The following is a 66773-nucleotide window of genomic DNA, read 5'->3' on the forward strand; positions in this document are numbered from 1 at the left end:
ACRAAACTCTATTTGCCACAAGTGATCACATACTTGACTAGTGTTCTTGAATAGCGTTCAGCTTCTGCGTTTTCTCTAATTCCATTCTGCATTGGCTTCATGTCTCTTGAAGGTTGAAGAAGATTTTTGATCTGTTCTGCTGTACACTACTGTATATTTGTAAGATGAGGCTTGCGAAAGGTGTTGCACAGATGGTGGTAGTCTTGGTGTCAAAACTGCACTGATCACACAAAATAAAAGCATCTAACACACTGAAATGAGTGGTCATTTATCCCAGACAAGGTAAGCCTCTTAAAATGAGTTGTCCAGGAGGCTGCACTGAAGAAATGAACCGTGTCGTACGGGATAAGGCAGCTCATGTTCTGTCTTGCATTTTGGGGGGAAAGTTGGACAAGGAAAATGAGAGCAGCTCTTGGTGTAGGAAAAAAAAGTGCTCTAGAAATCTGGTTTTGTTAAAACTGCAGTGCTTGTGAGCTGCAGAAAACATGAGCTTGAGAAAACATGAGTAGTCTCTCTGTGACATCTTGATTCTCTGAACTGACTGTCCTTGATAGGGCAAAATCTTCAAGCAGTTGGTGCCAGCTGAGGAAACTGAAGCTTGTCTGACTTCTGTTTTGGGGTTTTTGTGCTGGTTTCTGAAAGYCAGGGCAGTCAGGTCATGCAGGGAATTGGAGTGCCTCCACATCCATTTGGTAAGTACAGGTAATAAATGCCATTTAGATTGGGAGAGAACCAGTAGCTTCAGAAAAACAACACATTTGCCTCTTGATTTAAACTTTGCCATCTCATGCTGCTCTGCACTTGCTTTTTCTCTTTTGTTCTTTGCTATATGGCTAAGTACCTGGGAAGAAGAGATTGCCTGCCCACAGCTAGGAAGTAGGGAAGATTATAATCCCTTTTTTAAGTGAACTTTGCAGCAAAAAGATAATAGGGGGGAAAAAAGTAACTCCTTTATAGCTTTCTCTTAAATTCATGCAGAGCTTCTAGTGTTGATTAGAGATGAGATTTGAAGGGGTCTGTCCTTTTTTTTCCCCTTTCAGAGGGTGGTGACTTACATGTCTAGAGGTTGGAAGCTTGCAAACGTGGCACTTAGTTTGTGTGTGTCTCTAGCTGCTGAGCTTGGCGGCCCAGYGCTGGCTTTGCAAGAGAAGAGCCAGGCGAAAACTCAAAGCATGAGGAAAACTGACCCCTCAACAGCAATGTGATTAAGAGCTTTTGAGCAGCTGTACTGCCTTTAACAACACTCATGTGTGTCTGCCTTTGCCTGCCACCCTGCGATGGGGATATCTATATATCTATATATCTATATATATATACACACATACCTATACACTATCAAATACTTGAAAGCAGAGAAGACCTTGGCCTTTGTATTTCTATCTCTTTGATATCTGAGCAACTGAAGGCTGCTCTGTTTTTGTCAGAAAAGGGAGAAGACCACAGGATTTTTTATACTTTTCTCTGAATTTCTCTGAAAAAGCCTGGAGTAGATGAATCTTTCCAGTCAGTCATTCTCATGGTTCTTTTGTGCTGCTTGTGCTCCTCCAGTGCAGGTARGTAAGTGCAGCCTTGGTGAGGCTGGAGTCACCAGCCGCTTGTGCATGTCCCTGCGCCCGGCCCCAGCAGCTGCCGCGTTGCAGGGACCGGTGTCTCTGGTGTCCTCCTGTGGTGGAGCAGCCAGGCTGCCCCTCTGCGAGTGAACGCTTTGGCCGAGGGCTGATACCCTCTTCAGAGGTGAGTTTGCCTCCTGTAGGCAGCTCTCAGTCTATTCAGTAGAGATGCTGGCTGATGGCTCTGCTCTYAGCAGAGCTTTTAGCCTCTAGGCCTATGTAGCAGCCGCAGCTTTTGGCATGCACCTTACCCACATGTGGGTAACGCTCTGCCCCCGAAACCCTCTTCATGGTGGTGCTGCGTGGCCCTGAGCCCCGGCTTGACCTCGTGCATGGAGGAAAGCCCTGCTGCTGAGGCTGGGTACCTCTGCTCCTGCCAGCGCTGCCTCGCTCTGAAGTAACTTTTTGATCCAGTAGCTAGGGAGGGCTGCTGGAAAAGCYACCCTTGTGTCCTGGAGTCTGTTAGCAGAGCTGCGCTGGCCTTATGGAGGGTGGCAGTGAGGGAGGTTGATCAGCTTGATCAGCTCCTGGGCTTGGGAGAACAAACAGCTGAGCCCTTGGTAGCTTAAGAAGCGGTAGGTTTGTGTTGCAGCAGGATAATGCAGCTTGGGTAAGAACCTGAAGGGAATGCTGGAGCTTCCTGCCTTGTGTTCTGTGCCTCAGCTGCTGTGGGATCTACCTGGTTCTGTGTTGTTAATAAAGGGGCTGTTGCAAAGAGTCCAGCCCTGCTGCAGGGAGCGCTGAGTGTGAAGGGAATTGTCCATTTCCTGAGCAAGCAGTTTTTAGGCCCAGCTGCAGTGGTGGCCGCTTCATCGTCAGGCACTGCAGAGGCCGTCAGCAGAACCCCTGGTGCTCCGGAGGCTGCGAGGAGCCCCCAGAGCCTGCGGCCCCTCGGGAAGGGCCATCCCTGCGGAGGCAGCGGGTGGACGGGCACCCGCCGGCTTGGTGCCAGGGCAGCGGCCTGGGACCGACAGGGGTCTGTCCCCGTCCCAGCAGGGCTGCGACGCTGCCCCACGGGCCTCTGCCACCCCCCACCATCCTGTGGCATTTCCAGAGCTGGAAAATGCTCCTGCTCCAGGCTTGATCTGTCTATATTAATGTCCCTGACAGCCCTTGCAGCAGCGCGCTGGAGGTGCACAGCTCTTTCTGAAGTCTTTTGAATTGTAAAATTCATCCATTATGGAAGGTAATTATTATAAATGCTGTAGAGAAAATCGGCCCCGCTGGCGCCTGCGGGCAGCAGGAGCCTGCAGGGCTCTCGCTGCCAGGGCACCACGCTGGGCCCTGCAGCCAGCTGCGCCTCGCGCCCGCTTGTGCTGTTGTGCTCTCAGCTCCCCCTTCTCGACGCGGTGCTCCTGAGTACCTTATTTATAAAATTATGCTGTCAAATACAGCTTGATATGTGGAGGATATTCAAATATAAATCCAGACCTATGCTTCTATGTAATTGCTACTTTCATGATAGAGGGAGACGGAACTCCTGGAATGGGGCCTCTATGTTTTTGAAATAAGAGTGGAGTTTAAATTTTGCAGGGCAGGTCTGTATCTGGAAAGGGTAGTGGTTGTGGCAGCATCAGCCCCAGGCCGGGAGCGCAGCCGAGGCAGTTACTGCGATTCGGTCCTCTCCGAGTGATGGGAAATCTGCGGGAGCAGGAACGTATGTCCCGCTCCTCCTGGGCTTGTGTCTGCATGTGCCGGATCTGCTCAGGGCAATGTTTACTTCCCCGACGTTGACTCCTGCCTTTGCTGGAGCCAGCGCAGGCATCACCTTCGGCAAAGGGCCGGGTACCGGGATTCCTGCCAGGATAAGGGCTGTTGTTGTTCCTATTACAGCCGTTGTCACGGCCAGGGCAGTGCTCGACTTTGTGCTGCTGGAGAAAACACCCTGTAATGATGAAAATGAGCAGCCCCTCTAGCCCCCGCTACCCCCTTCTCTCCTGATGTGGTTCAAACTCTGCAGATGTGGAGCCCTGTTGTCCTTGGGCTCTGCTCCGGCTCACGGAGTGCACAGTGTTTCTCCATGCACGTGTCCACCCTGCCTCCTTCCCGGCAGATCTCCTGTCCCCAGGAAAGGGCTGTTGTCCTTGTACAGCTTTCCCGGACACTTGGCCCCAGGAACAGCGCGGGGAGCCCCCACCCTGCCCTGTTACCTGGGCTGCTTTGGTGGCTCCTGCYCAGGGGCAGCTTCCCGTGAGCAGGTTGTGGCCCCCGACCATTAGCAACCCCCGACAGGGCTGCCCTGACTGGGGTCGGTGCTCGTAACCCGTCAGACCCAGTGCTGTTCATCAATGTTTATTATCAATAGGCAGCTGGAAACGTTACATCTGAAAAGGTAGAAACACCTTGAATTTCAATAGGCTTACATTTTCAGGAAAAAAGTTAAATGCTTTTTTTTTTTTTTTTTCAGTTTACAGTTAAGCTAAAAACACACATAAAATAAATAATTTTATTTATTATATACACTTCTATTTTACATGCTATGTAGCAAATGACATGGAGTCTGACCTGTGAACAGAAAAGATAAAGTAGAAAAGTAGATAAAACAAAGTGTTTTTGCTTTTTTTGCCTTTGTTGCTCCCCGGCTCACTTCGTGGGTGCCCCTGTCCTCCCTTGGCCATTGCATGGGCGAAACTGCAGCAGCCAGGAGCCCTTCTGCCTGGAAGGGCCTCTAACATTTTTGACCAAGAATAAAACATGAGGTTTTTCTCCTCTTTTAGTTTAAGTGTGACTTGAAACTATGATTGGGTGGAAAGTTATTCCTGTGCAGGCTTTTTTCATGAAGGTTTAATTTGATACTGAAACTTGATTGCTTAAGAACCTAAAGTGACCGCCCGCAGCGCCCGGTTCTCCAGGGCCTGAGGTGCAGAGAAGAGGCGGCCCCGGTGTCTGCAGCTCCCTCTGTGTGCCAAGGAGCCCTGGCCCTCTGGTTCCCAGAGCCTCCTCTTAAAGAAAACTCCGCAATACCCCCAAAATGCTGGACCAAGACGCTCCCCTTCCTCTAAAACAGCTATTTATTTCAAAAGGCCTTTCCTTCCCTTGGCGAAGGTATCACGGTGTTCAGCCCGAGTTGTGTGCAGCGGGGCTGAGCTTGCGGCTTCTCCTGGAYGTTCCTGTTGCTCCAGAAAGGGTTTAAATGGGAAAAGAAATCACCCAGGGAAATGAAATAAGCTGGGCTGAAGGTTACTGTAAGAGCCCAAGGAGAYGGATGCTGCTGTTCTGCAGACCTCCTGGGTCTTTGGGTCAAGGAGGAATCGTTGGGTCAGTTGCCTCTTAACAGTGTGGTGGTTGGATTGTGGTGGGATTTCTGGTTTGGGATTGTTTTGTTGGCTTGTTTTTGCCCACTTTGGGAAAAAAAAATGAAGGTAAAAGAGTTTCCCTGAAGATCAATGCACTGCTAGATRCTGTGAGGATGAAGGTTGAAGTGCTGCTCCTGCCTTCTAAACAGACATCTCTTGTTTTAAGAACTGTTCTTGGCCACTCATTTACTTGAGCATTAGCTATTCTGAGTGGTGGGATTATGTGAACTAAATATAAATGACTTGTTTGTACAAAGTTATGATCTGAGAAGGGGAAGGTTGGAGCGTGAAAATCAAAACATTTTCTCTCTGTTTGTAATATCCTTAATATAAATTTTTAATATAATCTGTGGCTGGCCTTGAGTGCYCCCCACCTTCTCCAGAAAACATCACAAATCCAGTAACGCATCGTTTTACAGCAGCTGGGTTTTAAGTAACGAGGTCTCTAACAACTACGGATTATTTTGGCAATATTTTATTTTAGAAGGTCCTCCAGTGGCTTTGAGCTGCCTCACAGGGCTAATGTAGCGCTCACCCCAAACCCAACCCGGGCGGACTCTCTTCCTGTATGACTGCAGTACATTTTTCTTTGGGACTTCGTCCTCCCCAAAGGAAAGTAGAAGTATCCAAAGGAGGCTGCAACATCCCAGGGGAAGAGGAACATGCTGGGAACAGCTGGAGAACAAGAGCCTGTGCAGCTTTGTGGGTCCTCTGGAAAGAGACCCCAGAGGCAATCGGCCGCTTGCACCGCTCACTGGACCCTTTAAAAGGTAAGGTGTAAGGTTTTATATTTATATGTGAATATATTTATTTAAATAGTCTTGAATGTTTACAATGGCTGATGCTGCTAGAAATTCTTACAGGTACCATTAGAAAAGGAGGAGGAAACAGGCAGAGTAAGATAAGGTCACGGGCAAGACCCCAGCCCCAGGAGCAAGGGGGGAGCAGAGCCCGGCGCTCTGCGCTGCTCCCCATCCGCTGCCGAGGCCCCTGCACCCCAGCTCTCCACGTGGAACACCCTCCCAGTGCTCCTACAGGTAAATCCCAACCGGAGTTAGTTTTAAGGAAATAAAAGTACATACTACTGCTATTTGTATTAACTACTTAGTGTATGTATAGTGCCTTTAATCAGAAGATCTGAAAGTGCTTATAAATAGTGACCTAACACCCCCGCGAGGTAGGTAAGTGTTCTTATCCCTATTTTACAGATGGGGAAACTGAGGCATTAGAGAAGCTACGCGACTTGCCCAGGGTCACAGGTGAGTTGGTGGCAGACCTGGGAACAGACCCCAGAAATGCAGTTTTCCAATCCCATGCTCCAGCCCCTGTGCATGCTGCTTTGTATGGCCACATATACAAATAGTCAAATATTTACAAATATACCAGTGGTTAACTTACAAATGCCACTATTCAAATAATCTGCAGGGACACRTTACTCTAATTTCTTGTTTTTGAAACAACCCCTTCAATCCCTAATCTGAGTACAAACACCTCCTGGGTCTGTGTGGTGTCCTATCCCTGGATGTCACTTGTTAACTTCTGAGTGCTGATGCTTTTTGGGTGCCCTGCTCTAAACAGACAGGTGAAAATGACACTAGAGGGGGGCTAATAAGTAATCAAGCAACTTCAAGTGCAAGAATTCTGAAGAAAGGGCAAGTGCTCCAGAGCTGCATTATTCCCAACTCCAAATTCCTTCCGTGTGTTCCAGGACTGGAGCACGCAGGCGGAAGGCCAGGCACGCACCGGACACATGGAATCATTGTGGTGGGAAAGGGGCTTCGAGATCATCAAGTCCGACAGCTCAAGCTGTYGCTGGAGACGCTCGGGTGGCCTGGCCAGTCCTGCCCACGCTCGGCACAGAGGTAGCTCATTCCGTTCTCCAAAGGGAAGAGTAACTTGCACCAGAACGTGTTTTCCCTTTCAGCAGTTGAAAATAGAAAAATACTAGTGAAATCCCTAACGCTGACTGCAAGTGAACTTAAGTAAAACAAATTCACCATTTCTGGCATATTGTTTTTGACAAGGTGCTGCAGTTTTCCTTCCCTAAACACCCTGGTTAGGCATGCTAAGGCTGCTGCTCGTTCATCAGCTGCCCTAATGCCTGTGGCTATCTGGGGGGTTGCTGTGCTCAGACAGATTTGGCCTTTCTGGGGTCCAGTTTGTCRCTTCTGCAGACTCCTGCGTATATGTGTTAATAACTTAGCCCAATCAAAGATTTGTATTAAACTGAAAAGCCAGCTCAGATGAGCACTTATGAGTCATGTAACAAATCCCACAGGAGCCCAGTCCAGCAGCCTCGTGATGCACATGTCACCCAGCAGAACGTGATCAGGAGGGTTTGGGGTGCAGCATTATCCATSATTCGATTGAAATGCACCAGTTCCTACCCTGCCCTTCCTGCAGATGAATATGATTTGTGCTGGTTGCACAGGAAGTATTTTCACATTTTAGTGAGTTATTCCTGCTTGTTAGGGAGGAAATACCCTRGGGGTTGCTGGCCCTCCCTTAAGGAGAGCTCCCATGTGGCAGGGGGGCTTAGGTGAGGCATAAAACAATGCAAACTTCTCCCTCTGTCCCCAGTAGCAGCTAATGTTTGTGTTACCAGAAGTGGCTTCAGTTGCTTGGGTTTATTAGACTTGAGGGTGTTCTGGGCCTGCGCTGAGAACTGCCGTCGGTTGCTTCTGCCCGCAGCTGTGTGACGTGGGCGGCTTTGCTGCCAAAGCCCCTCTGCTTCCCCGGCTCCGTCTCGCCAGCGCTGCAGTCCAGGGCTGCTKGCAGCTCCCACGGGCACCGAGTGCCCTGTTGTGACTCGCAGCCCCAAAGGGAGCGCCYAGCAAGGGCTTTTCCCGCAACAAGAGAGCCGGGGTTAAAGCTCTGCCAAAGTGTCCTGGATCCATCTCTGCCGCTGGGCCATGGACGGGTCCCTCCTGCCACCCCTCTGTGCTGCCACCCCTGCRCCAGGTCTGACCCAGGCCGGGCGCAGGTGGAGGCTTCCTGACGCAGCCACAGCCCTGCTCGGAGAACAGCCACGTCAGGGAGGCCTCCCTTGCRCTCAGCTCCTCTGCACGGGGCCTCTCGTGGGGATGGAGGCTACGCTGGGAGCTCGGAGCTGGTATGGCACAAGCTCTGAGGCGCCATGAGGCACCCCCAGCGCAGGGAAAGCTCCAGCAGCCGCTGCCTAAAAGAGGGCAATTCAAGTGCTCTACCCAAGGACCCCGGTCGAGGAGCAGCCCACGCGGTCCGGCCGAGCGGCGCCGTCGCTGACAGGCACGAGCCCCAGCTCAGCCGCGAGGAGGACGCGCAGAGCCCGATGGAGACAGGGGCTGGRCCGGGAGAGCGGCTCCCCCGGCGGCTGCGGGTGCTGCCCCCCTGAGCCTGAGCCGCCCTTCCGGAGGGAGCCGGGACACGGGCGGAGGCAGCARCGAGGCCGGGTGCTCCCAGCRGGAGCTCAACCACCTCCTCCCTGCRGGAAACCAGCTAAAGCAGCAGCTCGCACCAGGCTCCAGCCCGGCATCAGAAGGTGCCTCTTAGGAGGAATTTATAGTGTCACAGTAGTAGGCAACCTTAAAAAAATACATGCAACTGAATGAACTGTAGGCCGTATTGCTTAAAGAAATCAAAAAGCCGGTTATAACTTGAAATGCTTTCTAAGATGATCTTCAGCGTGATTCACAGCCTTCTGCTGGGCCGTTGAGCTCTGCTCGTCCCGCCGYGCGCGCGCGGGCGGGCACCGCGCTGCCCCGGGAGCAGCTCTGTGCTCCGGCGCCAATCCCGCRGGGTCCGGGCACTGCGGCTGCGTCGGAAGGGAGCCCTGGGCTTCACAGTGACCTTAGAAATGGTGGAACCTTTAATGCGGCATTAGGGAGTGTAAAAATGTAAAAGATGCAGATGGCTATAAAAGAGGCTAATGTAACTAGAGTTTTACTTTTTTTTTTTCTCCTATGGACAGAAAGGAAATGGTACTGCTGAGCGAGGTGAGAGCAAACCGTTACAAATAATTAGCTAAGTTTTCTAGCAGGTGTTAGACAGCTTTACTTATAACCGCGTTGTAACATGGTCTTCCTGCCCGTCTTTCCACTTGTTTATAAACAAGTCACAAGCATCTCCCCATGAATCAAATACGTCTTCCGAGGAGTCTAAAAGTTTGGAGTTAGAGGAACAAATACTGGAAGCACAGTGAAGGGAGCTGGTACAAACCCCAGGGCACTCCTTGCTCTGGCCCATGAGTCTCGTGTTCCCACTGTAGTCCACCTCATTGAGGTTAATTTCGCTTTTGGAGCAATTCTCTTCTCTCTCTCTATTGATCTGAGAGTATTTAATGTCTTGCCACATGTAGTGCGGCTGAATAACTCCRTCTGAAATGGTGTACATGGGCTCCGAGCTTGGTTCGGGTACGTGACCGTTCATCTTGGAGAAGAGCAGCCCCAGCCTCTTGAAGGACTCCTTCTTGGAGCTGGAGAGTCTCTGAACTCTGTTTCCATTGCGGATGAAGGAGCGCTTGCTGATCCCGTTGCTTTTGGGCTTCTCATCCACCACATCAATCCCAGACATAGTTTTAATTAGAGCAGACACATTGAAATCTTTCTTTTTGTTGGCTACATTGAAAGACACACTCTTGGCTTTGGGTTTTTCTACAGTACCGTCCTCATTTGCATCATCCTTTTGGGACACCTCAGTGCTGCTGGTAGAGTAACTTCTCCTCTGGGGCTTCCTGTTTCCCAAGAGGTCAAGAACTTCATAGCGAAAGCTCGAGATGTCCTGTTTTAATTCCTAGGGCCAGAGGAAAGCGGAGTGAGGCACAGAAGCTTTCTCACATGAAAGAACGATCGTGTTCCCCTGGGCGAACTGTTCAAAGTTATGTAAATGGCTGATACTAAATCACACTTTTAAGAATGCCACATCAATCTTTCATTATTCAGTGACAGGAAGAAAATGTATTGGTAGTTCTAAGAACTGGAGACCCTCCCACAATCTTTGTTTCCAAATGCTGTAGGACCAGCCTTCTCGACCAAAATCTGCCCCCAAGAGAGCAAATAAAGGTTTAATGATACAGTAAATAACGAGTGGCTGCCTGAATGGYCTGGATGAAGTAACTGCTTACCATGGAATTAGAGTTACCTTGAAATTTTCTTCAGTTAAGCCTTCATTGGTTTTGGAAGTTCTTATCATAGCTGCAACGTATCTTTTCACCAGATTCCGGATCACTTCCTGGAAGGTGAAAGGGAACAAGTGGCTCAGCCGTGGCCCCGGCTCCGGCCCCCCTCCCGCATCCTGCTAACCGGGGCTCTCCTCACCCCGCGCCTCGGGGAAGCCTCTGGCCCTTAYAGCAACTTCTCCTGCACTGAGCAAGCTCTTAGAAAGGCCTGTGTGACTTTTATCTTGCATGTTCCATTTTTAAGTATGGTTAAGACAGTGTTTTGTACAGGTGTTTTGTGTGAAAAGTGACTAATTATGGTCAACATCAGTTCTTGTGTGCTGTTCAGAATACAGAAATTGTCTTAAATAATGCAAATTGCTTATTGTTTTTAACAGTAAYAGCCTGAGACACAAACTAATATTCTGGAGATTTTTCTTCTTCCTCCCAGAATCCTGGTGTAATGCATCACAGGAGTGCAAGTGCTGCAGCCAGGGCTATTAATACAGCTTCATCCTTTTGTAAGTTGAATTTAATGAGAATTTGATGGCGRGCAGGCTAAGAGTAAACAGAAACAGCAAAATTGAGCATGGGAGCAATTCCTCTTTCCTGGGCCTTCCAAACTGGAAGAAAATCCTGAGCCCTGTTTGAGCAGGGTTTAGGGACGAGAAGGAAACAAAAAAGGGAGAGGATAAAAAAAGATAAAGGGAAACAAATGTTGAGGGTGTCTGGAAGGGCTGCAGAATGGGTGGGAGCAGGAGGGCCTGGGAGGCGCCGGGCAGGCAGGGGCTGCTCCGCAGCGCGTTTCGCACCGCTGCAGAGAAGGGGCAGGGCTGGGTGCACGTGCTGCAGCACCCGCCTGAGCGGCAGGGTGATGCTCGAGCCTGTGGCAAGCAGAAAGCAAGCAGAAAGATGCTCTAGGGGAGAGCAAGCAGGGAGGGACCAGAACGCACGTAGGGAGGAGAAACAGCTCGCGGGGTTACCTGGTAATGTTGGTTCTGAATCAGGTTGTCCGCGTGCCGTTCCTGGAATTAAGAAGGCACAGTTAGGTGATCCGTTCCATCCTGCCTTCCAGGCCCCCCGTGGCTCCGAGCGGGTTATGCTCCAGCAGGGACCCTGGTGTCCCGGCAGAGCAAGTGCCCTCCGAAGCAGAGCGGAAACACGCGGCGCTGCTTACTGTGAACGTTTTGAGGTTTTCGTGCTGCTTCTGCTCGCTCGTGGAGGGGCTGCCCGGGCACAGCTGGGTGTGAATCCACTTGCAGAGGTACCAGACCGACTTGGGACTCGGGATGATGTTAAAAGGAGGGGGCAGAGTGGCACCTTCRTCAAAATAACTCATCCAGAGCTTCGTCCGGGCAAACTTCCACTCGATGTCTGCGTGGTCCTAGGAGAGAAGGCAGCGGCGTCAGTGGGATGCGCCAGAAGAAGGACATGGAGCCGGGGAGGGTCACAGTGTCACTGCGCCCGCCTCCCTCCCAAGCACAGTCCCCTTGGGGCCGTGCTTACCAGGGCAGTGGGAAACGCTGCTGCGTGCAAGCCCGGAGCGGTGCCGGAGCGCTGCACAGCCGGGAGCAGCTCACCCACCCAGCCTCAGCGCCTCCCCTCCGCGCCTCCTGGTCGACCGGTAAAAGCAGCAAAGGAATATTTATTTTACTTTCTGTTAGCATTTCTGTTCTCATAGGCCATGGCTTCACCTGCCCAAATGCAATGATGTTCTTCACTGGAAAAAGATCCTTCATGGTTGCTGGTTTCTGTTGATTTGTTTGTTTTCACAGTCTCTGGGGATTCAGCCCGTGCAGACTCAGGCACAACAGAAACATTTCTGCAGGCRCTGTTTTCAGCTTGGTGTCTGCATTATCCTTGCACAGAAGCAGGAGCTCTCGCTGTCCCAGTGCTTCCCACCAGCCCGGGGCACCTGTCAAGCTGGGGACGGCATCAGCCACGCTCCCCACTGCGCACGCAGGCACAAGGTCCCATTTGTCACCAGAGAAGAAGGACTGTGGCCACGTGAGACCCTGACAGCAACATTCCCCAAGCCCAGACACCTGCAGTCCAGCCTGTGCTATCAAAGGGCCCAAATCAGGGYAAAGACATCTCCTGGGAGCTGGGATTCAATGGGATCCAGGCTGGATTTCATGCTGTATATTGGTGTTAAAACAAGTCACTGTTTCTTACAGTCTGCAGAAAATAGGATATTGAACAGAAAAGGAAGAGAAATCATTTGAATCCTTCCAGCCAAACAGTGCTGAATGCTGTGTGCAATACTAGAGAAAATTAAAACASTGACGATGGATATTGTTATCAGGGCCGAGTTTAGGGCTAAGCTGATGGCATTTTAGCTGCTTAGCATTTATGCTAACAGTATCTGACATGGGATTAAACCAAAAATATGATTATCTATGCAAAGTAGCATTGCAAGGCAAGAGAAAAGGCCAATGCAAAGAGATTTGGACTGGGCATAAAGGCGCAGCCCCCTTGAATGAGCTGCTGAGGGCAGAGTGGGGCCTCGGGCTGATCCCTCCACTCCTGGTGCCTCTCGGAGCGCATGTCCATGCGCTGGAACTGCTTCCCGTGCAGGCCTGGCCAAGAAGGGCAGTGCGGCCTCTTCCCCGGCAGCCCCTCTGTGCAGAGCTCAGGGTGTCCTTGGCTGCCTGTCCGTCCGTCTGTCTCCGCTGCTGTGAGTTCTCTGGGGCTGGCAAACGACCCTGCTCACTTGTGCACCTTGATGCTTTTGGCCCCGAGCACATCAGGAGAGAGGCCCTGGCAGCGCCTCAGTGCTGGCGAGGCTCCCAAAACTGACGTTTTAATTTTGCTGCGCATGGYTTAGCGTGCCAGGAAGGCGCCGTTGCTGGAGCTCTCCTCGTGCCTGCAGCAGTGACGTCCCGGGTGCCGAGGGAGCCTTTGCCGGCTCTCCGCCGGGGCCTCGCGGCCTCCCCAGCCCCTGGCCTCTGTGCCAGCTCTGCATGTGGCCCCAGGGACCGTCACCCGCTCTCCACACAGTCACTGCATCTCCGCAGCGCCACAGGGGCAGCATGGAGCTTTAGGTGAGTCCAGACCTGCTTTGCATCGAAGCTCAGGCCCAGAGTGGGCAGTCCCTGGCTCAGCTGGGTCGCAGGCACCACGTCCTCCCCCGAGCTACGTGGTGCGACATGCGAGATGACAACTATATTGCAGCATTTTCTGGAAGCCAAAGAAAGAGACCCATGAGCTCTGCGAGTGCAGCCCTGTGGACTTCATGATTTAAACCCCAGCTTGGGTTTTGCTGTCCYCTCTCTCAGCTCCTGTTACTCCTGTTCTCCAGCGCCACTCACGTTGCAGCTACAAAGTGCTCTCCTTCCAAGACAACTGAATCCGCGAGCTCGGAGAACACCTCAGCTCCAAGACACCATCACTTGGATTCTCCAGGTGAGAAAACCGGCATCAGCTACCAGCGCAGTGTGACTGTGTCACAGGCCACCTAATCCTGCTGTAACTCTGCCTTTGGAAGTGAGGATTAATCCCCCCGCTAAGATTTCCCTGGGGGGCTGCCGAGGCCATTTTCTTGGAGCAGCTGTGCAGACTTGCTAATTCGGTCAAACTGATGTATCCACAGATGTGCCAGAGTTTAAATAATTACCTGCTACACTAATTATCCTGGGTAATTCCAGCATTAATCTCCATCTCTCTCTCGCTGCGTAAGAAATCTGTTGTTTACACCTGGTTTAGTGCTCCTTGTCCAGCCTCCCGGGSCCAGCGCCCGCCCGGGCCGCGAGCGGCGGCCTCCGCACTGGCCCCGACCCGGCACCCGTGCCCGACGGGGCGCCTCTCACCGCCGAGCTGGGACCTTGGGGACAAAGCCCACGCTGTCTCGTGTCCTCGCTCTTGCTCTGGCTGAATGCACCAAGAGCCAGCAGCAGCAGGGATAATATCTGTTCACCCTGGCTTTCCAGCAGGCGAATGCAACGAACTAAAGGCCCGTGTATCTTGAGCGGAAAGCCTGGCAGAAGGAGGGTCGGGGAAGATCATCTTGGCAGGACTGACACGGGCAGTCCTGCAGTTTGCAAGGTGCTGCTTTTGCAATATGCACTGGACAGGCTGCTAAGACATCAGCAGAGCCTGGGGGTGCAGTGCAGTTCAAAGAAGCAAGCAGCAAAATCCAAACAGACTCTCTGAGGTTAATGATGCTGAATATTTTTAAAGGAAATAGGCTTCATACAAAGAGAAAACATCTATGAGGAAAAATGGGGACYCACAGAGCCAATTAATGCAGCTGTCACTGAGAGCAGGCGGCTGCACTTTCAGAGCCTGGTGACACTCGGAAGGATAAGAACCTAATGGGCTCCAGCTCCAAAGCAAGGCAAGAAAATTACGCGCAGAGGCCGATCTAGCTCCAGTGAGTGCAACTGGAGCAGGCGGGGAATGGGAGAGCTGGGAGGAGGTGGAAGTCCTGCCCAGCACCAAATGCTGCCCGCGCGGCAGTGCACCCAGAGAAGCACTGGCCGTCGTTTCCCTCTGGAAAGCTCCATTTTGCCTGGTTTTCCCAGCTCCAGGGAAGGATTTTGCTTGTGCTTGGAAAATGCACGCGCTAGCATGGCCGCTATTTATACCTTCCGAGTGCAGAATAGACTTGGTAATTAAAATCTTTATTATAGCTTGCAGTGCACTATATTCCTCAACGTATTTCGATTCTATACATCAATTACCTTTCATCTCTCACCAGCACATTGCCTAGAAATAATTGTGAGCTAATGAGAAGGCCGGGGAATATGATTTTTGATAAAACACAGAGAGCTGTGAATTGTGCTGTTTTTAGTGTAGTTAAATTAGTTGGGCTGACACCTTTCCTCTCCTCTTCTTCAGTCTTATTCCAGCAAAGTTCAGTTGTTATTTCAATAGTCAAATAAATCAGAGCAGTATGAAGGTCATATAGACAAATAGTTCTCTAAAGAACCGCAGCAGGAAGAAGCAAAGTGGAAGATATTGCCAGCTTTGTTCTCCTGTATCCSTTATCTCGCTGCTGATAAAAAGACTTTTCTTCACGCCAGAAGACAGACTGATAACGCCCAAGGGTGCTGATAACGGTAGCGACCTGCAGCTACATCGCACTTGAGTAATTCACACAGGCCCGTGAGGAAGAGGTGGCCTGGAAGGGCTGTGTAACCCCGGGAGCTGGGGTGCCGATGGCTGCCTTAGTACCCCGGCAGAAAGGAGCTCTGCATCCCTCTCCCACAGCTTTGAGTTCTTTTCCTTTGATTTTTCCTGCGTAGCCATCACCTTGGGATCTGAGCTCTCCAGGGAGGGGAGGAACGTTGCTGCTGCATGTTCTCCAGGTGGGAGCCAGTTGCAAAGCAGAATCAGATACTTTCCTCAYCTCTCTCTCTCTCTCTCTCTTCCCCTCACCCAAAAAATAAGCTAGTCCTGAGCAGCAAAATCCCAGCTGGGATCTGCGTGTGAAAGGAGGGGGATCACTCGAATCCCTAAGTGTCCGCCTTGCTGCACGCAGAGCTGCCTCCCTCTCAATTAGCCCAGCTTATTGCTGGATTGCCACACATTGGGAYGGCGCCCTGAGCGGCTCAGGATGCAAAGTCGTGTTTCAGGGGCTTCTTAATATAGCTGTTCCTGTTGCTCGGCCTCAGGTGAGAGTTCCCCCAATAAATCCCTTTTATTTCTTAGTTCCCTTTCTATTCCTAGATAATATTTTTTTTCCTTTATCTTCCGCTTATTCTTTTTTTCTCCTGCCTTTCTTTTACAGAGGTCCCCTTCCTGCAGAGACACAGGGTAACGCTAATTGAGCTTGTCAGCTCTAAATAAAAGATGGGGGAGCGCAGAGGGCTGCGGCCGCCGCGGTTCCATCTGGATGCTTCAGCTTGGATCACGCAGCGAGAGCAAACCTTGCTGCATGCAATGGGCAGAGAATCATTGACCTGTCAGGCTGGCACCGGGCTGTTGTCTGCATCAAAGAAGAAGGGACCCACTGGGATAAATGCAGCAAATTTCCTATAAAGTGTCTTCCATCAACCAGGGGGCCCTGTAAATTGCAAACTCATCTTGATTTCTCTTTTGACCTGCTGTTTCTGCTCCCCCAAATAAACCCCGGAGTGACCTGGCCACTGTTGTGCAYAGGCTCAGATAAATATCTGTTGCTTAAAAAAAAAAAAAAGATTAAAAACAACTGCAGGAATTTACCCTCTGATCCCGCTGACTCCTGCTGGCAGAGCTTTGGGGTCAGGCCGTGGGGAATGAGCTTTGCCCAGTCTAGCAACAAATCCCCACCACAGCGTGGGGTGCACAGAGCCACCCACTGCCACCACGGCTCTGCAAAGCCCAGGGAACGTCAGCCACGGCCCTCGGGGCTGCGGGTCTGGCSGTGTCAGCCTGGAGGCAGCAAAGGGACCGAGCGCCTCCGGCGAGCACCAACAAGAAGCTGTTGGGATCCCGGCCATCAGTGGAGGGGATGCAGGGCTCRTTGCATCCCACACCATAAAACTGGGGCCATAAAACTGGGGGAAATGCCCGTATACAGGCTGACAACTTCTCGGTGCAGCTGGCTGGCTAAAGAAGAGCTGATCTGGACTGACTTGGAGCCGATTCGCTTGCACGGAGGCTGAGCAAAGCCGCCGCGCCGGACTCCACAGCCCTGCATCCCCACCTAAGCTTTGTGCTCTGTGAAGTTCTGCCTCAGCAAAAGCCCTRGCTGAGAACGGGGCAGGCTGCGCGGGCAGGGAAAGGGCAGCATTTTTGGACAGTGCGCATGGGTTGCTGGAGCCCATGGSGCGCTGGGGAAGGAACTGCTGCCTCTGCCAAGGATTAACGTGCGCAGCAGCCGCTGCCCCGCGTGCCCAGGGAACCCGGCCGGTGCTCGGGCCGGGGCAGCTGCTGCCTCTGCAGACAGGGAGCTGGACACGACTGCCTGTGGGACACCCAGCCTTGCACTGGAAACACAGTGATGGGCTGCCAAGATGTCCTTATATTCCTTGGTGCTTTAATTTTTAAGCTCTCTCCTCTGCAAAACTCAAGACAGCTCCATGCACAACATCCCTAAATTTAAAGTCAACATTTCCTCAAAGTGCTCATTTATTTTTAGCTGCACATACCAACTGTTCCTGTTTACTATACATATGTTTTTCTGTTGTACAGAACATTTCCCCCCAAACRTGCTAATCCGTCCTTTTTCATGCCATCATTTGAAAATGTGGTTCTATTTGGTGTCTTATTTTCTCTAATCTGACCCCTGGCAGCTACGTGTCTGCTGGGTCACGCTCTCTGCTCTCAGAGATACCCCTGGAAACGTTAAACCTGTCAACATCATTTGCAGTKACAGCTGCCCGAGATGAACCAGCCTTGCAAGAGTAGAAACAGCACCCAGCAGGAGGGACAATCTAACAAAATCATTTTGTAACTTAATACATACTGCTAGCATGATGTTATTATGCCCACGAAGCAGGCACGCCGTATATTACACCCTGGCATCGGTCACACTTCCATGCACACTAGTTAGGGGCGATGTTTGCCAGACCTGCTTCGGTGTCTGCCGTCCCCAGGCACTGAGCTGCTTTGTTTTTTTGCTAAAACTGTCATGGTTTATTTAAYGGTTGCAAGTGCTTACAACTCTCCTTAATATTGCAGCCGGAGGAACTGGTCTGTGCGGCTGATTCTGACCTGCCTGCAGCCCCAAACCAGGATCAAAGCCCCAAGCTCTTCCTTCTGCACAAGAAGGTCCCCAAATCCCATGGAGGTCACCTCCCTGTGCTGCTGGCTTGCCAGGCTGGCATTCGTGGTACTAATTCCTGCATGGCTTCCCAGGTGTGTCCGTAAGGAATGTGCTTCCAGGAGACACCYGCAGACTGCTCGTCCCTGCCACATGCCCCTGTGCTGAGGACCCTGGCAAGACAGACATGCTGGGGCATCAGTAACCCCTGCCAGCAAGTGGTTTGGAACGAAACACTGCCTGGCAGAAGGACTCCCCTCCTTCAAGGGCAGCCAAGTGGCAGCGCAATGAGGAACAGCCTATGAGCCAGAGCGTCCTTCTCAGCCGCGCTCCTCCCTCATGCCGCTTCTGAGGGATGGAGCCACGTGGCCACTGCAAGACCAGCTCCACTGCCCTTGCCCTGCTCGTGGTGACAAATGCCTTTCGGATTCCTGGGGCGACGGCACTTGTGTCACCGCGGGGAAGGCACCTGGAGATGCCGGTGGTGCATAATGTGCAGCCACGTTCTGTGCTGTCGTGCAGAGCACGTGAAGTGTCACAGGGCGACACCGCCCATGCCACCCACGCCACACGGCCGCCTCATCCGGTTTTGGGGATCGCCTGTCTCYTCTTGGAGATGTGTGGGGGGGTCTCCCATGAGCCGCTCTCCGCAATGGCTTGGCAAAAGTGAAAAAGCACAGGCTCTAAGAAAAGAACTCAATACTGAAATCGCCTTGGGGTACTCCCAGAAAATACATCTGTTGAAGCTGAAATAGCTTGGTCAAAAAAAGTATTAAAAAAAAAAAAAAAAAAAAAAGGAAAAGTTCTTGCTGTTCCATGAGTCAGGAGTCCATAATGTGCCGGACTAATGCCTGAGTTTCCTCTTTCCTGCCTTGCTCTGGTTTCTGCTGACGTGTCACGGTCTCATGCTGAGCACCTGCAGCACTTAACCACGGAGCCCCGAGCTGCTCCCCACTCGGGAGCCACGGCGGGAGCCAGGAAAGAGGAGCCTAGTTCTGCCTTCTCTCACTTGACAGCAGAARGAGCAGAGATGTGGGACGGTGGGGAAGAGTTAGCCTGAAGGCTGCTCAGGCAGCGATGTCCTCGAGCCTGGAGAACGGCAGGAGAGGGGCTGGTCGCACTGCAGCAGAGCTGCTGCCGTTAGCAAGTGGAATTAATTAAGACGTCCTGATCGCACTGCTGCAGGGGAATCAGCAAGTGAAGATGCTCTCTCCTCCCTGGCATTTAGCTCGTTTTATTTCCCTCCAGTCCTGCACACCATGAAAGGTTTCCTACCAAAATGCACACTGGAAGAGGACCCGTGCCCCACGCTGAGCCGCCCCGGCCCTGGCCCTCCTCCCTTGCTGCAGCAGCTCATTCTGGGTATGCTCAGTCTAACAGAAATGCCAGGAGGGAGAAATGCCCAGGTCAGCAACCTGTAGATCGAGGAGGGGGTAGAAGGGATTGCACTGTCTAACGAGAGGGCAAAGAAGATCCACAGCTGGAGAGCTCAGCATTTATTAATGAGCTGTTTTCTTCGAGGAAGAGGTTAATCGATGCCTGCCCGTGGGAGAYGCAAGCAGCGAGCTCGTGGCGGGCAGAGCGTGCGGGACGGGGCCTTCGAGGAGCGGGCACCGGCTGCGGGGGCCGACTCCTGCGCCCCGGATACGCCACTGCCCTCAGCAGGAATCGCTGCTTAAGCCACATGGAAACACCCCCTCGGGACTCCAGGGTCATTAATTGGAGCCGGGGCCTCACGCCGCTTGCAAAGTGCTTCCCCGTGCCCAGGCCATGCGGTGAGTGCAGGCAGGATCCTCGGATTTGTCCTGGGCAGCCCCTGTGCACAGAGCTGCTTCCACCAGTGACCTCCAGTCCCGCGTCGTCCGGTGGGAGCTCCCTGCTGGTGGCAGTCACCCAGGGGCCCTCTGAGGCGGGCTCGGTGTCTCGCTTGCCTTGGCAGCTCTTGGGAAGTGTGAGAAGAGTTTGGCAGCCCAGGGAGCCGCAGAGCCTTTTATTCTTACGCCAGTCTCAGGCTTGGGCTTTGTGTCAGCGGCAAGCTGGGATGATGAAAACACAGCGAGGGCCTGGGAGAAAACAGCCACAGAGCTTATCTCTGCACCCTGCCCCTCATGCAGCGTCCCTGGGACGCGAGGGCTGGCACTGCACAGCCTGCCAGTGCTGGGAGCATTGACACCGCCGCCGCAACAGCGATGCCTCCRCGATAAGCTCTTTGCCTGCTTGCTAGCAAGGTCAATGCCCCAGTTTTTCTTGTAATTTTTAACATGATAAAGATCAGAGGCTCAAAAGTATCACTGATTCAATTGAATATGTGCTCTGTTTGTCTAGATAACTGAATTTAGGAGCCACTTGATTTAGCAGATGATCAACAGCAACRGGGAACCGTTCAAGCAGGCAGTCAGTACGCGGCTCCATGTGCTTCAGCCTGGAGAGGAATTCATCCAGACATTTCCCCAGAGATCCTTCTGGGAAGTTGGTAGTGGAAGGAATTGGTGAGCTGGTGTGGGGTCCTTTTGCTCTGTTTTATTCTGTCTTGTTTTCTACAGCAGGCAGTCTCTGATGTGCCTGTATTTCTGAGTGACCAGCTGAGGACACAGATAACTTTCCTGACTCTTGCTTCTGCTTGCCAAGGATCTCACACTTCATCAGCTCAGTGTACAACATCTGTCATGTTGGGAAGCAGAACTAGAAAGTGCCCACGTGTTTATTGACATGTTGTGGACACGAGCTCCTGCGCCCACCGATCCTGCTGAGGAGCAGTTTATCTAAAGAGCCCTGAACTGCCGAGCTGTGCTGCTTCAGTTTTCAATCCAGTGGCAAATTTAACCACAAATGTCCATTGTTTTTTAGGTACACAGGATGAGATGAAAGCTCAGAGTGAGGGCTTGGACGTGAAGCTAAAACTGACTTCAAAGCTGGCTCTACAGCTAAGGGAGTTGCCTGGGACCAGAGCTGACCTGCCCAGGAGCTGCTCTGCCAGGAAGCACCGGCCTGCGGATTGTGGAGCTGGTTTGAGCTCCAGACGGAGGCGATTTAATTTCAGTGGGAAGACCAGGGAACAAAAAATTACAGGACTTGGTTCCTGACACACRTGGTTTCAAATAGTTAAATAATAATAGGGCAGAGGAAGAAAGCTATCAGAAATACCTCACAAATCCCTCCAGTCAGAAAACAAGGCACATTTGGRAGCAGTGGGAAGGCTTCCGCTTACACCCCCTCGCTGCTACAAAGGAAACCAGCTGTTAATGACAAGGTGATCACTGAAGTTAGTCTACAGGAGAAGACATGGGCAGAGCAGAGGTGAGAAGCCTTTTGCAGACAGGCAGCACTGCAACAGAGCACAACCTCCCCCACGGGCCTGATTCAGGCTCCTGGGTGGGAATTCCAGCCCTTGGCTTTGGAGACACAGGGTAGCATCTCCAGCCTCCCAGGACATGTGCACTTGCTGCAAGCAACCAGGAGAGACACCCAGGGAGCAGAGAAAGCGAGAGCAGGCAGAACGAGATCAACTTACAGCAATGAGCTGGTAGGAGTTGTTCATCATGGCTATGAGCATGTTCAGCAGTACCACCAGGGAGATGACRTTGTAGGTGCCGAACATCGTGGCGCCGACAAATTCCGTGAACTCGTGTCTGGCTTTCACGTTGGTGACGTAGAGATTCAGCAGGCCGAACACAGACCAGAAGAGTGACTGGAGGGTCTCAAAAAGTCTGCAAAAAAACCCAGATTGTTATTTGGCTACATGACTCCAGGCAAGAGAAAGCACTTAGTGCCTTCAGGAGCTCTGGACATGTTGAGGTTGCGTGTCCTCCCATGTGAGAGCTCTGTCAGTGCTATTGCAAGCATTCCCGTGCTGGGAATGSTCTACTGGGAGCACAAAAAATATTGCCCCCATTAAATTAAATATTAAATGAATATTAAAAAGTGATATAACCTCTCCTAATTAAACATTGCCTTCATCACTATCAGCTCTGCCAGCTACCTGTTTGGGGTGCACAGCCTCAAGCACGTCGTGGCCAGGGTTAGACTGTGCTCAACCGGGGAGCAGTAGGAGGAAGGAACTGCAAGAAATTGCATCCTCCTGATCCTTCTGCTCGAACAGGGCTGAGAGCTTGTGAGGGCTCCTAAGYTGAGCAGGCCAGAGTGCGAGAGCCCCTGGCTCGCACAGCAGCTCCCGCCACCAACCTGCAGGTCACGAGGGATCACTAAGGACTGAAATCAAGGAGAGTCACCGCCTAATTCAGCCTCGGAGGCTTTCGTCTTTTGAAGTCTTTTGAACCAGAGCCGACCTTGCTGGGCCTGGGCGCTGGGGAGATGGCGCCAGGGCTCTGCTGGCTGCGGACGCAGACGAGTGACCTTTCGCCGTCACGTCAAATACATCGTCGGCAATCTAAATAATTGCTCTGTTTGGGCATCTTTGTTTTGGCTTTCCAAAAAATGACATTTCTGTCATCACAGAAAGCACATTTATATGCCTGCTTAAGAGTTTCCATTTTGGCCGGGGGTCAGCAGATATTTTCAAACGCTCCTACTAGAAAATCAATAAAAATAGACTCAAATACTCTGTGTGACACACCGGGGATCTGTCCTCCTGGCACCTACGCCCCGTGATTCCCTGTGTGTTACCAAGGGATTCAGTTTCCTTCTGTTTAACAGACATTTTGTGTTTTTTCACTAGCCAAAATTATAAAGACTCTTTGGAGCAAAAACCCTGCTCCCTAAACCCCAGCTGTTAGGTTTATTAAATGAGTGAGAAMGCAGTTAAATAAGGCTTAGCTAAAGACTGCTATTTCTTTATTAAACATAGAGGAAGCCTTGTTATCTCTTAACGTATTTTAACAATATCAGTAAAGCTGCTGGTGGGACTGSAGGCTCTGGGCGGGCCAGGCTCCCTGTTGTGCTTGCGTGAAACCCAAGCCAGCCTGGGACGGGATCCATGCCTTGCTCTGAGCTCACAGCACCGAAGCGTTCTCGGAAACTGGCCTTTCTTTTCTCCTTGATGATCAAATGCTCTTTTTCCCCAGCCCAGCATCAATGCTGTTGTTGCCTTCATTCGTCCGCTGATGGTGAAAAGCGGCCGGTTGGCAAGAGAGGTGGCTCCAGAGCGGGAGGCAGGAGGGGAACAGAGCTGCTCCAGGGCTGCTYGCTGCCACTCCGGGCTAACAGGCTCCAGGGCCGAGCGGGGCTGCGGGACCCGTCCCGCGCTGAGGCCGCACYGGGGCTGTCGGAAGCAGCAGCCTCTCCCGGTTAATTCGGTGCCAGGACCGCACGACACATTGCTGGGGATTCAAAGCAATTGAAACAGAAAAAAGACTGAAGTCTTTAATTCTGTTTTTCATTAGCGCAGCGCAATTCCATCCACTTCCTCCAGATATGGATGGAGAATTAATGAGAGAATTAATCAAGCCGGCGGCGTTGCCGCTCTGCCGGGGAGCTGGCCTGCGGCTCCTTGTTCCCATGGCCTCAGGGCTTTCCAGAACACAGGCCATGCTCCCAAAAGCCCTGCCTTAACCCCAAGGCCTCAGCTGAGGAAAGGCAGAGAATTCCTGGGCGCTAGGAGCAGTTTGATTTAGTTTAGCATGGACTGGTGGACAACAATCCTGCTCTGCGGGCTCGTGGGCGCAGGCCCTTTCCTAGACGGCCCTTTATTTACTTCTCTCCCCATTGTGTTTTTAAGTATTGTGCAAGCAGCAAGAGCAATTGGATGGGGGCTGATTATTATAATTATTTCCACTAGTAGTAATTAAAACAAATACATTAGAAGGACAATGTGTGGTATTTTGCAGCATGTGCTATCTCTTTCAGCCCAGCCAGCTGTCATCGCAGCCATTTCCAAGCCAACATCTCAGCAAAGACCCTGCACTTCCTGCAAAATGTATTTTGCTGTCGTTTTGATSTCTCCCAAGGGAATTGGAGAAGTCTTCAATATCACAGATATATAAAATGTATGTATATATATGTGTGTGTGTGTGCTTGTGTGTCTGTAAAAGGTGRGAGTGCTGCTGCTCTAGCACATTGGTTTCTCTTAGAATTTTCCATGCTTACCTCGTCTCCTATATTGCATTAGCTACCCCAGGATCGGACAGAGCACTTATTTCAGCAAGGGGATGTCCATTTTCTAAACTATGCTGAAATTATGCATTGGTCACAGTAAAACTTCAGGCACGGGATCACAAACAGCCCGTGGTGTGGACAGACTCGCACCCTCCCTGCGTCACCRTCGCTCACGCCGCTTCCAAAGCCTAAATAAAGGCAGGTTGACGCAGCGTGTTGACAGCCAACGTGCCAAGGGAGGCAAAACAGGGCACAGAGGAAGCCAGCGTTAGAAAGGGGAAGGAAAGAGTGTCTTACGTGGAGAAGGCATTATTCTGTTTCTCACATCGGATCCCCTTGCAGTTGTTSGGCTCCTCCGAGGCACTGGTCTCGTAATAAAAATAAAGCTGGTTCAGTCCGTTGGCAAAAGCCAGAAGCACCAGGCAGTAGATAAAAAGGAAYTTGAGGATGTCTAGCAGCATGCGTCCCAGAGAAATCTGCAAGGGTCCCAGGTGTGAATTTGCTGTAAACAGGGATATGAGGCGCAGGGAACTTAAAATGTTGGATATTGCAAAGAGGGCTTCTGCAATGAGCGTCGGGTGCCACATTTCCCATTCCTCCCTTGGACGAGAGCCGTTATACTGCAAGAAATAACAAGGGTATAAAAGTGAATTATGTTGTAATCGCTTTGAGATAGCTTCAAATGTCACACCTGCTAAAATGAATGTGCTGTGCGTAAATGCTAACCGGGTACTGATGAGGGACAAGTGCTTTTCAGCTCTGCATCTCAGCACCAGACTCACATCCAGGATTGAGGCTTGAAGCTGAGTTGACACGGGCTCAGATTTAGCTTTAATGACCAATTCCCCTGCCAGATTCTGTCCCCGTGATATGGACAGTTTTGTGGGACCAGTTTTCCTCGAGGTTTTTTGGCTGTGTTGGGTGTATCTAACCTAACCCTAGCGAACACCCACTGCACATTCAGTGCAAGGGAGGGAGCAGGGAGGGCAGAGGGAAGGCAATGAGCTCTGCAACACAAGGAGTGGATGCTCTCCTTAGTAATCTCAAAAAAAGTGCCAACAGCCCAGAACCAAAATTCTTCCTTCATATTAATTTTCTTATTAGTTAATTTGTCATGGCRATTTTAGGAAAGCTGCTAAAGCAGAGGTCGTAATTACAGCTGAAACACTGGCTACATTCGAGTGCATCAATTATAAAATTAACTCGTTTGTAAGACAACTGTAAAGGCAGAGGCATTGACTGACTCAAGTGCAGCCTGACGCAAACAGGTACCTCAGAGCTGCTTGCATGGACATAGCCACGCTGGCCTAACACAGGCGCAACAGAACCAGAGATTTTACCATCAAGGAATCATTTACCCCCTTATCAGATGTCTCTGTTCATTTAACAACTAGAAAAGGGCAAAAATGTACTTACAGTAATACAGTCAATAATGTAGCCAGAGTGTTTAGGGCTTTCAAAATCATATTTGTACCTTTTAAAGGGAAAGGTGTAGTATCATGCTGGTCTGGCGGATGAGTTTGTAAGYACTTTCCATTTAATTCTGAAGCTCTGATGAACGTAGCTGGCATTTTTTTAGGGATGGAGCTAAAAGCACGCTGATGTCTCTGCATTAAGCAGCTCGGATATCACACAAAGGCATTTCAACATAACCTCTGATTGCTTCTGACATTTCCAAACTGTTCTTTATTTTATGAACATCACAGACTGACTTTCTTCCTGTCATTTGGAGATGCTTCTTAAAATGTTTGCAAAGGGGCCAACATTTTTAACCCTTCGCCAGCCCCCAGCAGGGGTGAYGAGGAAGATGATGGTGCAGTTGCTGTCCTTGCCCTTCGGCAGCCTGGCTGGACACTCAGCCCTGTGGCTCTCTGCTTGGGTTCAGCGTTGATGCCATAGAGAGGACCAGGGAAAGCTCTTCTCTTCTCACATATATTTTTAAAGCAATTTTTTAGGATGATGCTTTGCCCCTCTGTAAACTGACTGCATATCCCTGCTTGGAAGGCAGTAGTCACTTCGGAGCCGTGCAGCTCCGCTGACGAGACCACAAACAGCCCAYTGCAGAGCTGGGCACCTGGGACAACTGAGTGGGCTGCAGTTGTTTGGGTCAGACTTCAKAAGATGAAGATGGAACAAAGCAGGACATATAAAGAGCAGGACAAATAAGCTAAGCTAAGCAGTCACATTTACGTTTCCTCATTACAGGATAATTCAATGTAGCAAATGAAAACTGATTAAGGAAGTATTTTTACCCTATAATTAGCCTGCAGATTTAATTGGTACTGGACAACATTGATGCCAGGTCTTGGAAATTGGTCAAATCAGAAAAAAAAATAAAAAGGTCTCCATGTAAAAACCAAGGATGGAAAACATTAGTGACCGTACGCAATTTCTTTTTTCTGATATTTGGTGGAAAGCTAAACGTCCATGTAAGCCTTTGAAGTTCCAAGAAGTGTTAGGCTACAGTGTACTGGCACATATACCAGCCTTTTCCAGCCCTGGGCTGTTCTATAAATAACAAAAAAGCCTTGGAAGTCATGTTGCAAAGGATATTGAAGCCATTATCAGGGTTATAAAACCTTGTGTTTCAGCTCAGGCCACAATCTCCAAGTGACATAGGTCAGATGGGAACTCCTATGGGCATGCTTGTCCAARTGGATCCTATGTAAGTTCTTATGAACCTCTCCAAATTCCCTGACATTGGTCCTTGTCAGCACTAGACCTTAGACATGCCAGGTGTAATCCACAGGGGTCTGATCCACATTCAAATGGGTATATTCCTATTAGGTTTCTTTTGTGTGCCAGCATATATGTCTTCGTGGCTTGCATATAGGCTTCTGTTGTTCATACAAAGCCTATACACAAAGCTGTATTTTGTTTGTACGTGTGGTTTGGCTGGGAGTTTAAATCCCAGTGTGTGACCATATAAATCTGTGGATGCCCGGCTCTTTTAGCAATTTGTGTGTGAGAAAGAAAGAGATTGTTAACATTTTAAGATTTATTCATGAATCTTACAAKTTCCAGCATTTCTTGTATTGCTCACAGTTTAAAGACCAACCTTTCAAGCGTCTAATTTCCTTGCTAGCTCTGAGTGTTGGGGGGAAAAAAAGATGTAATCTGCTCCTGCTTTGATGCTGCTACAGGGCTGCCTGCTCAGGGAGTAGCAACCATCTTCAAGCGATTCCCTTTGAAAAACACGAGCTCCATGTTATGCAACCTCCTGGATTTTAAGTAGGGCCCACAGCAGGGCTGCTTGTTACAGAGTTTATACAAGAATCTTCCCTCTTTGGCATCAACGAGCTTGTGAAATTTGCACTTCTTTTCTCCTCCGTCTGCATTGCACTTGGCTGAGACGGAGCGAGGGAGCTGTGGGCAACTGCTCACGCTGGGCTGCAAGGAGCAATTCCCGACGACGGGGCAAAGGCAGGAGCACGGCACAGGGGAACGTGCACGCGTCTACGTGGCTCAGGAGCAGCCAGGCTGCTTYACTGACACGGTGCAATTCCCCTGGGCACAGAGGGGCTCCTGCTGATTCGTGCCAAGCAAAAAATGGCTCGGGAGCCCTTGCAGCTGCACTCCCAGGGAGCCACAGCCTAAGGGGGTTGCAGGAGGCCCTGCGCGTGTCGTCTCCAGCTTCCAAGGGAGGCAGGGAGCAAGCGCTTGGGGCCATCTGGCTTCCGAAGCCGGGCATGCATTAACGCTGAGCATCACGTCTGTTCATTTTAAAATGTGCTTCAGAGGATGAACGTGGATGCGGCCGCTTGCCATGCACGGAGCGCCACAGCAAAGGATCTGCAGCACAGCTCTACGGATCCTGCCTCTCCCTCTGTCATTTCCAAGCCTGCCCTTAAAACGCTACATTTTCAAGAGGAGAAGCCAACTCTGGTGTTTTGGATGGAAACTTCCTACCGGCAGCTTGTGCTTCTTTGCAGATTTTMATAGACTCCTGATAAGTAACCTACAGATCCACAGGGGCTCACAGGCTACTATTATATGCCTTGGCTGTAGGAGTTTTCAGATAATTTTATGCTTTTTTTCCTTTATTGTTTTTATAAAAATCATGTTTTCAGTGGGCTTAGCAATGTCAAAAGAGGCCCGCTGACAGTAAGGAAAAAAAACCCACATATTTGTCAAATGAGTAGCTACAGCACAGACAGCCCAAAGAACTTCAGTCAGACCCAAACAGCCCAAATACTTCCATCTCAATCAAGCAGTAAGGAGGAGAAGGAAGATCATTCTCCAAACACATTCATATACTTTGCAAGCAAATTTTCAGAACTGGGCTGCTTGCAAGGCAGCTCTTCTCTGCCATCTTTAATTCGGATTTTGGCAGTGCCTACCTACCGCTCCCACAAGCTACAGTTCCACAAATCCATTCCAGGTTACTGTACCTTGACATAGGCGACAATTTTAAGGGAGATTGTTGCAAGATAGAGGGAGTTCATTGCAAAATCCATCAGATTCCACCAGTCGTGTACATACTCATTGAATCCTCCATCCCACATTTCCTTGATCTCTCCCCAGATAAAACCTGTAGAAAGAGAAAGAGTCCATTGACAAGAGATCTTATTTGCCATTAAATCAGCATGTACCAAATATAATAAAAAATTATTACAAAAATTTTAAATGAACAGCCTCATCCCTCCTGTTCTCTACTCAGTATAATAATGGTGATTATGAGGCATTTTCTAACACATTTTACAAAAAATATCAATCTAAAGAGATATGAAACAGAGTTAGGCTTCCTACCCAGGGCTCCAGAGAGAAAACACCAGGAGATTGCCTGAGACACATGAATTTTAACTGGTGTGAGGGGATTCACTCAGATAGCAAGTATTTGCTATGCACAAACTATTTAAAGGACTGTATTTGGTATCATTTCTAATAGATTGTCTGATCTTATAGGATATGAACCCAAAATGTCTTCTAATAATAATACGATAGTTGCTCACCTTTGCTATAGCTATAGGGTAAGCAGGAAGCTCTGTGGTTCATTACCTTACTGCAAATCTCACCTAACGTTTTCATTGCAAATAATAAATTATTTGACCACATCCTTTATTCAAAAACACTTAAAGCACTTTATTGAGCCTATGGACCAGTGAAAAACAAATAGCAGCTTGGTTCCTCTATCACCCACATGCTTCTGAGACTTCTCAAAGTACCCAGGTATTTTGAATTACTCAGTTTACACCACAATCCTTGACTAAAGCTATGAAACATTCAGTGTGAAAAACAATACAGAGCACATCTCAAGGTGTGCAGTCAATGCAGTTACCCAAATTGCTATGCAGACCCAGCAACAGGACACTGCAATGGTCATTTAAACTGAACTGCCACTTGCAACTCATTTTTAGGACCTAAAAGTTCAATCTGAGGAGCAGATAGTGCTGAAATAAACTGCTGCAACCATCAGAATATCAATCCAAGCTCTTCATCTGCCAGCCAGCAGGTCAGCGGTCAGGCAAACATAATGTCAAGGCCAATAAGGTAATTTTATTACAGCTGCCTCCAAATCTTTGCATGTGCTCAAAACCATAAAATAAATCAATGGAAAAGATCCTGTTGAAGAACTCGTATACTGTATTTATAGTGAGTTATCCTTGCTGGTTACTATAGTTACAGCAATGCTGTGTGTGCCTGTTCTCTCTCTCTCCTTTTAGAGCAGGAGATATTTCATAAATAATAACCTTTAATCTGGTGAAACTGTTCTAATGTCTCCGTTTAATAAGCAGTCCCACAATATCTCTATTTATTCAAAACAAAAGAACTCAAGAGGAGAAGTAGACAACCGTGAAAGGCCATTTTGAAAGGACATTTTTCCTTGTGGATTATCCTCCTTTCATCTGCACATCACTTTTGCTGAAATGTCCACCACTTCCCTCAATTTAAGGTGTGGAGGTAAGGGCGAAGTGAAGAAACCACGTAAGCTCAGAGAAGACCTTGAGCCTTCTCAGATTATTCTGAAACCTCTACCAACACAGGTATTTCACTGCCATAAATTAGATCAGTGAGATAAGGAGGCTTGAGTTACCATTGAGATAAAATGTCGTGGAGCTATGAAAGGAGCAAGCTGCCCTGGGTCATGACGGGAGGCGATTTGTGAACATGTCTGCAGCTCATTTTCCTTCCCTGCTTTTCCTCAGCACTGCTGGCTTTGGCACATGCACTGGCCTGAGCGGGGTGTATGGGCAGAGGCTGGGGAGGGTGAGGATGGTGCAGAGACCATCGCCCTCCTGGTAACACAGCAGCTCACAGCAGCACTTTGTTTCAACTGCAGAGCAAGGGAGATGGGAGCCGAGACTGTGCCTCTCACGAGCCCCCATGTTCTCTGCTCTGCAGCGTTGGAGCCGAGTGGGAAAGGGCAGATACACCCCGCTCATCCAAAACGCATCAAACTGCCTCCCGCTCTTCTCCCTCGTGGGTCTACCCACTTTCACCCATCTGTCCCACCGCCTCATCTGTCCATCCGACCTTCAGGGAATACAGACCCTCCTTTGCCTCACGGTTCTCCAAACACACTGGAATAAGAGCCTCCGATGTGACATTTTGATAACAGCTCCTTCATCCTCCATCTGCTCGCGCTAGAGAGCTCAGTTTTGGTTTGATCGGTGTCTATCAGCATAAGGCAGAGTGAGATTTCTCCTCCCTTTTCCGCTGCTCTGCGGGCTCCTCGGGAGGTACCCGCATGGGGAGCAGCGYGGCAGCTCCCGGCTCTGCCTCCCGCCCCGTGCCAGCTGGTGGAGCTCCGCCAGCATCAGCCGTGACCCGCTCGGTACCAGCACAACCCCGAAGCCAATTCCTGCGCCGGGGTCTCGCACAGAGCGTGCGGGAAGCTGCGACGGAGCCGTGTCTGTCGCAGTTTACTCGGGGTCATGTCTCAAGGCACGTCAGATGGCAACATGAGCATGAGAAGAGCCCCAGGCCAACAAGATCTGCTGCTCCAGAAGGAGCCCAGCTGTTCCATGAAGCTGCCTGCCAAATCTCTTTCCGGGCTGGTGATGCTGCAGTGAGGCCCCACACAGTCACCGTGAGGCGCGGGTGCTTGGGACACTTACCTAGAACCCAGGGCAGGATCATCCACTCCACGATGGTGGGTGGCGGTCCCTGCATGTGGAGGTCRGTCCTGACGATGTGCTGCGATGCCAGCAGCAGCATGAAGAGGAACGTTAGGTAGGAGCCGGTGTGGCAGATAAACTTTATAAATGGCTTTTTAATGAACAGTCCCAGCCTGCTCTTCGGTGCAATCAGGTACGCCACGGACAACACGGGAAATAGCAGTCCGATGGTGACACAGGTCAACAGTTTCACCACCCAGTGTTTCCGCCTCCATCCCGGAAAGCCATCGTACCAAAGAGTCGCGAGCAGCTGCTGGCAGTTGGGCTGAGCGACAAACTGGGGAGGAAGAACAGGAACAATTAGCTCTGAAGGGCTTTGCTCGACCTCAGCCTCATGACAGTCACTCTGGCAGGCTGGAGCTGTGTGGCTGACGTCCCCCCTTTGCGCCCACAGGACCTACCAGCTGTGTGCTCAGGGCTGGATGGGAAGCCTTTTGACCAATTCTTTCTTATTCTAGGTGAAAGCCATTTCCAAAGGTGCTAACATGCACTGCTGCAAGATGCAAGGCAGAACACACGTGCCCTCCAACCTCGCTGGGTCCTCAGCTCCAAGCCARCTCTCCTCACCTTTCCTGCACCCCTCCTTCCATGTGACAACTTCCAGAGCTACCCCAATAAACCTGTTCCTGCCCAGGCAAGGGCCAGGCACCATCATACTGCCCATGACTGGTGAGAAACAACCCTCCGGGGCAGCAAGGAAGGGGAGATGAGACACAGCCTTTGAGAGGGACTTGGAGGGGCTGAGAGTTTTCCCATCCTCTTCCTACTAACTGCTGCTTCAGACAGGCTCCTGATCGCTGGATGTGGAAGAGTCCACAYGACTCCTTATATTAAAGCTGGCTATGGAGCAGAAGGGCACACGTAAGAAAGAGAAAGCAGTAAGTCACTTTTCCCACTCCCTCAACGAGACCCTTGCCAGCATTTCTCAGCAGTGACTAGAAGACCAGGTAGCTGCTCAGGTTGCAGTTACTTTAGATGTTTTTAATGCCTAACAGCCCTTGGATTTGCAAACCAAGCCAGAGTGTTTCTGCCTTCTGCCAGAAGATTTTATGTTCTTGATTATACCTGGAAAGCCCCATAGTCTGCAGAAGAAATATGCTCTTTMTGGACCCTATTCCCACAGCCAATTAGCGATGCCTGCAAGATCAAAACATAATTGCTTTTCTTTTTGAATTTAATTTCTAATCTATCTTAATGAAGTTATCCCTCTGATCTGCTGAGCTCAGATTTTTCACTGGGCTCCACAAGCTCCAGAAAAAAAAAAAAATCCCTCAAGAGTTGTTCTGAGGATGCACGTTATGCTGATATTGCTAAACCAGAAAAAAACTGTCCTAGCACAGATACAGTTATCAACAAGAATAATCCTGTAACAATATAACTACATTTATGGCAGGATATGGCTGTATCAGARAGAATCCCACTGCTAACTGACACAGCAGTGCTAGGAGCATTCCCCATAGAGCACAGACCTCAAAGAGGTGCTACAAAGCAGGCTTGGCGAGCTCCTTGGAAGGAGCGTGCCATGGTGGCAAAYGGACTGTCTTCTAAACACAAGATAGGCCCTGTTTTGTCATCCCTTTGTTGTCAACAAAGCAATGGCCTGGGCTCTCACGTAAATCACCCCTTACGTGCACGTTAATATCATGGATTCAAGGCTCTTTTCATCATATCTCACACATTTGTACTTACAGCATTCCATAGGCCTTAGCCACCAGGAGATCCGACTCGATGCAACCATTTCTTAATAAAAGCTTTTGCTGGCATCCGTATCTCTTGAATATCCATCCACTGCTGAAACTGCCCAATGTTTTTTGTGTGCACGAGGACTTTTTGCACATTGTTCTYCAAGCACTCTTACAAGCAGCACGCTATCACTGCTATGTGCAAAATGACTCAAGCAAGGTCAGTCGGAAAGGAAAGATGCTTTGGTTGGTGTCAGGCACTCAACGGCAACAGCCAAACTCATCAGCAGGGCTCTCCTGAATATTTTATCCCTACTGTGTGAGGGGGTGGTGGCATCTCAAGCCCCCATTCCGATGACAAATGGCACTTGGAGACACTTCTCCCGAGCCCCCGCAGTACCTGAAGAAATAACCTGGGAAGAACTCCTGGAATGGAGCTCAGAGAGGGCAGAAATCAAGAAACAATGATGATCTCCTCCTCTTTTTCTGCAGCTTTTATATCTTTGTCTGCTTCTTCCTGAGAATGGGTTTTCAGTGTGAACAGTGTTGCAGAAAGCAAATTAACACATGACGGAAGTCAGACAAGGTCTGACAAAGTCATTCATTTCTGTATGCATTTTTAGATTTTGTGAATATATTTTACATGCTGTAACAGAGTGCCTGGATCAAAATTAGATCACATCTGGACTGGGTAGTTTGAGTAGATGGACTGATCAAAATGAGTATTGCAAATAAAATCTCCAGGAGAAAAAGCAAGCATTTATGAAGCTGGACATTTATGTGCTATTACAATAATAAACTCAACTGCTGCTTCTAGCACACAAGTGCCAGGCAGCTCTGGAGAATACCAGGAAAGACAATCAGAAGTGTATTTGATTTTGAAGCAACTTACACATGTTTGCACCCGCAGCTGGGCAATAGTTGATACGGAGACTATCTATAGGAAACAGCAAAGACCTGTTGCYCAGAACTACCAGAAAATATTACTATAAAATGCCAAATCTGGGATGAAAGCAACAATTCCAGAGAGAATGAAAAAACATCATGCACGGTTTCTTGTTTGGTTTRTTGGCTTTTAATCTATGACTTCAGAAGAGGCGACAAGTTACGTTTAAAGGCARCAGATACAGACCACGCTGCAATTTTAAGATCTCAAGCAGCAGCTGCGACCGCATGTGTTCTGCAGTAATTTACATGGTAATAGCGACTGCTGTTTCTCTGAGATCAGGTACAACTTCTTTTCTGAGGGGGGAAATGTATAAACATATTTTCTCTTTATCGCCTATGACAGAAAGCTTTAAGGGAAAAATAAACCTGTTTTCCCCCTGAGCCAAAGTCAAAGTCACTTGAGAAATCAGATGTTCCCCTGGTTGCTGTGCAACTTGCAGGCCACTGAAAGTGCCTCCTTTCTGCTTAATAGCTCATTTCTAAAATGTTCTTTCCGTGCCGCATGTGATGTTCGTTCTTCAAATGGGGAGAAATTCGCACATCATGAAAAAGCAGCTTTCATGATCAACTTGGCAAAGAGGCACGGAAACCAGGAAAACACTGTTAAATTCCCCAATCAAACCCATTCCAACCTCATTAAAAATAATCTGAGGGAAGCACATGAGGGGGGGAAAAAAAATTCACTAATGCCATGAGCCATCAAACGGTTTTCTTATTAAAGCTAAGTCATAGCGTTTACCAATGGAAGGTTTTCTAACCTAAATTAGTGCAACTAACCAATTAGTAAACTACTGCTTGAATCTCAAGTCACACAAGGATCCCAGCTGGCTGAAATGCTGAATTCCCTGTCTGCAGCAACACCAGCCTTTCGGATTTTCATGGAAAGTCCCTGAGTGCACTAGTCAGGGAAACTGCTGTTTCCCAGGATCTTTGTGATAACTTGGAATCTCCCTCTGGAATAAGGAAAAGGGCTATTTCCATGAGAACGGCTGGGAATACCAAGCTCATCACCCCTTCTAGGTGTTGTTACTAGTCTTCACTGACTTACCCATCAGATACTCAACCTACTGAAGATAGTCTAGGGTTCCTAGTGTTAAATAAATACATATGCAATATAAAAATGGGGAAAAAAAACTCAGCTTGTGCACTTTTAAATAGCCTGGAAGTCTGTAATAACAACATGGCTTTCTTGCTCTTTCATCCATRCATTCAAACTGCTTTATAAAGTTAAGGAATAGTTGTATTTCTGCCTTGCAAATAGACAAAACTAAGATTTGGAAAGGCAAACTGACTTCTCCAGTTCTACTTACGCCAAGGCAATACTACAAACCTGCCTTCCCCAAGTATATGTTCAATTCCTCTGTAACTGGAGTTCCAAAGATGGTTTTAATCCTTCTCCTGTGTTTTTTCATTTGGTATAGTTGGAAATAGTACATGTGAATATCACCCTTTTTTCATCTCACATGAACATACTGAATGTGACAGGATCTGGTATCAGCTGAAGATTCTGCACGGTGAAAAGAGAGATCTTGATATTTTAAAAAGCTGTATGTTGGTCTAGTTTTGTAGATGGTTCAGCATCAATGGCAGATGTAGTGTACCAGACACTCTATTTGTTTGAGAAGATGAGCATATGACTTGCAAACCGTGTCTCCCTCCAGTATATAGCAGGCAGGGCATCAAACATGTTTTTCAAGGACTGTGGTGCTCGAGGAGTCTCCAGTCTCCACTACAGCTGGCAACACAAGACGTCATTTCGCAGGCACGATGCAGAATGTCCTGACAGCTGCACTAATGAAAAGGGATGTCTCTAAAACACAGCATTTGCACTCAGTTCAGCTAATGTATGAAACAAAGGTTCAATGCTATGAAGTCTGTGGTATTACTGGTGTAATGTTTTCRAGGACTGCCCCTACCTGTGGAAAAGCTGCAGATGTGTTTCTTGGGATGCAGCCCCTTCTCCAACAGGCTCTTGGGCAGAACCTGTCCATCACGGAAGATGCAGCTCGTTTAATTTAAGAACTTTCTCAGTGTATTTTCTTGTGAGGACAACACCACYGGGTCAGTGGTGGGCAAACTGCTTGGTCTCCCCACTTCTGAAAATGGGGCTAAGTATCTTCACCTTACCCACAAATGAGAACAGCCACTTCAGTGGTGGTTGGGAAGCCCTTTGAGGCTAGAAACTACAGCGATACCAAGTCTTTTATGTTTTTTCTTTCTTCTTTTTGTCTTGCCAGGGTCTTTGTATAACATTTGGCTTGCAGCTTGACTGTGCTATTACAGGATTTCATTCTCAATGTTCATCAAACTCACTGTCACCTGCTCCTCCACCAAGGAGAAACTTCTTAAGAGAAAGCAGCAGCTGCTGGATGGAAGGTCTTTTTTCTTAATATCTAATCTTTACTGGTATTTTAATGTCACCTAAATTATACTTCCCAGGATTCCAATGCCTTCTACATGCTGGACYATTAAAATAAATATCAAACACAAAAATTATCTTCCAACCCCCTCCCCTTAACTGGGAAAATCCCTTATCTCTCACAGTCACAAGTAATTTAGGATCAGACACAGATGGGCTGAGATGCTAATGCCCGAGGGAGCAAGTGCAGTAGCTCCCTGGCAGCCCGGGCAGGGGCTGCGCGCGGCCTCCTCGGCGCTGGGCAGCGCGACGGCTGCAAACGGCCGCTTCCGCGCGGGGTGTGCTGGGTCCTGGCTGAACTCCTGCTGTGGACAGGCGTAGTGAACGCTCTTTGGAGGCCAGTAAGCTGCAGCAGATCACGAGGGGTTGCCAGCGAGAGCCAGAGCTGGCACAGGATCCATAAAATTAACTTTGCTTTCCTCATTTTGGTAGGTCAGACTTGCTGAGAGCTGCTATCCGACACASGGCGTTCGCATAGCTGCAGTGCTGCTGTGTTTGGGGATAGCAGACACTGCTGCCTCTTTTAGCTCAAGCTATTTTGCTTTGAAAAGGCAGATTCTCAYGCAAACTGGGCCAGGTTTTGCTGTCTGCGTGACAAGTCAAGTAACTGCACAGTGCCTCATGTTGCGACCAAAGCACWTTTTAGTCGATGCCGTGGAGAATGGAGATTTCCTGTGAATCCAACCCTATCATCAAAAGTGTGGCATAAGTGTCATTGCCATCTGCCATTCGATAAAAGCTCCTGTCACAAGAATGTGACCATCCCATCTTGCAGGGATGAACCGTCCAAATGCACAAATCTCAACCCACAATGAGCAACAGTCCCAGTCCTGTGCAAGCGGGCACAGCACCAACAGCCCACGGATCCCAGGGAGGAGGGTCTGCCTTGCTCCAGCCCTGCTCCAGCCTCAGGAACTGGCTGGGCTTCCCAGCTCCTTCCTTCTCCTGTGCTCCCAAGGCCTGCTCAGAATCAAGTAGCACAAGATACCACAAGACAGCACAACGGAGAGACCGCTCAGCCTCTGCCTTGTAACCAAAGACAGGATCCTTTGAGGAAGAAAGGAAACGCAATTGCTGTGTAAGTCTGACTGCTCTTAAAGGAAATTCCAGTAGGAAATACTCAAAGAAGGAGCCACATTTCTAAATTACCCCAAGATAAAGGGAGAAACTACCTGCAGCCGAATTCGGTGCCTGCTGCAGCGGGCCAGTTGGCCACACGAGAGCAGAGCTCTTTGCACACATGAAATACCTGTCTCCTCAAGTTTGCACTGCTGCTGGCAGTGGGATGAAGAAGAAAATCTCTTCTGTAGCATCTTTCCTTTTTAAGTTCAACCTCGTTAATGACTGCAGAGTTATTTACATTCTGCTGCTCAAACACAAGCTGAGGAGAGTGAACACCTAATGGTTGTTCATCCTTTTAATTCAATACTTCCTGCAACAAGGGAAAAAGGCAGAAATGAAACCAAAATGCTCGTAGGGGTAGGGGTATAACTTAGGGAAAAGAGAGTCCAACTCAGCACTCTTCTCCAGGCATTTCCAAAGGATAATCCTGTTTTTCCTAAGGAAAATACGGGATGTACATCCTATCAAAAACACAGCTGCTTGTCACGTGTGTGTTACAATTAACAGCAAAGCGCTGACGCAAATTCAAAAGGCAGTTGTTCCTGCATTAAGGTCGTTAGCAGAGCTGCGATAGTTCTTCAGGAAAACCAAGCACTACCCAAGTCGCTCAGTCCCTCTGATGATGAATCAAACAAGCTCCAGATCCTTCACAGATGAACATATGGCCTCAAGTTGTATGAAACTTTGTCTAATCTGTTCTTAAAATATTTTTGGTTGTGATGACACATGAATCTTAACTAAAGGTCTCGTATCCTTGGTGCATCTCTTGATGCTAGCACACATGAACTTGGTTTAAACACCACGAACTGCAAAGTCACCACTGATRTGAATGCTGGGGGGACCAAATAATTCCTAAAAGCCTACTGCAGTTCCACTAAAATTCATAATTTCCCTGAATTTATACTGGATTGGTTATTAAATGTTCAAAGAGAAGTCCTGTGTATTTCTAGACAAAACTAGAAGCTTGCAAATCCTGGCTGTCTACACACAGGAAAAGCAATTAACAAAGTATTTAAGCTGATAATTACATCCATCTCCACTCAGAAAGTGTTTAAACATGTGTTGAGCTATAGGTCTGTATTCATAGCCCCCGGCTGCCAGTGGGATTTAAGCGCGGGCGTAAATTCCGCCTTGATGAAGGCAACGCTGCTGCCCTGTGCTGCTGAGGCCAACGCTGCCCATGACACCCCGCAGGAACCCACGTCCTCCACCTGATTCAGGAGCGCTCCTACATTTCCAGAGCCTGAGCACCAGRTATCAGCAGGGCCTGCAGAAGCACTGGGAAGACCCACAGCCTCCGAGCTGCTTGGACACAAATCCTGCAGCCTTTTCCACGTGCCCTCGCAGACAGCGCTCCGAGCGCCACGGCCTCGCAAGCGACTCCTGGCAGCTCTCACCAGCTTCGGCTCAAGTGCAGAACATGTTGACTTTGGAGTACAAGCCTGGCTTTATTCTCCCAAGTGAATGTCTAACATTTACCTTAAATAAGCCATAACTAAAGCAAACAAAAGATTTTTAAAAGTCTTTCACAAATAGCTTACATGCACACCCCCTTTGCCCTATTAGTACTAATGAAAAGTTCTAAAAATATTTTTCATTTTCTCCCTTTTTAGCATCAGGAACATCACACTGACCCTCCTTCCATTGGGTTTCGTGTGTCTTCCTCACCTCTTGCCTTCTCCTCCCAGAGCAAATGTTCCACAGGCCCCAGGAATCTCAGACGCTGCACCAAGAAGCCCTCGCGCATTCCCGGGATCCTCCAAAGGCGACGAGCGCTCCCGCTCCCATGCTGCGAGGGGAGCGGATTCGCTGCGGGGATGTTTGCTCAGCCAGACAGGGAGTGCGTGAAGGCACAACGCGCGCACAGGGCTGCGGTCACGGCTGGGGAGGATCATGAGGAAGCAGTTTGTCCCTCACACGTCCCTGGGAGAGGGGAAGGCCGAGGTGACCGTGGTCATGATGCACCCAAAGGGCTTCTCGGGACCGTGATGGAGCTGACGTGCCCTTAGCAGGTGGAAGGGAACTCTCACTTCCGTTGTCCATTGTGTTCACAACGCACTTCTTTAAGGGACAGGGGAAAAAGGGAAATCCACTGGAATCAGGCACACAGTAATGATCCTTTCTATATCCAAAAGAGGGAATCCAGAGAAATATTTTTTCCAGAGGGTTTATTATTTGGAGGTATCACTCAAAATGAAGTATGAAGAAACATGACATAGTCTTCAATAGGGATAAAAAGTTGATTCTGAAAGGCAGACTAGAGACCTTCAGACAAGATAAAGCTGAACACTTTGCTTCCAAGACGTACAAGTATCCCTTCTCTGTTCCTGTTTCTGCTCTCTACAGAAAGCTAATCAATCATGCCCTGTACTTAACTTTGTCTTCCGAAGCCTTTTCTGTTGCTAGCAAGAAGACTGATGGGATACATGAAGCTCAGGGAATTGACAAACTCACTAAATCATTCTTGAATGTTCTTCAAACAGTGACAGTCCCTTCAGCTTTCAGTGTATTCCCTCTTCGCCCAAGAGATCATGCGGCTCTGAAGCACAAGGCTCCAAAAATGACTTAAAAGAATGATCCATGCACTTACTGCCTAATACACATTCCACTCATTCAAGCAGCATCCTTGCCCCTGACTGACATACCTGTCTTTTGGGGTTTTTTTTGTCTAATTTGCACATAGCAAGACTAGTCAGAGATGATTCTGCTAGCAAAAGACAGTCTTTGGCAGTGCTGCTCCGAAGCAGAGCTGCAGGATGGGGCTGCCCTGCTCAATTTGCCAGCTTTGAACCTTCTGGTGCTACATGAATAATACAGGAGATAACCTTGTTTCCTCATTTGAACACTCAAGTCCACTTKGTCAAGCTGATAGGCCGCAGAATATGACTTCCTATTCTTCCAAATTTGAGGAAGAGTCCTAATTTTGGCAGCTGTAGGGGTTAAATTTCCATGCGGGTTTCCAAAACGGAATGAAAAGCCCATTGGCTTCACAAACACATGCAGAGGGAGCAGGCAGAGATCCGTGTCCGTGTCGCACCCAGGGCCCCGCTGCTGGGTGTCCCTAGGGGCTCCGTTAGCATCCCGCGCAGGGAGCACTTTGCAGTCACCTGCGGGCAGGAGGGAGCCTGYGAAAAGGAACAGCTGCATTTAGCCCTGGCCACTGTTCACACGCCAGGCAGCGACTTGGCTGTGCGCAGAAATGAATGAACGCTGGCAGCAAATGCAAGGTGACATACGGACACGCAGCCCTGTTGAAATCCCTGTGCTTTAGTTCAGGTTTGGGGTGCTGGACAGAGCTGAAAGAGGTGCAATCRCGCCATCCTCTCCATGCAATATCCTGTTCCTGGAGATGTTCCAGGTCAGAAGGAGGGGGGAAAAAACCCTCAAGGAGCAGCTCCTCCTCCCCCCGCCCAGGCTCGCCTAGGATCTTTTCATTACATGATGCTATTTCCTTCCAGAAAAATGGAAGTAAGAGCCTATTTATTAATTGCCAGAGCTCTGCAGGCTGCCTAGCCTTTTATTGGACCTTTAAAGAGCACAATAAAATATTGAACCTGGTCTCACTGCACCTCCAGGCAGYGTGGCAAGGAAACAGACAAAACCATGGCAGAAAACTCAGCAGTAGCTGCAAGCAAAGAGCGATCCGTGACTGTCCCTAAGAAACCCAAAACGGCTCAAACCAAGTCCCCGAGGTGCAGCAGGTGAACTTGCATTTTCGCAGACCCCACGCTCTATTTTTCATGCATCTTTGATATTTTTAAAAGCTCTTTTTTACACACTAGCCGACATGSCCACAGAAACCCGTTGGGTCTGTGCTCGCTCCCCGGAGGATGAGGCTGTGCTTCCAGCTGCAGTCGYGCAGTTGACAGAGTCAAGACAGCTKAAAAAATACGAGGCATGGCAGCAGTGACTGTTCCTGCCGTCCGGCTGTATCCTGGGAGCTCCTTGGCTATGTAACTGCCTCGGAAAAATCAAACTAGAACTTCTGAAGCTGCATCCTGAGGAGAAAAGAGCACAGAGTGGTGGCTCTGAATTAGCAAATCCAGTCTCTCGCCTTTCCTGCCGCTGATTTGGCTTACAGTGAGTGACAGAGATCAGGGTTAAGCTTCCTGAGAGGGAATTTCACACAGYCCTTTGATCTAACGCAGTGAAAGCGCCAGCAATATAGCCACAGATAAAATGTCCTTTTTTCCTTCCGAGGGCCCTGCACTGTGTGGGTTTCTTGCAGTCGCACAGACTCAGCGGGCACAGTCATCTCCATGGCAGGAAAATGAAAGGGAGGGAGCAACCCCTCCTGGGACGCAGCACTTCGTTTGGAAACGCGAATAACCTCATGGAGAGTGGCAGTGCAGGAGCAGCACGAGGACAAGCTGGCAATACTGTGCCTTAGTAGGATGTTTATACGCTTGCACAACTTTAAGGTAACTCTGTAAGGTAAAATCTGCCCTATTAGACTTGATTAGACTTGATCTGCCCTCTTAGACTTGATTCACAGCTGCATTATGGTTACCTACCATTATTTTGGCAATGTGAAAAAAAAAGAACATAAGGACACAAATTATATCTGCATTCAGCTTAGACTCAGACTCTAAAAAGGGGATGGTGCCCAGGCCACAGAACTGTGCTTTAAGTGGCTGTCAAGAGATGACTTCTCCCTGTCTTTTCTTAGAAATCCCAACAAATTAACAAATTTAACAAATGCAGAGCTAATCTGGTGCAGAACAGCATATTCTTCTTCTCAGTGAAGACTGAGCCCTAGCAGCTGAGCTGTGCCTTTTCGTAGAACGTCTTCAGCACCTTTCTCCTTCCAAAATTAGCTACGAACAAAGGAATCAGAAAGGCAGCGTGAAGGCAAATGGCAGGTCCTGCAGAGCCCTCACGGGAAAACATGCTTGTCTCCTGGGACATGAACTTCACTGATCCACAGCTCCTTTCTCTGGAAAGCAGACCCGGGGAAGGCTGACACGTCTCTGCTGGACCTAAYGCGTGTTCCATAGTGCATTAAAGGCACCTTCATTTCCCCCCCCCAGTATTTTACGAATGCCACACAAACACAGACCACAAGTACTAAACCCTTCTAAGCGCCGCTGCTTGCAGAGGGGCGAGCTCCTCCTGGGCAGCCTGGCTGTGGGGCTGGGGCAGGCTCCGTGCCCGCGCCATGCAGCGAGGAGGAGACACTCGCTGCTGATGGTGCCGCTCGCAAGGCACTTGTGGTCGTGGAGGGGCACGCTGCTAACTGCTTGCTACAGCTTAACACACAAGCGCAGGTTTTTCTCCAGTTCCTATGCACCAAAAGCTGCAGCTAGTTCAGCAGTAGGATTTCAGCAAGATAAGTGTCTAAATCTCCAACACGATTTAGGCACTTAACCTGATTATACTTTGTTTAAAATCTTATTTCCTTCCTTACCTGCATATTAGCAGCCTAACTAGCTTTGAAGGCCCCTTCTCCAGGGGCCCATTTRGAGCAAGAACTGCCCAGGGGTGTCTAGCTTTTCCCATCAGGGCCTTTTCTCTGTATGTTCTCCTTCTTCTGTGTGTTCTCTGCTRGACATCCATCAACCTGCACTAGGCATTTAAGTGCTGTTACTTTCCTAYCGCTGCAGCAAAACGGCATCTATTCTGCCATACAGGAGTGCAATGGAAAAAGGCAAAGCAAGAAAAGGCAGGTTGGTTTTCTCTGAAATGCCCTGGAGAAGTAAACACTCAGCGACGTGTCTGCTGAAGGGTACTCTTATTCCCAGCCCTCTTATGCTGGCATAAATCAAGAGTAACTCAAAGATCTGCTTCCTCCCCAGGGAGGGTGGACATGAGCACGTGTCCATCCAAAGGCAAAGACCTCGGCACCATTTCCCATTTAATGATTACGTTAGAAGAATTCTGGAGGTGAATGTGATCTGCCYGATTAGGTTGAAATGGAAGCAGTCATTTTGGAGGATATTTTTGAGGCTTATTGCACTCAAAAAGCAAAAGCTGCAGGACRCTTTCTCTAGCAATTTGTCTAAAATCAATGCGAGATTACACATTCTTTACAGTGAATATAGAAACAGCCAACTAAAGTAACAATACAGAGCCTCAGAAAACAGCTAGGGTCTGCTACAGATTTACGTCTCGGCCTACTGGAGRTCTGATTTGTGAGTTCATCAATGTTAAGATATGAAAAGCATCTCATCCAATGCAATCGCACCCAACGTTAACACACAAACTGCTTCAATGAAACGAGATCATCCACCTCTACAATGCCTGCTGTTTTTCTCTGCAAAAGTGTCTTTTATAAAGCCAACTCGCTCTCATTTTCCTTCTTGTCCCCCACAGATATTCTCCCAACCTCATATTTTTCAGTCATGATTAAAAAGCATTTCTCAGTGTCTCCCACCAAATGTTCCTACTCGTTTTCTTTCAGAAGCTGGCAATGATGTTTGTTTCTTGCTTGACATTTTGTTTTGGATTAATTACCGGAAAGCTACTGCAGAACTTTGTTGCAAGTGAGCAACACACTCTGCGTTCATCAGGTACCTGTGAATAACTAGGTAGGTTACAGTCTAGTTTAGCACCGTCGGTTCCTGAAGCTCATTCACTCCTTTGCTGGCCACCAGTTTTCCACCTGGAAACTGTACTGACTTTATGTGGCAGCGCAGAGCTTGTGCTCGTTTGCTATGATTTATACACTGGAACTGTCACGAATGTGTCACAAAAAATGGCATTTGTCCATATATTTGGAGTTCAGTCAAATATGACTCAAAAAAAAAGAGATAGAAACTGTCAAGCAACCAAACAGAGAGAGTCAAAATTTGTTGCACYGAAAGAGCTGCTGTGCTGTTCAGCACGACGTTCAAACACAGAGAACTTCCACTTACAGTCTCCTACTAGAAACACAAGATAAGGGGAGTCACTGATCTGTGTCTGGGTGTCACTAGYGAACCCAAGACATGGAAATCATCAACAACCCACACACAGCAGTGCCAGCAGCGCCTGCTGGCCCTGAAGGGAAGAGCACGTGCCAGATCCCGGGAAGCTCCCGGCTTCAGCTCCTGCTTGCTGCATCATGGTGTGCAGGAGGCACAGCAGACCCAAGGGAAGAGAGGAAAATCGGCATCTTGTCCTTCTTGAGTGTTTCCCGAAGGGACACAAGCAGTCTGCATGGGAGGTGGAATTTATCATACCAGGCTCATCTCCTCTGGGTCAATGCAGGAAGCAAAGGGTCAGATGTAGCARTGACAATGAAAAGAGAATAATTTGGTAAGTTTTCTGCCAGTCCKGCCACCCTCTGGACACAAAAATATGTCACAGACATTGAAATTCACTTCCTGCACTGAGTGAACTAAGCTCTTCCGTCAGATAACCTGGGACCATCACTTGCCAGCAGCAATTAATATATAATCTACTAAACCCTGTCCAGATCTGTGAAGTGAAAGAAAATCCAGAGGCAAGTATGAAACTATTGTCAGCATGCTCCCTCGGTTCAAGGCCCCATAGCGTCAACTAGCAAATCTCCGGATTTGAGGGGCTTTTGAGAGGCTCTCTGTCCTTCAGCTGAAATATTTCTTCCCTTTCTGGTACTATGGGCAGAAGTTTGACCTTCTGGGAGCTGTTTCTGAGTCCCTAAAACCTAGACGAATGAAAGAGCAAGAATTAAGCTGAGGTGTCTCAGCTATGAAGAGGAATTTGCATGGCATGAGTCACTTCCTAGGATAGCTGAGTTTCGCCCAATAAAACTGTTGTTCTCATGGAGACCCGGGGCACTGAGATTGCCCTTCATCTCTCCTGCTCTCTTCTTGTGCTGCTCTAGCTTCTGAGGCCCTCATGTGCTGAGCGGGTCCTAGGCAGTGTTKGAAGGAAGTAGAGAGTATATGGCATCGTTTCCAGCAGGTACAGATGTCATGAGCCAGACAATCCCTTCTAGGCCTGTATACTGGCAGTTACTGGAGCTACCAACCCTGGAAATCTCTGAAGGCTTTTCTTTGTACCGGGAGSGGTTATATTGAGACGGGACTCAAATATATTTGAAATATACAGTCTTGGCGCTGTACAAACCATAACCCACTTGCAAATAGTTCTCCACTCTACCCCAAGTCAGTCCTGCTGGCACGCGGCTAGCAACCCTGTCTCTGTAGAAAGAAACCCATGGAAACTGGAGAAGTGAATCACGTTACCCAACACATGCAGCCTTCACACACCTTCGCATTCAGATGACTCTTACCTCTTTCTGGTGATACTTTATTGCTACCTTTAGCTTTGCCAAATCATGACATTTTTGGGGATCCAGCTCTTCGCTTTGATCATCTCTGTGATTAAGAATGATCTCCAGTTCTCGGGAGCTCCGCGCTTGATCCAAAAGGTCCTTAGCAAAACGCTTGCACTGCTGGGAAAGCTCTTCATACTCAGCCTTGAACTCGTTTTCCACCTTGCTGAGCTCCTTCAGCTCCCAGCCCAGTCGGAAAGCCGTCAAGATGGGGTCCTCGCTCGATAAGGCAATCAAAGAAGGGCTGGCTAAGGCTTTGTAGATGTTCAGCCTCGACCGGGAATGCCTCAGGCTGTCCACCTCCGAACTGGAGACACATTCCACACAGTTGCATCGGATCTGATGTGGCCGTGGAATTGTCACCCGTCTTTGGACAAGGAGCTTGATGATTTCATAGTTGTTGGTGTGAGCCGCCAGCATTATTGGGGTGATATCTGGAGTGAATTCCGAAAACTGGGTGTCCATCATCAGGGTTGGAACCTATATAAAGGAATAAACCAGAGTAATATCTCATTTGGGAGAACAAGAGAGAAAAAAAAAAAAAAGAGTTCCTCCTTCACACATGTACAGTGATGTACTAACAAAATTAGTCTGTTCCTTAACTCCTATTGAATCCACACTTCTCGCAAAACAATCTTTTCCCAGATCTTATGCAACCACCTTCCCAGCAGCAAGATGCAGCCCTTCAGTTCAGAACTTGGTGTAAAAGTCAGTTGCTACTCCATGCGAGTGCTCAATATGGGATGCTGAAATGGGTATTTGTTCATATACTGAAAGGTGGATTMTTTGAGAAAAATAGAAGACAAAAGGCCCAGGGGAGCACACAAAAACAGAGGAAAGTCTAGAAAAAAAGTCAAAACCAAACAGATTTCATTAATTGTCATTATTTGCACTGCTTATTTGTATTAGTGGCCCAAATGCCTTCTGGGAGCAGGACTTAAACCAAACCAAATGCTGGGCTGTAGTTGAGCAGAGCCCTTCTCACCTTTTCCCTACTGTTTGTACTCGAAGTTACTTTTTGGTAGAAAGATACATTACATAACTGCCCTTGGAATAGATTTGTTTTTATTTTAAAGAGTTTGAAAAAAAATAAATGTAAAATTAATGAGCCACACTCTACTACAAATAAGCCACTACAGGGTGTGCATTATTCAGCTACTGTTGCACTTCTCAAAGGATGAGCTTAATGCACACCCTGTTGTGGCTTATTACTATATGCAGAGTGCAAAATTAGACCGAAATGCTCTTACATCCCAAGCACGCAGTGTGTTTCCATTTGCAGCACAGGCGGCTCTCTTTGTTGTGTGTTAATCACTGCTCGAGCACACTGTACTGCGTGTGCCCACCGCTCCTGCGCTGGCAGCTGCAGCCCGCTGCTCAAGGGGTGATTGCTGCCTTTGGAGAACAGCAGACCCGCTCCCCCCCTCGCAAATGTCAAAGACATCGCCCAGAAACTGCTGTCAAAGAGTTCAAACAACAGGAAACATTACTCAGTCCATAAAAATCCCAACGGAAAGCAGCGGCAAAATAGCATGAAGGAACCGGTTGGAAATCCTTCTGGAGGATGTAGCTAAGAGCAATTGTGAGATGCTGAACCTTGGGCTGGCGAATCTGACCCCCCGAGGAGTTAAGTGACTGCCGTGCTACAGTCCCAAAGATGCCCGGGCTACAGCAGAGGGACAGAGCCCTGCAAAACCCAGTGGCTGTTGCAGGACAGGGTCCCTGCCACCCCATGATGCTCTCCCTGCGCCACAGGGACATGTCCCGGGGCTGCAGGCGCTCGTGGCAGTGCCGCACGYCTGCTGCCTTGGACGCAGCTCACGAGGGACACATCTGCCGCAGCTGCACTGCTGTAAAGAGGTTTTGCTAACAAGGCCAGGCCCTGCAGGGAGGCTCTGCCATCGTAAGGCTTTGCTGAGTATCTCTTAGCCAGATTAGGTAAATTTCTTTTTTTAAGATCTCAAGTAGTAAACATCTGCAAGCAGCTCTCTTTGTAGGGTCTCTGACCTTCTTTCTTTCGTTAGCTGGTTCAGGTAGTTTGCTAAATGTCAGGAGAAGGGTGCAGGTTGCTCTTTTCTCTGTCTCCTAGAAGCTCTTTCTTAATCTCTGATGCTTGTATAACTGCATTTATCTTTCCTCTTCTCCTCCTTTTACAGTCAGCTGCTGGATGCTGCATCCAGAGCCTCTGCCTCAAAGGAAGAACACCTTCCCCCTCTATCACTCCTATTACTGTCAGGTTTAATCTTGTTTTTCTCTACAGAAGTTATTGTACCCAGAGCTGTAAAAAGGATTTTCAGCTTTACACAGATGAGGTATTCATGTTGCTCAGAATATGAAACAGGCACTTGCAGACAAAAGTAGTAATGTTATAGGTGAGGATAGGGCTAATCTTATCTGCTACTGGCCCTCTTCTCTGGAGGCTCTCTCTAAATCTGGACCTGAGGCTTTCAAAATGTTCGTCCCAAGGCTTGGGATCAAGTTGAGGGTATTTACCAAGTGATCTCCCATCCTTGTTCTGTCTCATATCACAAGCCCTCACCCCAAAAGTGGAACTCAACTTTCATAGGAATCAAGGTGTCTTCTAGGACACCTTCCAGCACTTCTAATTGCAGGCTACAAAGGGAAACAGTGGCACTGAGAACAGRAGCGTTCTCCGAGGTCTGCACACAGACTAATCTAAAGCCTCAAGCTTTAAGAATAAGCTGCAGGAACTGCATCTTATTTCTGATACTAGCCGGGCTGCCAAACCAAGCAGTGAAAGCCCCGAGCAGGGGCAGCGCCCACAGAGCACCTTTGATTCAAAGATTCTAGCTAAAAACATCTCGCATGTGTCGTCCTGCACGGTGCTTTGGAAACAGCACCTCAATCATCACTCCCGCTAGCACTAGGGACGGTGCTGCCCAGGGGAAGCCTCTGCTCCGGGGCTGCAGCCTGCGCGGCGCAGGAACTATARCTGCCCGCGCTCCTCCTGCCCCGCTCCCACGGCCTGAGCTCAGGTCCACATCAGCTTTTTCTACATCTTAGGTTAAATTACTGTGTTGGAAGTAGAAGAAGAAGAAATTATTTTACCCCAAGGGCTCTGCAAAGCTCTCCCAAGGTTATTTTCATTAAGTGACCTGAATAACAAATTCTTTTCCATTAACCTCATCACTTGACACATGCTGTTAAGCTGAGTCCTTCAGAACCGGGTTGTCAGAACCCGCATCAGAGCATGTGCCTCGTCTGCGTCTTAGAGTAGCAACACACCAATAACAACAAGCCATCGATTGCTTTTTAGCACTGCCTTGCATTCGTCCTCCTAAAGCTTGGCTGYCATCGCCGCTTTTCTGAGCAATGCTGCAGTGAGAGAAAGACTCCTTCTTAAAAAAGGAAGGGTGAAAATGAGCTGTGCTCCTTACAGGATAAGAAATGGAGGATAAGCTCACATAAAAGCACTGTTCAGAATAGCTGAGCTCTCCTCTGAACATTTTTTTTTCTATTCATCATTAGGAAAACCAAAGTTTTCTAGCAAATAATGCACCTCTGGGAAGCCACTTCAGAGAGGTAGAGCAGGAGAGTCTGCTCCGTTAGTAAGGAGGACAGTGTAAAGGAGCTGGACTCCTTGTGCAAAAGGGCTGGCCCTGGAGACCTCATGGCCACGCTCCAGCTCCCCTGGGAGCTTCATTTTAGACTTCCTCAAGCCTGGTGTAAGGGTAGCCCTGGAGCCCATCTGGGGCTCCAGGTCAGTGTCACCAAAAGGAATCTAGTTCAAGAGCTCCGAGACTGCTCCGCGGTGAGAACCAAAGCACAGTAAATGGGGAGCAGGGGGAGGTYCATTTCACAAGCACATTCCTGATCCAAACAAAACCGCTGCTATGCCACTTCTTTTGCCCTTTATACACTGGGGAAGCTAAATTAATACTCAGGTTTAAACATCTCTTTAAATACAAGCTTCTTGGGTCAGAGGCTGTCTAACCRCATGCCTTATCTAGCACTGAGAACGCTGAGGAACTAACAACACTCTACCTGTTCCAGATTTGGTTGTCCATCTCCATTCCAAAAACCAACACCTCATTTGGACCAGCATAAATCATAAATATAGTCTTTATGTTTAACTGTGTTATTTTCAGCTAGTGAGACTGTTTGATTCAACTGTGTATCAGAAAAAGATTTGCTAACTGCCAAAACAATGTTGTACTCAATAAATGAAACGGTGCAACTTCACGGAAAACTYCCCGTGCAATACTGACAGGAGGGAAGGCTGAGTAATTTGTTCAAAAAGGATTTCCTACTTTGAATTCATTTTGCTGTATGTAGCTCTATGGGGGACACGCAGATGCCATCCACAAGAATGGGAAAAGGTATGGCYGGGTTTTGTCACTCTAAAGAGAGGAGCCTATCAATTTAGCACGAGGCTGGCTGGTCAGTAGGTACCTTAGCAGGGACTGTGATTTTGTTCCGAAACTCAGTCCTGTGGCACTTCTAGGTGCAGCTCTATAAATAGAGCATTGGAGATGGAGTTGGTGTTGCTAGACTGCAGATCAGCCATGCTAACACCAAAACGGTCTTGAAAAAATATATACTGTGACTTGAACGGGCAGCTGGATCCTGCTCCCTGCCTGAGCCCTGTAACCATTTTTTTTTCACTGACCGAACCCATTAGGAATTTGTTTCTGAATGTGGGACACTGGAAATATGGTACATGCTTATACAATGCTATATAATAATTTTAGGTGCTACAGTGCTGCTGATTCCAATAACTGAATATCTTAATCAGGCATGCCCTGGGAGACATCTTATATCACTGGGACTGACGATATCAATATTAACAGAAGTCGATTTTTCACTGAAGAGCAATTAATTGAATGAAATGATGGCATTTGGTTAATATAATGAACAATGCAAACTGATTGGTAACAGAAAATTAACATTCTGTAACGGCCTTTTCCTTGGTTCTGAAAAGCCTCTAACTGTRGCATACAGTAAACTTGGTTGTAGATGTAGTTTTGGGCAAGCTCTCCTGTTAGCCATGGAAGAAATTCTGGCTGTTTCCCCAGTTGAGGTATCCCAGAGCACCCCAGCTGAGGAAAAAGCTCCTTCTGGTCTCAAATCTGCTCAGTGACTTACAAACCTGTGGAGCCAAAGTCTCTGCACCTCAGCCTGACACTTCCAAACTGAGAACTTAAACTGGTACATCTGCAGCACCCTGTAGCAAACCAACTGGTACATCTGCAGCACCCTGTAGCAAACCATATGCTGGTATTAGGTAACTGGAGAATACATTTCAACACTAAAATACTTATCTTTGAATAAAACATGCCGTGATACAATGCATTATTACTGAAATAATGCAAAAAAAATAAGATGATTCATGACCCTTACATAACCGCACTTTTTTTTTTCCTCTGAAATCAATAAGCAAAACAGATATTAATCCAGATATATCTGCTCTAGATACTTTAGTCTTAATTTGGCTGCTTATCCATGTGTTTAAAAATGGAGGCAGGCCCAAGGGATTGGTTACGTGGAGCTAAACTGAAACCTAGTGCATTTGATGGCGGCAGAAGAAATGTATTGGAGCTTGTTGTGTTCAGCCATGTGTTGAGGACATGTAACGTGGCCAGCAGRATTGTCTGAAGATGTCACCTTTTATGGCTCATGCTACCTATCAGCTTCTCTTGTCTTCTGTAGGGGATTAAAAAAGAGCAATTGGGAAGAATTTTGCAAATATGCGTTCAAACAGCCCATGGCGACTCCTTGCAGACAGAGCCATTCTCCCTCTCGGACGCGGGAGGACGAAGTAAGGTGAGGCTGGTGATGAGCATGCAAACAAGAGGACAGTCAGTGCCCAGCTGCTTCTGCGGATCCCAGAAGGCTGCAGAGAGCTGGGCAGCTTGTGTCCGAGGCAGCTTCTGCTTTGCCCTGAAATCCTGTCTCTTGCTGCAACTCGAAAGGTTGAATCCAGTGGGAAGAAGTGCTCTTGTCCTTGACTAAATCCATTGGAAGGAGAGGCTCCCGTCCATGGTTGAATCCATTGGGAAGAGGCTCCTATCTTTGGCTGAATCCATGTAAAGAGGCTGATGTCCTTGGCTGAACCCAGCCGGAAAGGGGCTCCTATTCCCAGGGGGATTCTTAGCCTCCTTTAGAGGACAAGTCTAGTACTGTCCATGAGCAATTGCACCCTCTCCTGGTTATGACTTCTCACTGGGACAAGGACAGTTGACAGGGAAGGTTATTGCAGTCACAATTTGCATATTGTGTTCTCTACAATCGACTATCCATTGAATCCTGGTTTTAACCCATGTTTACTTAGCCTGGGGTTAGCCCAACTGAGACACTTCTGCTAGAGCAAATATGAGGCATGACTGAAATGAGAACCTGGCCCTTGAAACACACGGGTTTCCCAGTTACCTGCTAGAGTCAACTGCCTCCTGAGAGCCCCTCACACCATTTTTTTTTTTTTAAAGAGCTTACCTACTTTCATCCCATTAACTTCTTGAATACACCAAAAGCTTTGGGAACTCCATTGTACCTTGCATGTTTTCTTCATGTGAGCTTTTCCCTGATCGCCAAAGTGCTGGAATAGAGACAATCCACATCTGGCTGGAAATCTGCAGCCATTATCAGGCTTTGCCTGGAAAGTCATCTTCACAATGTTTTTTTTTTTTCCAAGCATTTTCCTAGGATTTATTCTCTATTAAAACATTTCCCAGCATTTATTTACGAGTTGCCTGCCCAGCTTTTTAATTACTTCATTGTATCTGACCTATGTATTTTCTGTTCTGACTTAGTGGTTACGAGGACAAGATGTGCTAATACAGCCTAATAATCATGCTATCTATAGCCTTTTATGTCATCATCCTTGTACGTAAAACATCCTTATTTCCTGTAATTCATTAGTGTGTTTAGATGAGAGATGTGTCATTAACTTTAGGTGAGGTAATATGTTGCTAACAGGGCTTGGAAAGGGAGGGCTTTTTGCATGATGCTGGGGGTTCTGATCTTATTTCATTACCTTTAAAAGCTAAGCTGAAAAATCAGACTCGTTCACAGTAGGAGGGCAGCACAAAGTGATGGCATCTGGTGCCAGCCCAGTGCTGCCCAATTTCTTCTTTTATTACCTTTGTTTTTTCCGATGCTGAAGAGTTTGAAAGATCTAGCTAATGGCAGCCCACACGTGCTGCAGAGATGGGGTCTAACTCATTTGTCTGCACAAACTGCATTTTAAATGCAGCGAACGAGGCCTCTTGTCACCTCCACAAATTAAGCAACGCAGCGTGTGCAGCCCCGAGCCCCTCGCAGGTTGAGCGGGTTCCAACCCGCGCTCCCAAGGCGATGGCAGCGCCGACCTGGACGGACGCRGCTCCCGATCGACAGCAATGAAGACATCAGAGAGAATTTTCTTGCTCATGCAGTCGCTGCCTTTTGGATTTTTTTTTCCCCACTCTCCTGCCACCAAAAGGCTCTGTCCATCACACGCTGAATACAGGGATCAGCAAGGATGCCACTCTACATTCAAAGTTTCTGAAGTCATACGGATTAGGAGCAAACAAGATAAATTATGCAATGTTGGGAGACCTCCCGGACATGCTCCTGAGCTCTTGCTTAGACCTCCCATCTCCTTCTCACAGACTTAAGGTTATTTGAGGAGGAAAGCAATGGGGAGGGAGGAAAGAGACTCCTAGCTAAATGTAATCATCAGCTGAAGTGGTCTTTGATTTCTCTGTTGTTTAGTTTAATTAGATGGAATTCATTTCGAAGGCAGCCGCCAGTGTCAGAGGCACGTTAACCAGAGCTGTGAATTATTACTGCATCAATAAAAATAATGAAAAGCTTGGATGCTGGCGGAGCCATTAGGCTTTGGAGCAGTAACTGCTAGTTTTCTGTTTTCAGACACAATCTTTCTTCCTTATTGCGCCTTTCAGATGTCTTCCTACCGAGAGCAGTTTTTCTCTGCTGCTTCTGTTCGTCAGCACCTGCGCTGGCTCTGGATGTCCCTAGCCAGGTCCAGGCCTCCCTTTCCGCTTCAGACCTTTCATATAGGCACGGAAAGGGCCCTGGTGAGCAACGCCAGCGGGCAGCGAGTTCTCCAAACAGCCCATTACCTGTCACAGTGTACGAGAACTCAGGAAGATGTCGAGAAGAGGTGATGCCTATGGATATCCTTGTAGAAATGTCCAGCTCTGAGCAGCCCAACACCTGCAGCCTCCTCRAATTAGCTGAGCTGCTTTTTAAACTCATGGAAGACAAACATAGCTCAGAGGCAATGGCTAAGACCACAGAAGAGCCACATGGACCCTCTAATGCTTGGGGCTTGCTTTGAGCCCTGCACCTTCCCGTCTCCATCTCTGCGACGCTCCTCACTTGGTGACAAAGGTCCAGAAACAGCCAGTGCTTTTAACCGGAATATCCATAACCACAGTGCACGCAAGCACCTTGTTTGTCCAGCCTGTATTTGAACACCCTCGGTGCTACAAGGCTCAGCAATTTTAGCTTAAGCCTCCTCAGGTCCCTCCTTTGTCTCCAGCCTTAAGAATTATTGAGGAAACAGATACCTCTCATCAAGACAGAAGGGGTAACACCTGTCACAGCCAAAACTCCAGGATGCAGATGGGTCCTTTGCTCTTATTGCAGCRCTCCCCTGTGCAATGTGCCTGCAGGTACCACAGATCCATACCAAGTGCTTGTGGCAGGGCATCGGGAATGCCAGCAGCTCCTGCATCTCTTCTCTGGGTGCCTGTAGAATTTAACTTTTGTGGCAGGAGCTACCTGACACCTGAGCTGCTTCCTTAAAAAGCTTTAAAAAAGCACCCAACACCGCTAGCAATGACCCTGCAGGTCCAACAGCTATCTGCAGGTTTGCAGAAGTCAAGGAGAGGTGGAGAAGGAGCCAAACTTTGCACTGGACTCTGCATACAGGGCAAAAAAAMCCCATGTGAGTAGGGAAATGTAATGAGACAGTCTGAATCAAAGAAGTTATGGGACTTGAGCAAGAACCAAATGGTTTAATGCACCATATAATTTCTGGTTACAAAAGATTGTCTCAAGGCCACTGATCTATGATATGTTACAGGTTAAGGCCGATTTTCACTCATCAGCTCATCTGAAAAAGGATTTTTGAGGTCACATGTTAAGTTAGCAAATACTATAAAGCTAAACAACCTTCCTCCAGCAGGTGCCTAAGGATTAGCAACTACCTAAAATTCAAAACTTGCCATTACTTTTTTCTTAGGTTCCTCTTCACAACCATATTCATCTAGGGCTTATTTCTATGAAGCGCCTTCTTTTGAAAGACATATGGATTGGTATCTGCTCAGATCTCATTGACTCATAAGACCTTTGGACAGTCAAAATAAATTCAATCACAGTTATAAATACTAAGATCCCTTTTCTTTTTATTCTCATTATTGAGGAATTGCATTTGTGGTCCCATCTGTGAACCAGATTAACTCAGAGCCATCTGCAATGAGCAAATTGCTAATTCTGGCAGCTACCAGAGGGACACTAGTATCATCCTTATGTAAACATTTCATGTCAACTCTGACTGCGAACAAAACAGCTCCCCATAACGGTGCTTGAGGCTGCCCGTGAACAGGCAGTCGCTCAGGTGGGTGATCAGAGCTTCCTGAAGAACAGAGGCAGGGTCCAGCACTCGGCACACGCTGTGCACGCCGCACTGCAAACACAGCCACCCCAACGAGGCAAAACATGATGGGGGATCAGGCAACAGAGCGCCTTGCCCGGCACGAGAGCTGCGTCCTCCTGCACCCATGCACACTCTGCTGTGCAGAGCAACACACGGGCACAGCCACTGCCAGAGCCTTGTCCTGCACCACACGGACCCATGCTCTCATTATTCCTTGCCCTTCCTTATTYTGGGGGTATCCTCTGCTGACTAGGGTACAGTCACGCTACAGTCGYGCTGCAAGCTGGACTGTTCCCAGCCAGGCTTGCGCTCGAAGGAGCAAAGACACTCGTGCAAAGGAGCAAAGACACCTGCCCTCGAGGCGGCTCGCGCTGAACACCGCCGCACTCGGCTGTCAGGGACACGGATGCAAAGACAACCCGAACGGGGCTGAAGGGACGTGGTGCAAACGGAGCAGCGCTTGGCACCCGCAGCCGCACACCTGGGGACGGTGTCAAGACTGCCAGCACTTCACACAGACTGTTCTGCACCTTACATAGAAATGCTCTAGCTCTGTCTTCTGGATTTCTCATCCAGGCAGAAACTGTTTCATGAGGTATGAGTTTTGGTTACTGCTCAAACACCAAAGCAACATTTCTTGTATGTTTGCAGGCATAACAGCTACTCTGATGAGGACAAAGTTGTGCTAACCTGGTGCTTTTTCCACGTGCTTTCTGTGAAAGCAACCAGGTGTGGGATTCCTGAAGGATTCACCAAGAAAGGGCCCAGCAGGGAAATCCCTGGATGTGCATTGAGACCACTCTGGCATTAGCATCAGGAATTTGCATTCAGAAATGCCTCCTGCACTAACTTTATGATCTGATGAGATAAGCTGGGTGTCCCACCTTTGCTTAGCTAGGCACTTCATTTAATCTAATAACTCTGTACATGAAATAAATATTAATCACTATCACCACATGAGCTGCAGAATAGAGAGTCCAAATCTCTGCGGACAAATCCTTCTGTAAGGAACAAGGAGCCTGAGCCAGGGAAATCAGCAATCCCAGCTTGGATGTAGGATCTCGCATCCAGCCAACACCACTCTAAAACCTGCTGATGAAATCTGGTCCTGTAACAAAGCTTGTAAATAAAGCTGGGCTGGCATCGCCACTCTTCCCCCCACACACATGTTCCCCTTCAAGTTATAAACTTTGCAGCAGGTATAAACACAGCTCCGGAAAGAGARGGATGCGCTGGCATACGGATCAGGGAAAATGAAACCGCCCTCCTATGAAATACAGCACCAAGCTAGAGATGTYGGAGCTGAGCTCCAGCTGCAATAAATCTGCCGTATTTAATAGACTTCTGGCTCTGCCTGCTTAAGCCAGCCAGGCTGGGAGTCAGTGTCGGCACTGGCTTTGGAATTTGAAAGAAATCCACAGCAAAACCCATCACTTGTTTTTCATGACAGTTCAGACAACACTTGTCATTAGTCTGCAATGTTAGCAGTTCCTCGTGCTACTTAGGAACACTTGCAGTAAAGGGAGCTTCTACCCTTTCTGTCATTTTGGAGTAGGACAATTAAACTTTCCCCAAGACCAAGACAGAAAGAGTTCATACTCCATGAGTGACCTGTACTTTACTACTTGTATTTTGCCACACTAACATTTCAGTTTTTAGCTCTGGCAATAGAGATTCTCCACATCTCAAGTGAGTAAGTCAGGGTATAATCGCATTTCTATGGCACTCACTATACTGCCACTTCTAAACACAGAGCTGAAAACTCTTGAAGGTTGTCAGGGTTGATCTGGAGTGTCTCCTTACTGTCTGACTATAAAACATTGCTACTGAAAAGCTACATAGTAAGGGCTCACGTACTGAAAGAGCTTCCTTCTCTGGTATTGTCATGTGAGTAATGTGTCCAAATAGGCTTCAAAACAGGGCTTTAGAAACAAAGATGATCTAAGCTGTGGAAGTTGCCTTTCAAGCAATGAACATACAGTGGTGAGTAATGTGGATGCATTAACCATCCCAGCCCCTGGCAGGGGACTTGGAAATAAAAAAGGGAGCTAAGGTGTGCGCGACATGCAACACTCAAAAAAAGGCAGGATTTGGACTCTGATTTTGCACAAGGATCCTCACGTAACCTACTGACTGCTTTGTGGCTAAGGAGCCATCATACCCATCATAGGAGCTGTCCATTGCTCAGATATATAGCGCTTAGCTCATGCTGTAACAWCATGTTCTCCTGCCCTGGCGTCTCTGGAGCTCTCCAGAGATGGAGACCAAGATGATATGTCTTTACTATGGCTAAGCACTGAAACTTAGCAGACTGCTTGTTTGCTTAGTTATTCATAAGCTTGTGCATTTTCAGGATTTACTTTTGATAAGCAATTTCACTTATTAATATCAGTAAAACAGCTCGGCAATAGTTCATATTTATAGATTGCACTGTAATTCCAGACAGTCCCAAATTCCTTTAGAAAGCATGCATCTGTAAATTCATCCATAAATCAGTAAGGCCACAAATACTGTGAGACTGAAAAGAACACCGAGTGAAATAGAAAATGCCCAGAGTACTTAAGTCAGGTAGGACATGTTTGCCCAGACTGGGAAGTTATCATCCACACTCTGCCCACACTTACTCTGGGCATTTAAGGCAAGGTATCTGCATTAAGGACTTCATTTGAAGATTCTGCACCTCCTCTGTGCAGTAACCTCTTTGCAACACAGGACTTTTCTTAGGAAAATGACTTAAAATTGAACTGGAACATGTGACTAACCTGTTTTTCACCACTTGGCTTCCTGTAATTCAGCAGCAGCTCCACAGCCCCCACCACCTCTTTCCGTATTGCATACAGCAGAGCATCTCCCACGTACACGCTGTGGTTCAAGAGCAACTCCATGATCTCCAGGTTCTCATTCTCTATGGCTATTAAAAGGGCGCTGCGACCGAGAGGATCCATGCAGTTAATGTTGATGTTGTAGTAGATCTCGGCCTCTTGCAAGGCATGCTTCACGCTGGCATAGTCCCCCTTCTCCACAGCGCTGAGGTAGGCCTTCTCCTCCACYGAGAGCTCTGCCTCCGCCCGCACGATCTGCAGCGGGATCCGGTCCCGGTACGGTGAGTAGTTCACCTTTTTGTAGTATAGCTGGGCCATTGTTCATAGTGACCGGGCAACCTGGTGGGCAAGAGGAAAACAYGTAAGTGACAGAATGGACAAGCCACCCCGACCAGTTGCCCCTGGTGAACAAATCTCCAAGGGTTCATTGCAGTGAAAGCTTCTGATTCCTCTTTAAGGTGTTTTGCTCCCAGTGCAACAACAGTAATGCTCCCTGAGCAACTCTGCACTAAAAAGCGACCTGGAAAAATAAGCAGTGTCGCTAGTATACACACAAGGACACTGGCTGTGCTCTTAAACACGGTGTAAACGCCAGGCGAGCAATTTCTTTCATCTGCCGAGCAGCCCTGTCTTGTTTACGGCTAATCTATCCACGGGTGCCAATGGGAGGATTTCTCACCTCTGCCTTTTCTCACGCTGAATGGGTGTTTGTCCACCCCCTCCAGTTCTATATCTGCTGAGCCAGATCCTCAGCACCTCTGAACTGTCACTGGTGGCAGCTAGTGAATTACACCCTTCTGTTTACAGTAATAAGGTTTGTTTTCATTATTTTCTTTCCCATCTCTGCTCCTGTTTCTTAAAATAGGTTTTCATTTTTCTCTAATGTTTATTCTTTGACTAGGTCACAGTTTTATTTTAAAGCTTGCCTGTTTCTAACATATTTTTCTCACTGTCTCATCTATAAATAGGACCCAAAGACAGTCTAATGTAAAAGGGCCCCTCTAGCACTTTCCAGCAGCACTGGCTTTGCTTAAAGTTGAGGGGAAGGAGGAAACAAACCTGCCCTGCATYAAGTGTAGCAACCTGAAAGCATCACTGCCTCCTCCCCTGGCCAACGAGCCACAGGAGTCACTGGAAACATGACTGGGAAAGGTGCATACTCCTCAGGATGGAGGGCCCTGTGCTTATCCAGCTCTGTTTGGCACCCAGGAACCACCACAGCAGCAGCTATCAGTGCCAGGATCACACTCACTCCATCTCTTTGCCCAAAGCCCCAGGGTTTCCTGCAGCAGCCTCGCCAGAGCCGCATCCCATCCTCGCTCTCCCTCCAGGGGAAGGAGAGGGTTTGGATGAAGGGCTAACCATGGTTTGGTGGCTCCGGAGGCCGAACCAGAGYGAGGTGCGTTGGGTTCTCCGTGTGCCCGCCGTGCCGGGGCTGCCTCGCGTCTTGGGACTTGGCAAAGCAGTGGGAGGTTATAGCACACAGCAAAGCTGCAGCTGCAAATTTCCTGGGGAGCCAGACATCTGCAGCAACGAATTGGGCACGTCAAAAAACATGCTCCTTTCATACCCCGGCTTCCCACAAGCACAAAAAAAAGTTTGGTTTGCTACATTCTAGGGATTGCAGGTCTCCATGCCTGGGTTTCAATCTGAGGACACAAAGGCGTTAGATGCAAAACGACCTGTGACCTACGTACAAAACTTCATAAATAGATTGGCTTGGTTTCTTGACTTTTCAAACGGTAGCTGATGGGGGTTTTGTTTAATGCATCAGCTGTGGGATCTGCGTGCTGCAGGAAGGTGATTTATTGGGGCAAATCGATGTGCTAGGATGACTGCTAGCACAGAAGGCAGCTAAGTCTTTTCCCAGTTTGGTCATTTAATGCCCTTCTTAAAGAAATGTTATGCCAGTAAAGCTTTTAAAACTAAAGAACAATCTTGAGTGACTTAGGAGCTTGAAGCCTCTTAATAAACGATGTGTATAATGGACTACTCTGACTTTCCAAAGGACTAAGGATCGCAACTCATCTTCGAGATTTCATTTTTGAGAAAGCTSTCCCTGCAGGGGCCAGGCAACTCCCACGGAAACTCCAGCACAGCACAGAGGGACACAGGGCAACACGGGCCAAAATGACCTCTGGGGACATGAGGAGAAGCCCAAAGGACAGGGTAAATCTTCCTAGGACCCTCAGGCTTGCAGCAGCAGGGAGCCCCAATGGGCACATGGATATTCCCAGGGGCAGGGGAAAAGCAGCCACAGGCTGCAGGTCACTGGGGAGGAGCTGCTGCCTCCAGAAAAACCTGCAGGACTCTGGAGACAAAACGCAGCTGCTGAAGTGGAGCTGGGCATTTTTCGCTGCTCTTCAGTTTAATTGAATGTTTTGTAGGTGGTGAGTAACGTTTGCAATGAGTTATAACAAATGTCACCTTACGAAACATCATGCCAGAATTGGATCCTTTTCCATTCCAACAGTTATGATGGAGAAAAAAAAAATGCTACTACAGAAGCTACAGATGTCTTAACTTCTCAATGTGATCCCATCTCCCAGTACAACCATAGTACAAAAAAAAAAAAAAAAAAAAAAATTCCTTAATGCTTCAAGCATACATGAAGCTGCAATAAAAGCCAACAGGAAAGACCCATCAGATGGATGATTTGCCCTGAATTCTTCTCCTACTATCATGTGCATAGCCTAACCAAGACAGACTGTCAACAGTGTTTGGAAATTATACCACACAGTGTCAAAGCTAATACATTTCACATGGAAGACTTCAACAAGGCATTAGCTGTTGAGAAGCCTCTTAGCCTGAGACCCAGCGTGATGGAAGACAGACCTTCCAAAGCTGATGTCTTTCTCTTCCAAAGCCCGAGAGCATCGCTYGAACACGTGCATTTGCTCAGATATGGAACGAGTGATCCCAGATATCCCTGCTTCCTCACAACCATCTCCCAAACCACCAGTCTCCCGGAAGCAGCATCTCCTGCTAAAAGCAACAGCCAAAGTGAGCAGGTTCTGAGCCTCTTGCTATTTTAGGGTGTTTCTGCCCCTCCTCTTCAGATTTAAGAAAACCATACTGATGAAGTCGAGATAAGAAGGGGAGCAAGTGATTCTGAGGGAGCTAAAGAGAACCAACGAGATACCATGAAAATGGAGCCAAAATAGAAACACGGTTGCATTAAAATGTTGGACTAGGCACGTAGAGCTTGAAAACACACATTTTCCATATGACTTCCTACAAAGGAGCACAAGATCAAATCCCAGATCTTGGTACAAACCAGTGCTTGGGAGCTGCCCTTCCCACCCGAGGGCTGGGAGGCAGCAGCCACGTGGGACATGGGCACCGCCAAGCACAAGTGGAGCCACTGGTTCTTCCCTCCCACTGGGGACTCTCTTTGACACGTGTTGATAAAACTCTGTGTACGACTTGAAATGTCGCCTCATCTTCTCTCGGACGCATAGACGGATTGACATGCTGGAAAGCCTGCCCCTATTTCCCAGCTGTAGCAGCTAGTCCAATAAAACAGACCATCTTTTGCAATGTATCTTACTTCACTGCTTCTCTCCAGCCTTCCAAGGCGATTCTTCCTTTTTRGTGTTTCAGGGAGAATATGTTCCTCATTTTGAGCTTCTAATCTTGGACCCTTGGAGCTCTTGAAACCACAGACGATATCTGCTGAGATGGTCCWGCTCTTTCATCATGCTCAAAGGCTGTGCACTTGTTAATATTGATCTTTTTAAAAAGGTTACAAACCCAAGTTATGAAATAGTCCAGAAGGGCCACTTAGGTAAATAACATTACATTTAGTTAATGGACCAACTGAATTTGTGATTGGATCCTCCCTTTAAGTGCCTTGGATCTTATTTACTAACAAAGCCCAAATGAGCTCATATCTCCTACAGTCTGAGGAAGTAAAACTTTATAACATTCTGCAGTTCTTCTGTAGAGACACTCTCTTCTCACAGAAAATTGCTTTTCCCATAGAGTTCAGTGAGAACTGGATTGCAACAATAAGTCTCACTGCTTCTCACAAAGTCTCTGTATCACTCACCACCTGTCTGGTCAGAAACAGAATTTTTTCCTGACTCTGTTAAAAGCTACAGCCTCAGAAACCTCGGAAAAGACATAAAAACACAGTGTCCTTCAGCCATATACGGGTGTGTGATTTCCCCTTGCAAAGACACAGTGATCTCGGGAAGTCTGCATTCCCCTCGTAAGTTATGCAAGATAAATCGTTCCCCTGGAAGAAGTGCTTCCCAAAACTTGCAGCCTTGCAGTATGACATGAAAATGAGAAAGTGCCAGATAATAAAACTGAAGATGAGTAATCTGGTTTCCCTGCCCAGGCTGAGTGAAAGGGGAGCACTAACAGAGCAGCAATAAAATGCACGGCTGCAGTCGCTCCTGATTCACATTGGTGGATGTGCCTTAGGAAGACAGGGAGCAAATTTCCTGTTAAAATGCTTCTTGCTCATCATCATTTAAGGCACAGTTAAGAATAATTACAGTCACTGGSGTACTGCATGTAAACTTCTAATCCAAGAAGTGTTTATAAAAGAAGACAATCTCAAACTTGAGATTAYAAATTTACAGAAGCCAAAAGAATTCCTTGCCAGTAACACAAAATGTTACAATTTGACTCAAGTCCCAGCTGCAATTCTGAACTTCCTGGAGAGGGTGACAATTATCCAAGTTATACATGTGTGATTTGGAAAGGCCAGCTCTTTGGTATAATTCCCTTCCGCTGTATAATCAATTGATGAGTCATGACCAACTGCATATGGCTATGGGTAGATATATTTATTATATATATTATATATATGGGTAGATATATTTATTATCTATATTATATATAATATATATTTTTATATATATGTATGTATGTTATCATTACAAAGGATGTCATGCATAGTAGTCTTGGAGACACTATTGGGCTTATGAAAGGACCTGTTTTTCTCTGTTTAACCATTGGTGTTAACAGACTAGTGAACCAACCCAGCATCCCAGCCCTCTGCCTTTAAAGGGGTTAATTAATGTCAGGTCAGGTCACCTACAAGAGCACCTAGAACTGCAGGATGGAAATCTTGGCACAGCTGAATCCCTGCCACAGGAGCAGCTCTCCCTGCTGGATGGAGCCTTCTTGAGAGCCACTGGGATCCTGCAGCCCTGCGATGGAGCAGCTTTGCAAAATTTGCCTCTTTCCACTCTGTGTGCAAGGTGCTTGTTTGACCTTGCTTTCTTCTAGCAGAGGAGCACAACTCCATATAGATTTCAAAGGAAAATAATGCACCAAACTGCTACACTGCATGTGTTTAAACCCATGGGGAGAGACTGAAAAACAGCACGCAGATGCGAGTCGTTGTTTTAGTGAGGAGCTGAAGGGCTCTCCTATGCTCTAGCGATGGCTACAGGAGTGGAGCTGGCCTCAGGGTCAAACAGTTCTTTGGTCTAAAACATCCTGTGGCTTTGCAGGGGTCTCTGCAGATGCAAGACCAACTGCTGCTGCTGGAAACAAAATAATATGTCTTTGAGCAAACTGATCTGTCCTTTGCATCTGAGTTGACCCGACCAGAAGGGTAAGTCACCCGGTAAGTCCAAGGATTTTAAAAGATGCCCCTGCCTTCCCCTTCGAGCCCTTCCTCTGACTGGGAATTGTATTCTGTCCTTGCTGGCTTCCTCTATTGAGTCTACTGCTTCTGTGGTTCAAACACTAGCACAAGAACAAAGCGTCGCTTCACAGGAGCAGGACTTTCCCCTGTGGCCTTTCTCCAAGGAGCTGATGCACCGCTGGCAAAATCACTTGGAGCAACCCAGAAAAGTTCCTCCTCTCCCTTTCATCCCTCATGGTTCCCTGTCCTCCATCTCCAGCTACTGAAGCCTCATGTGCTCTTGGGTAGAACTTGCCTTCAAAAAGGCATTGTCTGGAGCTCTATCTTTGCTACCTTTGTGGCTTAAATAAGCTTMTTATCCTTACTGGGAAACAGCGTATGATAAAACTGGGAACAACATCACACATTGGCTCCTTTTTGTGGGTACTCTGCTTAATTTGTCCAAATGAGTAATGCCCTGAGTTTTAACACTGCATGGGAAAATGCTTCTCCTGGAGCTTCTGTTTTGTCAGGGGCTTCTGGATGAAAAAGATTTGTACTCACCTGGCCCAGCTCAGTGTAGTATTTTTGCTCCCTGCTCCTCCATCTGCACAGGACCCTGAAGGCCTCTTGCCCAGGCAGGATGCGCTAGTGTTAACTTTGTGACTGAAGGACACACGGGAATTGGTATTAGGAACCCCTTAGTTTGTGTCATCCCCCTCACTAGCTGCTACCTTAGCACCTGTGGTCATTCTTGTTCCAGACTGGTTGCACAGGAGAGGTTACAGCAGCTCACATGAGTGTGGACTAGCCCTGATTTGGCCAAACGTGTCCCGAAAGCACCAGGCAGCTTCCTGCATGTGGGAACAGGAGGGATGGCGGGAAACGCTCCGGCACAGTGCGCAAGGGCTGAGCTCCTCCGCTGCCCTCCTCTCCCTCGGCCCCGCTCATTAAGGGGGACGCGGGACGGAGGCACAAGCGGCAGGACGAGCAACAGGCCAGCCCGGGTGGCTGCTCGGGCTGTTTCTCACCTTGGGAACGGCCGGTTTCCCAGCAGGGAGCAGCTACTGCAGCTGGACGGGTGCTGCTGGGAGCGGCCTCGTCACCCCGCGGGGAAAGCGGCGCCCCTCACCAGGCCTGATGCTGACGGCCGCCCGGGACACAGCGCACCCGTAACTCGAGCTCCGTTCTGTTTTGTTCCTGGTTTTGCCCTTTAAAGCAGATCGGAGACACTCGGAAAGAAGAGGCCTGCAAGGAAAAACGACATCAAGGTCTCACAGAACGCTCCCTGACTGCCCACGTGCAGCAGCTTTGGGATGGGACAAAGTAACCGAAGAGGGAGCTGCAGCTGCCGAAAGGGAAGGAGCTTTGGACACCTTCCTGAAAGCTTTCGGGAAGAAAGCCGAATTTCCTAAGGGTTTCCAAGAGAAAGAAGGGAATCCCAGAAGTGCTGCAGCCCTGGCTTATCTTTTTCCTGCCTCAGCGTGGTTTTGTCTTTTACAAGCCAGGCCTGATCTGAGCAACCTTCACTTCAGTCGAGGCAGCCTCTCGACTGCCTTGGCTGTGCAGCCCACAGCAGCATTTTATGGGGACAGGAAAACATTGTACAAAGAGAGAGAAATCCTTACGGAAAGCAAGTGGAGAAAGCAGCTGAGAGGAGCTTCCCTGGCAAGGGTATCATATGGGAGAGTGCACAGACAAATACACAAGGAAACCCAAGCCCTGGTTCATTAACACAGCCCAGGAGAGGGACGGGAACCGCAAGCTGAAGAGTTGTTAAAGATCCCCAGAAAGGCTGGGGGATATAAAACCACACTCATTTAAAACGAAAAAATGCTGTTCTCGGGAGATTTAGGCACGTTAATCCAGAAGACACAAAGAAAAGCCGCACAGACACAAGCCAGCATGGAAGAGAAGTAACACTACAATACTGCTTGTAAATAAACACATAGGACACGGAGATTTGCTCTGATTAATGCCCTAATAAGGTTCTTGGATAATATCTTCAGCATGAAATTGCCTATTCAACCACCAGATCATTCTCAGCACATGAAGTTAGAGATTTGGGTCAGATTTATAAGAATAACCACATTGTTTCTTAATCTTTGCATACCTAGATTGTGCCCTTTGGCTACTAACACTTGGCCTTATTGTAATGCTGCAAGGTCTGCAAGTCCTAGAGACTACCCCGGCCTTGGGAGCAGGAACTCAGCGCCGTGGTGGGAGATGCTTCTCTCCCTGCCCCACTTCTCGCCTGCACTACAACTGCTGCTGCTTCTTTTGCCTCCTGTTCCTTTAAGCCGCTGTTTCTACATTCTCTTCCATTTCCTTTTGGATTTCATTTTGCAGCTTGCTTCCCTTTTGAGTTAAGTGCTCGTTCGAGATAGCATGGCTTTAAAGAGACATCTGAGGTGAGGCTCGTCGGCTTTTCTCCAGAAGATATTTATTTTGTATGCTCTCAGTTTGAGGCTCGGCTCCCCTGTAGCTGCAGGAGATTCATGTTTGAATTGAGCCGTGTCCCTCCAGCTGCAGGAACAGGACCCTGCAAGGGAACTGCTCCGCTCCAGGGCTTGGCATCATTTCACCGCTCTGCTCAACGCCGGCATTCGCGAGCTCTGTTTTCCCAAACCTCTCGCTTCCCCATCCCTGCACCTACTAATTTGTTAATTCTGTTTTCAGTGAGTTTAGGCTTGTGCCATCTTAATTATGGTAATGAGGAGTAAACTATTTAAAATATTAATGTTTTGCAAGCTTTAAAAAGGAAACGGTTGTCTGAGACCTCCTGCGGGGGGTCTGTCCTTGTGGCTGGATTCACAGTTCAGTCCAGGCTGCTGTGAATTCTCCCTCCCAGATCCTCTCCTTTTCTTCTCTCTCAGCTCCCTGTTTCCCCTCAGGCTCCAGCAGAGCCTCTCAAGCTGCTAAACCGGAGGCACCAGCGCCTCGAGGAGCTCTCCCCGCCTCACTGCTGGGGCAGAGCTGTTTCTTGCCCTACAAATGACTTTTGAGATACCCATCTGTGTTGGCCAAGCAGCAGTGCGAGCTCTGAACTGCCCCCGAAAACCACCTTCTCAGCACCAAGGTCAGGCTGGAGGAGAAACCCCCACGTTTGCTGGGGTTTATTTTCAGCCCTGAGCTTTGCGAGTCCAGTAATTACAGGAAAATGTGTTTTCTTTAAAAGATAAAATAATAATAAAAAAAATCTAGCCTCTGGAGTGTGAAGTAAAGAGTGTGAGTCACTGCGTGAACTTCATTGATGCAGAAACCAGGCAGCAATGGAAAGTGTTTCAAATTCTCCAGGTTAAAAATCCCATTAGCATTCAGGCAAAGCCTGCAGATCCGAGGAGGAAGAAGATCTGGGACTTTGGAGTCAGGGCATTGGCAATATTTGGCTGCTTAATCGGGGCAGGCCAGAGGCCTGTAGAGTTAAAAAAAA

At 48.3% G+C, this 66773-nt stretch overlaps 1 protein-coding gene across 1 annotated transcript; it reads right to left on the minus strand.

The window, feature by feature from the left end:
- Positions 1-8732: 8732 nt before the first annotated feature.
- TRPC5 (transient receptor potential cation channel subfamily C member 5) lies at positions 8733-58088 on the minus strand. Its single transcript, XM_026044541.1, has 10 exons — positions 57694-58088; positions 45265-45786; positions 30837-31173; positions 28170-28309; positions 24076-24398; positions 21239-21434; positions 11218-11424; positions 11024-11065; positions 10025-10114; positions 8733-9676 (listed from the first exon to the last, which is right to left on the minus strand). The coding sequence occupies exons 1-10, from the start codon at positions 58069-58071 to the stop codon at positions 8942-8944; spliced, it is 2970 nt and encodes a 989-aa protein (XP_025900326.1). The 5' UTR covers positions 58072-58088; the 3' UTR covers positions 8733-8941.
- Between the last annotated feature and the right edge of the window lie 8685 nt (positions 58089-66773).

The sequence above is a fragment of the Nothoprocta perdicaria genome, unplaced genomic scaffold, assembly GCF_003342845.1.
Source record: "Nothoprocta perdicaria isolate Ctin4 unplaced genomic scaffold, notPer1 scaffold_370, whole genome shotgun sequence".
Lineage (NCBI taxonomy): Eukaryota > Metazoa > Chordata > Aves > Tinamiformes > Tinamidae > Nothoprocta > Nothoprocta perdicaria.